At 37.1% G+C, this 72089-nt stretch overlaps 2 protein-coding genes across 4 annotated transcripts in view; one reads left to right on the top strand and one right to left on the bottom strand.

Moving 5' to 3' along the window:
- Positions 1–23651: 23651 nt before the first annotated feature.
- Positions 23652–52766, bottom strand: LOC133623600 (RING finger protein 145). Of its 2 annotated transcripts, none has more exons than XM_061986822.1 (11): positions 52543–52766; positions 52106–52392; positions 45514–45622; positions 45321–45412; positions 41670–41905; positions 38807–38982; positions 38604–38744; positions 31684–31866; positions 27922–28069; positions 27478–27834; positions 23652–24452 (listed from the first exon to the last, which is right to left on the bottom strand). In XM_061986822.1, exons 2-11 carry the CDS (start codon positions 52272–52274, stop codon positions 23946–23948), a joined length of 2118 nt encoding a protein of 705 aa, XP_061842806.1. In that variant the 5' UTR covers positions 52275–52392; positions 52543–52766; the 3' UTR covers positions 23652–23945. The 2 variants fall into 2 exon arrangements, with proteins under 2 accessions (XP_061842806.1, XP_061842805.1); XM_061986821.1 differs by having other exon boundaries at positions 41664–41905.
- An 18857-nt stretch (positions 52767–71623) lies between these two features.
- cpxm1a (carboxypeptidase X (M14 family), member 1a) overlaps positions 71624–72089 on the top strand; it is a 38572-nt gene continuing 38106 nt past the window's right edge. The window contains exon 1 of one of the 2 annotated variants that reach the window (XM_061987652.2): positions 71624–71908. In XM_061987652.2, the coding sequence (XP_061843636.1) occupies positions 71650–71908 (259 nt within the window). In that variant the 5' untranslated portion in view covers positions 71624–71649. The remainder of the gene's footprint in view (positions 71909–72089) is intronic. The other variant, XM_061987653.2, reaches the window with a different exon arrangement.

The following is a 72089-nucleotide window of genomic DNA, read 5'->3' on the forward strand; positions in this document are numbered from 1 at the left end:
GTGATGGTTTGGGGTGCCATGTCATCTGCTGGTGTCGGTCCACTCTGTTTCCTGAGATCCAGGGTCAACGCAGCCGTCTACCAGCAAGTTTTAGAGCACTTCATGCTTCCTGCTGCTGACCTGCTCTATGGAGATGGAGATTTCAAGTTCCAACAGGACTTGGCGCAAAATCTACCCGTGCCTGGTTTACGGACCATGGTATTTCTGTTCTAAATTGGCCCGCCAACTCCCCTGACCTTAGCCCCATAGAAAATCTGTGGGGTATTGTGAAAAGGAAGATGCAGAATGCCAGACCCAAAAACGCAGAAGAGTTGAAGGCCACTATCAGAGCAACCTGGGCTCTCATAACACCTGAGCAGTGCCAGAAACTCATCGACTCCATGCCACGCCGCATTAACGCAGTAATTGAGGCAAAAGGAGCTCCAACCAAGTATTGAGTATTGTACATGCTCATATTTTTCATTTTCATACTTTTCAGTTGGCCAACATTTCTAAAAATCCCTTTTTTGTATTAGCCTTAAGTAATATTCTAATTTTGTGACACACGGAATTTTGGATTTTCATTTGTTGCCACTTCAAATCATCAAAATTAAATGAAATAAACATTTGAATGCATCAGTCTGTGTGCAATGAATAAATATAATGTACAAGTTACACCTTTTGAATGCAATTACTGAAATAAATCAAGTTTTTCAAAATATTCTAATTTACTGGCTTTTACCTGTATCTGTATCATGAATCAACTTAAGTGGACCCCGACTTAAACAAGTGTGAAAAACTTATTGGGGTGTTACCATTTAGTGGTCAATTGTACGGAATATGTACTTCACTGTGCGACCTACTAATAAAAGTTTCAATCAATCAATCAAACGAACGCGTCTACGTGGACGGGTGTTGTTCTCGCCACACCCCGATGAGGTCACGGGCATGCTTCACGCTACCGTAAATACATTTTTGGATGACAAGACACACCTTAATGACGCCTTCAAAATCCAATTGTCTGTTCCATTTTGTATCGTCGAACCAGTTTTCATCCAGTTTCAATCTACGTGTTCAACGGAAAACTATCGCAATGTATTATTCGGATGTTTTTAAAGAGACACCTTTTTTTTTTTGTACTGGGAAGGTATTAAAGTTGTATTTTATGAACTGGTAGACCAAAACTGTAGGAAAATAGGAATAACTCACGTTCTACAATCATTTTATTGTGTTGGAATACAATCACTTAATAACTTTGTTGGAAAAATGGGAGAAATGAAAGAAAACTACCAGAATCAATTCAAAGAAAAATATTTTGCTGCTCTAGATCAGAACCTGCTAGAATTAACTTAAAGCGATGCACTTTATTTTGAAATTTTGCCTATAATTCCCGATCCTTGGTGTGTTGTTTTTTTTAAATGCATTCTAACATGTACAAACCCCGTTTCCATATGAGTTGGGAAATTGTGTAAAAATAAACGGAATACAATGATTTGCAAATCCTTTTCAACCCATATTCAGTTGAATATGCTACAAAGACAACATATTTGATGTTCAAACTCATAAAACATTTTTGTTTTTTGCAAATAATCAAGACTCTGCAACATCGCGTGGACATCGGGGGGCGGTACCTCTGGATTGGCAGACCGGGGTGGTGGTTCCTCTCTTTAAGAAGGGGAACCGGAGGGTGTGTTCCAACTATCGTGGGATCACACTCCTCAGCCTTCCCGGTAAAGTCTATTCAGGTGTACTGGAGAGGAGGCTACGCCGGATAGTCGAACCTCGGATTCAGGAGGAACAGTGTGGTTTTCGTCCTGGTCGTGGAACTGTGGACCAGCTCTATACTCTCGGCAGGGTCCTTGAGGGTGCATGGGAGTTTGCCCAACCAGTCTACATGTGCTTTGTGGACTTGGAGAAGGCATTCGACCGTGTACCCCGGGAAGTCCTGTGGGGAGTGCTCAGAGAGTATGGGGTATCGGACTGTCTGATCTGGTCCGCTCCCTGTATGATCAGTGTCAGAGCTTGGTCCGCATTGCCGGCAGTAAGTCGGACACGTTCCCAGTGAGGGTTGGACTCCGCCAAGGCTGCCCTTTGTCACCGATTCTGTTCATAACCTTTATGGACAGAATTTCTAGGCGCAGTCAAGGCGTTGAGGGGATCTGGTTTGGCGGATGCAGGATTAGGTCTCTGCTATTTGCAGATGATGTGGTCCTGATGGCTTCATCCGGCCAGGATCTTCAGCTCTCACTGGATCGGTTCGCAGCCGAGTGTGAAGCGACTGGGATGAGAATCAGCACCTCCAAGTCCGAGTCCATGGTTCTCGCCCGGAAAAGGGTGGAGTGCCATCTCCGGGTTGGGGAGGAGATCTTGCCCCAAGTGGAGGAGTTCAAGTACCTCGGAGTCTTGTTCACGAGTGAGGGAAGAGTGGATGGTGAGATCGACAGGCGGATCGGTGCGGCGTCTTCAGTAATGCGGACGCTGTATCGATCCGTTGTAGTGAAGAAGGAGCTGAGCCGGAAGGCAAAGCTCTCGATTTACCGGTCGATCTATGTTCCCATCCTCACCTATGGTCATGAGCTTTGGGTCATGACCGAAAGGACAAGATCACGGGTACAAGCGGCCGAAATGAGTTTCCTCCGCCGGGTGGCGGGGCTCTCCCTTAGAGATAGGGTGAGAAGCTCTGTCATCCGGGGGGAGCTCAAAGTAAAGCCGATGCTCCTCCACATGGAGAGGAGCCAGATGAGGTGGTTCGGGCATCTGGTCAGGATGCCACCCGAACGCCTCCCTAGGAAGGTGTTTCGGGCACGTCCGACCGGTAGGAGGCCACGGGGAAGACCCAGGACACGCTGGGAAGACTATCTCTCCCGGCTGGCCTGGGAACGCCTCGGGATCCCCCGGGAGGAGCTGGACGAAGTGGCTGGGGAGAGGGAAGTCTGGGCTTCCCTGCTTAGGCTGCTGCCCCCGCGACCCGACCTCGGATAAGCGGAAGAAGATGGATGGATGGATGGATGGCAAATAATCATTAACTTTAGAATTTGATGCCAGCAAGACGTGACAAAGAAGTTGGGAAAGGTGGCAATAAATACTGATAAAGTTGAGGAATGCTCATCAAACACTTATTTGGAACAGCCCACAGGTGAGCGGGCTAATTGGGAACAGGTGGGTGCCATGATTGGGTATAAAAGTAGATTCCATGAAATGCTCAGTCATTCACAAACAAGGATGGGGCGAGGGTCGCCACTTTGTCAACAAATGCGTGAGAAAATTGTTGAACAGTTTAAGAAAAACTTTTCTCAACCAGCTATTGCAAGGAATTTAGGGATTTCACCATCTACGGTCCGTAATATCATCAAAGGGTTCAGAGAATCTGGAGAAATCACTGCACGTAAGCAGCTAAGCCCGTGACCTTCCATCCCTCAGGCTGTACTGCATCAACAAGCGACATCAGTGTGTAAAGGATATCACCACATGGGCTCAAGAACACTTCAGAAACCCACTGTCAGTAACAACAGTTGGTCGCTACATCTGTAAGTGCAAGTTAAAACTCTCCTATGCAAGGCGAAAACCGTTTATCAACAACACCCAGAAACGCCGTCGGCTTCGCTGGGCCTGAGCTCATCTAAGATGGACTGATACAAAGTGGTAAAGTGTTCTGTCCACATTTCAAATTATTTTTGGAAACTGTGGACGTCGTGTCCTCCGGACCAAAGAGGAAAAGAACCATCCGGATTGTTCTAGGCGCAAAGTGTAAAAAGGCAGCATGTGTGATGGTATGGGGGTGTATTAGTGCCCAAGACATGGGTAACTTACACATCTGTGAAGGCGCCATTAACGCTGAAAGGTACATACAGGTTTTGGAGCAACATATGTTGCCATCCAAGCAACGTTACCATGGACGCCCCTGCTTATTTCAGCAAGACAATGCCAAGCCACGTGTTACATCAATGTGGTGCGAGTACTAGACTGGCCCGCCTGCGGTCCAGACCTGTCTCCCATTGAAAATGTGTGGCGCATTATGAAGCCTAAAATAGCACAACGGAGACCCCCGGTCCTGTTGAACAACTTAAGCTGTACATCAAGCAAGAATGGGAAAGAATTCCACCTGAGAAGCTTCAAAAATGTGTCTCCTCAGTTCCCAAACGTTTACTGAGTGTTGTTAAAAGGAAAGGCCATGTAACACAGTGGTGAACATGCCCTTTCCCAACTACTTTGGCACGTGTTGCAGCCATGAAAGTTTATGAGTTTGAACATGAAATATGTTGTCTTTGTAGCATATTCAACTGAATATGGGTTGAAAAGGATTTGCAAATCATTGTGTTCCGTTTATATTTACATCTAACACAATTTCCCAACTCATATGGAAACGGGGTTTGTAAATAAAAGTTTGCTTACAATGGAGCCATGACGTCATAAACCCCACAATATTCAGGTCTGGAAATGTAATTTGAGTCTTATGTTATTATAAGCGCTAATGTTAAGCAACTACTTTTAAATCAGGCATCTCACCTGAATAGTAAAATGTGGACATAAACTGAGAAGTTGGTACACTCTGACAGCCCATTTAGACCCAAAGATGGTAAGAAAGACCCGAAAAGATGTCTCGTTCCATCCCCTTTTTTTGTTCACGAGGATTATGATTGATTTTTTATTTTTTTTTCATTTAGACTTCCTAACAGTTGGGATCCGGGTGACAGCAGACATTGTACAGTAAGTGATGTTTGATTATGTCTGCAGAGAGGAGTCATCAGTGATGTTGTCCATGGAAAAACTTAGACTTCCATTTATTATATATATATAAAAAAAAAGATAAAAAATACCACTTCTTCTGACTCTTCTTTTATTTTATTAAAAAGCGACCGTTTTTGAAATGAATGCTTCCACCATTTTCACATTTTTTTCACCCACCCGATTCAAACAATTCCACCTTCAACATATTCCACTCATCCTGCACATTCAAACTATAATTTTTCCAAGTTTAAAAAAAATTCCAGGAATTCCTAGAATTCTCCAATTTTCCAAACCCTATTTTCACCCTTTTTTCTGGCGACTACTCCTTCCACATTTTTCACCCGTTCCACCGTCAAAACGTTCCTCTTAGTCAGGACAAAAAACACATTTTTTAAAACTGAAAATGCCAACACCAACCACTTTAGCATTTTCACAACAATTCCCTATTTTCCCGGAATTTCCACATTTTCATGAAATTCCCATTTTAATGACTAGGACATTTTTCCAAAGTTCCACAACTCCCACATTTTTCATCTGATTCACACCGCTCCAACTTCAAAATATTCAGCCTGTTCAGGAATTGTGTGCTCTTTTTCAACAATTCTAAAAAAAAATCCCGGATTTCCTAGAATTCCCAGTTTTTTGGGAGATTTTCCCCCATTCAAAATGAATTGGCCATTTTTCAAACTTCCACCATTTCCAATTTTTTTTCAACCGATTCAAACAATTCCACCTTCAACATATTCCACTCATCCTGCACATTCAAACTATCATTTTTACAAGTTTAAAAAATTTCCAGGAATTCCCAGAATTCTCGGTTTTTAAACCCTATTTTCTGGCGACTACTCCTTCCACTTTTTTCACCCGTTCCACCGTCAAAACGTTCCTCTTAGTCAGGACAAAAAACTATTTTTTTTTAACTGGAAAAATTCCTGGTTTTCCCGAAATTCCAGGAACTCTAATACCATTTCTCAATTAAAAACATTACAACTTCAACATTTCTCCACCGATTTGAAAAATTCCAACACCAACCACTTTAGCATTTTCACAACAATTCCCTATTTTCCCGGGATTCCCAAATGTTCATGAAATTCCCATTTTAATGAATAGGACATTTTTCAAAGTTCCACAACTCCCACATTTTTCATCTGATTCACACCGCTCCAACTTCAAAATATTCAGCCTGTTCAGGAATTGTGTGCTCTTTTTCAACAATTCTAAAAAAAATTCCCGGATTTCCTAGAATTCCCAGTTTTTTGGGAGATTTTCCCCCATTCAAAATGAATTGGCCATATTTCAAACTTCCACCATTTCCAATTTTTTTTCAACCGATTCAAACAATTCCACCTTCAACATATTCCACTCATCCTGCACATTCAAACTATCATTTTTACAAGTTAAAAAAATTTCCAGGAATTCCCGGAATTCTCGGTTTTCAAACCCTATTTTCTGGCGACTACTCCTTCCACATTTTTCACCCGTTCCACCGTCAAAACGTTCCTCTTAGTCAGGACAAAAAACATTTTTTTAAACTGGAAAAATTCCTGGTTTTCCCGAAATTCCAGGAACTCCGTAATACCATTTCTCAATTAAAAACGTTACAACTTCAACATTTCTCGACCAATTTGAAAAATTCCAACACCAACCACTTTAGCATTTTCACAACAATTCCCTATTTTCCCGGAATTTCCACATTTTCATGACATTCCCATTTTAATGACTAGGACATTTTTCCAAAGTTCCACAACTCCCCCATTTTTCATCTGATTCACACCGCTCCAACTTCAAAATATTCAGCCTGTTCAGGAATTGTGTGCTCTTTTTCAACAATTCTATTTAAAAAAATTCCCGGATTTCCAGAATTCCCAGTTTTTTTGGGAGATTTTCCCCCATTCAAAATGAATTGGCCATATTTCAAACTTCCACCATTTCCAATTTTTTTTCAACCGATTCAAACAATTCCACCTTCAACATATTCCACTCATCCTGCACATTCAAACTATCATTTTTACAAGTTTAAAAAATTTCCAGGAATTCCCGGAATTCTCGGTTTTCAAACCCTATTTTCTGGCGACTACTCCTTCCACATTTTTCACCCGTTCCACCGTCAAAACGTTCCTCTTAGTCAGGACAAAAAACATTTTTTTAAACTGGAAAAATTCCTGGTTTTCCCGAAATTCCAGGAACTCCGTAATACCATTTCTCAATTAAAAACGTTACAACTTCAACATTTCTCGACCAATTTGAAAAATTCCAACACCAACCACTTTAGCATTTTCACAACAATTCCCTATTTTCCCGGAATTTCCACATTTTCATGACATTCCCATTTTAATGACTAGGACATTTTTCAAAGTTCCACAACTCCCACATTTTTCATCTGATTCACACCGCTCCAACTTCAAAATATTCAGCCTGTTCAGGAATTGTGTGCTCTTTTTCAACAATTCTAAAAAAAAATCCCGGATTTCCTAGAATTCCCAGTTTTTTGGGAGATTTTCCCCCATTCAAAATGAATTGGCCATATTTCAAACTTCCACCATTTCCAATTTTTTTTCAACCGATTCAAACAATTCCACCTTCAACATATTCCACTCATCCTGCACATTCAAACTATCATTTTTACAAGTTTAAAAAATTTCCAGGAATTCCCAGAATTCTCGGTTTTTAAACCCTATTTTCTGGCGACTACTCCTTCCACTTTTTTCAACCGTTCCACCGTCAAAACGTTCCTCTTAGTCAGGACAAAAAACTATTTTTTTTTAACTGGAAAAATTCCTGGTTTTCCCGAAATTCCAGGAACTCTAATACCATTTCTCAATTAAAAACATTACAACTTCAACATTTCTCCACCGATTTGAAAAATTCCAACACCAACCACTTTAGCATTTTCACAACAATTCCCTATTTTCCCGGGATTCCCAAATGTTCATGAAATTCCCATTTTAATGAATAGGACATTTTTCAAAGTTCCACAACTCCCACATTTTTCATCTGATTCACACCGCTCCAACTTCAAAATATTCAGCCTGTTCAGGAATTGTGTGCTCTTTTTCAACAATTCTAAAAAAAATTCCCGGATTTCCTAGAATTCCCAGTTTTTTGGGAGATTTTCCCCCATTCAAAATGAATTGGCCATATTTCAAACTTCCACCATTTCCAATTTTTTTTCAACCGATTCAAACAATTCCACCTTCAACATATTCCACTCATCCTGCACATTCAAACTATCATTTTTACAAGTTAAAAAAATTTCCAGGAATTCCCGGAATTCTCGGTTTTCAAACCCTATTTTCTGGCGACTACTCCTTCCACATTTTTCACCCGTTCCACCGTCAAAACGTTCCTCTTAGTCAGGACAAAAAACATTTTTTTAAACTGGAAAAATTCCTGGTTTTCCCGAAATTCCAGGAACTCCGTAATACCATTTCTCAATTAAAAACGTTACAACTTCAACATTTCTCGACCAATTTGAAAAATTCCAACACCAACCACTTTAGCATTTTCACAACAATTCCCTATTTTCCCGGAATTTCCACATTTTCATGACATTCCCATTTTAATGACTAGGACATTTTTCCAAAGTTCCACAACTCCCCCATTTTTCATCTGATTCACACCGCTCCAACTTCAAAATATTCAGCCTGTTCAGGAATTGTGTGCTCTTTTTCAACAATTCTATTTAAAAAAATTCCCGGATTTCCAGAATTCCCAGTTTTTTTGGGAGATTTTCCCCCATTCAAAATGAATTGGCCATATTTCAAACTTCCACCATTTCCAATTTTTTTTCAACCGATTCAAACAATTCCACCTTCAACATATTCCACTCATCCTGCACATTCAAACTATCATTTTTACAAGTTTAAAAAATTTCCAGGAATTCCCGGAATTCTCGGTTTTCAAACCCTATTTTCTGGCGACTACTCCTTCCACATTTTTCACCCGTTCCACCGTCAAAACGTTCCTCTTAGTCAGGACAAAAAACATTTTTTTAAACTGGAAAAATTCCTGGTTTTCCCGAAATTCCAGGAACTCCGTAATACCATTTCTCAATTAAAAACGTTACAACTTCAACATTTCTCGACCAATTTGAAAAATTCCAACACCAACCACTTTAGCATTTTCACAACAATTCCCTATTTTCCCGGAATTTCCACATTTTCATGACATTCCCATTTTAATGACTAGGACATTTTTCAAAGTTCCACAACTCCCACATTTTTCATCTGATTCACACCGCTCCAACTTCAAAATATTCAGCCTGTTCAGGAATTGTGTGCTCTTTTTCAACAATTCTAAAAAAAAAATTCCCGGATTTCCTAGAATTCACAGTTTTTTGGGAGATTTTCCCCCATTCAAAATGAATTGGCCATTTTTCAAACTTCCACCATTTCTAAAAATGTTTTCAACTGATTCAAACAATTTCACCTTCAACATATTCCACTCATCCTGCACCTTCAAACTATCATTTTTACAAGTTTAAAACATTTCCAGGAATTCCCGGAATTCTCGGTTTTCAAACCCTATTTTCTGGCGACTACTCCTTCCACATATTTCAACCGTTCCACCATCAAAACGTTCCTCTTAGTCAGGACAAAAAACTATTTTTTTTAACTGGAAAAATTCCTGGTTTTCCCGAAATTCCAGGAACTCCGTAATACCATTTCTCAATTAAAAACGTTACAACTTCAACATTTCTCGACCGATTTGAAAAATTCCAACACCAAACACTTTAGCATTTTCACAACAATTCCCTATTTTCCCGGAATTTCCACATTTTCATGAAATTCCCATTTTAATGACTAGGACATTTTTCCAAAGTTCCACAACTCCCACATTTTTCATCTGATTCACACCGCTCCAACTTCAAAATATTCAGCCTGTTCAGGCATTGTGTGCTCTTTTTCAACAATTCTAAAAAAAAATCCCGGATTTCCTAGAATTCCCAGTTTTTTGGGAGATTTTCCCCCATTCAAAATGAATTGGCCATTTTTCAAACTTCCACCATTTCCAATTTTTTTTCAACCGATTCAAACAATTCCACCTTCAACATATTCCACTCATCCTGCACATTCAAACTATCATTTTTACAAGTTTAAAAAATTTCCAGGAATTCCCAGAATTCTCGGTTTTTAAACCCTATTTTCTGGCGACTACTCCTTCCACTTTTTTCACCCGTTCCACCGTCAAAACGTTCCTCTTAGTCAGGACAAAAAACTATTTTTTTTTAACTGGAAAAATTCCTGGTTTTCCCGAAATTCCAGGAACTCTAATACCATTTCTCAATTAAAAACATTACAACTTCAACATTTCTCCACCGATTTGAAAAATTCCAACACCAACCACTTTAGCATTTTCACAACAATTCCCTATTTTCCCGGGATTCCCAAATGTTCATGAAATTCCCATTTTAATGAATAGGACATTTTTCAAAGTTCCACAACTCCCACATTTTTCATCTGATTCACACCGCTCCAACTTCAAAATATTCAGCCTGTTCAGGAATTGTGTGCTCTTTTTCAACAATTCTAAAAAAAATTCCCGGATTTCCTAGAATTCCCAGTTTTTTGGGAGATTTTCCCCCATTCAAAATGAATTGGCCATATTTCAAACTTCCACCATTTCCAATTTTTTTTCAACCGATTCAAACAATTCCACCTTCAACATATTCCACTCATCCTGCACATTCAAACTATCATTTTTACAAGTTAAAAAAATTTCCAGGAATTCCCGGAATTCTCGGTTTTCAAACCCTATTTTCTGGCGACTACTCCTTCCACATTTTTCACCCGTTCCACCGTCAAAACGTTCCTCTTAGTCAGGACAAAAAACATTTTTTTAAACTGGAAAAATTCCTGGTTTTCCCGAAATTCCAGGAACTCCGTAATACCATTTCTCAATTAAAAACGTTACAACTTCAACATTTCTCGACCAATTTGAAAAATTCCAACACCAACCACTTTAGCATTTTCACAACAATTCCCTATTTTCCCGGAATTTCCACATTTTCATGACATTCCCATTTTAATGACTAGGACATTTTTCCAAAGTTCCACAACTCCCCCATTTTTCATCTGATTCACACCGCTCCAACTTCAAAATATTCAGCCTGTTCAGGAATTGTGTGCTCTTTTTCAACAATTCTATTTAAAAAAATTCCCGGATTTCCAGAATTCCCAGTTTTTTTGGGAGATTTTCCCCCATTCAAAATGAATTGGCCATATTTCAAACTTCCACCATTTCCAATTTTTTTTCAACCGATTCAAACAATTCCACCTTCAACATATTCCACTCATCCTGCACATTCAAACTATCATTTTTACAAGTTTAAAAAATTTCCAGGAATTCCCGGAATTCTCGGTTTTCAAACCCTATTTTCTGGCGACTACTCCTTCCACATTTTTCACCCGTTCCACCGTCAAAACGTTCCTCTTAGTCAGGACAAAAAACATTTTTTTAAACTGGAAAAATTCCTGGTTTTCCCGAAATTCCAGGAACTCCGTAATACCATTTCTCAATTAAAAACGTTACAACTTCAACATTTCTCGACCAATTTGAAAAATTCCAACACCAACCACTTTAGCATTTTCACAAGAATTCCCTATTTTCCCGGAATTTCCACATTTTCATGACATTCCCATTTTAATGACTAGGACATTTTTCAAAGTTCCACAACTCCCACATTTTTCATCTGATTCACACCGCTCCAACTTCAAAATATTCAGCCTGTTCAGGAATTGTGTGCTCTTTTTCAACAATTCTAAAAAAAAATCCCGGATTTCCTAGAATTCCCAGTTTTTTGGGAGATTTTCCCCCATTCAAAATGAATTGGCCATATTTCAAACTTCCACCATTTCCAATTTTTTTTCAACCGATTCAAACAATTCCACCTTCAACATATTCCACTCATCCTGCACATTCAAACTATCATTTTTACAAGTTTAAAAAATTTCCAGGAATTCCCAGAATTCTCGGTTTTTAAACCCTATTTTCTGGCGACTACTCCTTCCACTTTTTTCACCCGTTCCACCGTCAAAACGTTCCTCTTAGTCAGGACAAAAAACTATTTTTTTTTAACTGGAAAAATTCCTGGTTTTCCCGAAATTCCAGGAACTCTAATACCATTTCTCAATTAAAAACATTACAACTTCAACATTTCTCCACCGATTTGAAAAATTCCAACACCAACCACTTTAGCATTTTCACAACAATTCCCTATTTTCCCGGGATTCCCAAATGTTCATGAAATTCCCATTTTAATGAATAGGACATTTTTCAAAGTTCCACAACTCCCACATTTTTCATCTGATTCACACCGCTCCAACTTCAAAATATTCAGCCTGTTCAGGAATTGTGTGCTCTTTTTCAACAATTCTAAAAAAAATTCCCGGATTTCCTAGAATTCCCAGTTTTTTGGGAGATTTTCCCCCATTCAAAATGAATTGGCCATATTTCAAACTTCCACCATTTCCAATTTTTTTTCAACCGATTCAAACAATTCCACCTTCAACATATTCCACTCATCCTGCACATTCAAACTATCATTTTTACAAGTTAAAAAAATTTCCAGGAATTCCCGGAATTCTCGGTTTTCAAACCCTATTTTCTGGCGACTACTCCTTCCACATTTTTCACCCGTTCCACCGTCAAAACGTTCCTCTTAGTCAGGACAAAAAACATTTTTTTAAACTGGAAAAATTCCTGGTTTTCCCGAAATTCCAGGAACTCCGTAATACCATTTCTCAATTAAAAACGTTACAACTTCAACATTTCTCGACCAATTTGAAAAATTCCAACACCAACCACTTTAGCATTTTCACAACAATTCCCTATTTTCCCGGAATTTCCACATTTTCATGACATTCCCATTTTAATGACTAGGACATTTTTCCAAAGTTCCACAACTCCCCCATTTTTCATCTGATTCACACCGCTCCAACTTCAAAATATTCAGCCTGTTCAGGAATTGTGTGCTCTTTTTCAACAATTCTATTTAAAAAAATTCCCGGATTTCCAGAATTCCCAGTTTTTTTGGGAGATTTTCCCCCATTCAAAATGAATTGGCCATATTTCAAACTTCCACCATTTCCAATTTTTTTTCAACCGATTCAAACAATTCCACCTTCAACATATTCCACTCATCCTGCACATTCAAACTATCATTTTTACAAGTTTAAAAAATTTCCAGGAATTCCCGGAATTCTCGGTTTTCAAACCCTATTTTCTGGCGACTACTCCTTCCACATTTTTCACCCGTTCCACCGTCAAAACGTTCCTCTTAGTCAGGACAAAAAACATTTTTTTAAACTGGAAAAATTCCTGGTTTTCCCGAAATTCCAGGAACTCCGTAATACCATTTCTCAATTAAAAACGTTACAACTTCAACATTTCTCGACCAATTTGAAAAATTCCAACACCAACCACTTTAGCATTTTCACAACAATTCCCTATTTTCCCGGAATTTCCACATTTTCATGACATTCCCATTTTAATGACTAGGACATTTTTCAAAGTTCCACAACTCCCACATTTTTCATCTGATTCACACCGCTCCAACTTCAAAATATTCAGCCTGTTCAGGAATTGTGTGCTCTTTTTCAACAATTCTAAAAAAAAAATTCCCGGATTTCCTAGAATTCACAGTTTTTTGGGAGATTTTCCCCCATTCAAAATGAATTGGCCATTTTTCAAACTTCCACCATTTCTAAAAATGTTTTCAACTGATTCAAACAATTTCACCTTCAACATATTCCACTCATCCTGCACCTTCAAACTATCATTTTTACAAGTTTAAAACATTTCCAGGAATTCCCGGAATTCTCGGTTTTCAAACCCTATTTTCTGGCGACTACTCCTTCCACATATTTCAACCGTTCCACCATCAAAACGTTCCTCTTAGTCAGGACAAAAAACTATTTTTTTTAACTGGAAAAATTCCTGGTTTTCCCGAAATTCCAGGAACTCCGTAATACCATTTCTCAATTAAAAACGTTACAACTTCAACATTTCTCGACCGATTTGAAAAATTCCAACACCAAACACTTTAGCATTTTCACAACAATTCCCTATTTTCCCGGAATTTCCACATTTTCATGAAATTCCCATTTTAATGACTAGGACATTTTTCCAAAGTTCCACAACTCCCACATTTTTCATCTGATTCACACCGCTCCAACTTCAAAATATTCAGCCTGTTCAGGCATTGTGTGCTCTTTTTCAACAATTCTAAAAAAAAATCCCGGATTTCCTAGAATTCCCAGTTTTTTGGGAGATTTTCCCCCATTCAAAATGAATTGGCCATATTTCAAACTTCCACCATTTCCAATTTTTTTTCAACCGATTCAAACAATTCCACCTTCAACATATTCCACTCATCCTGCACATTCAAACGATCATTTTTACAAGTTTAAAAAATTTCCAGGAATTCCCGGAATTCTCGGTTTTCAAACCCTATTTTCTGGCGACTACTCCTTCCCCATTTTCCAACCGTTCCACCATCAAAACGTTCCTCTTAGTGAGGACAAAAAAACTAATTGATTTTTTTTAACTGGAAAAATTCCTGGTTTTCCCGAAATTCCAGGAACTCCGTAATACCATTTCTCAATTAAAAACGTTACAACTTCAACATTTCTCCACAGATTTGAAAAATGCCAACACCAACCACTTTAGCATTTTCACAACAATTCCCTATTTTCCCGGAATTTCCACATTTTCATGAAATTCCCATTTTAATGACTAGGACATTTTTCCAAAGTTCCACAACTCCCACATTTTTCATCTGATTCACACCGCTCCAACTTCAAAATATTCAGCCTGTTCAGGAATTGTGTGCTTTTTTTTCCCAACAATTCTATAAAAAAAATTCCCCAGATTTTCTAGAATTCCCTGTTTTTTGGGGAGATTTTCCCCCATTCAAAATGAATTGTCAATTTTCCAAACCCACCATTTCCACATTTTTCAACCGATTCAAACCATTTCACCTTCAACATATTCCACTCATCCTGCACATTCAAACTATTATTTTTCCAAGTTTAAAAAATTTCCAGGAATTCCCAGAATTCTCAGTTTTCCAAACCCTATTTTCTGGCGACTACTCCTTCCACATTTTTCAACCCACTTCAACTGTTGCACCGTCAAAACGTTCCTCTTAGTCAGGACAAAAAACTATTTTTTTTTAACTGGAAAAATTCCTGGTTTTCCCGAAATTCCAGGAACTCCGTAATACCATTTCTCAATTAAAAACGTTACAACTTCAACATTTCTCGACCGATTTGAAAAATTCCAACACCAACCACTTCAGCATTTTCACAACAATTCCCTATTTTCCCGGAATTCCCAAATGTTCATGAAATTCCCATTTTAATGAATAGGAAATGTTTTCAAAGTTCCACAACTCCCACATTTTTCATCTGATTCACACCGCTCCAACTTCAAAATATTCAGCCTGTTCAGGAATTGTGTGCTCTTTTTCAACAATTCTAAAAAAAATTCCCGGATTTCCTAGAATTCTCAGTTTTTTGGGAGATTTTCCCCCATTCAAAATGAATTGGCCATATTTCAAACTTCCACCATTTCCACATTTTTTTCAACCGATTCAAACCATTCCACCTTCAACATATTCCACTCATCCTGCACATTCAAACTATCATTTTTACAAGTTTAAAAAATTTCCAGGAATTCCCAGAATTCTCGGTTTTCAAACCCTATTTTCTGGCAACTACTCCTTCCACATTTTTCAACCGTTCCACCGTCAAAACGTTCCTCTTAGTCAGGACAAAAAACACATTTTTTTAAACTGGAAAAATTCCTGGTTTTCCCGAAATTCCAGGAACTCCGTAATACCATTTATCAATTAAAAACGTTACAACTTCAACATTTCTCCACCAATTTGAAAAATTCCAACACCAACCACTTTAGCATTTTCACAACAATTCCCTATTTTCCCGGAATTCCCAAATGTTCATGAAATTCCCATTTTAATGAATAGGAAATGTTTTCAAAGTTCCACAACTCCCACATTTTTCATCTGATTCACACCGCTCCAACTTCAAAATATTCAGCCTGTTCAGGAATTGTGTGCTCTTTTTCAACAATTCTAAAAAAAATTCCCGGATTTCCTAGAATTCTCAGTTTTTTGGGAGATTTTCCCCCATTCAAAATGAATTGGCCATATTTCAAACTTCCACCATTTCCACATTTTTTTCAACCGATTCAAACCATTCCACCTTCAACATATTCCACTCATCCTGCACATTCAAACTATCATTTTTACAAGTTTAAAAAATTTCCAGGAATTCCCAGAATTCTCGGTTTTCAAACCCTATTTTCTGGCAACTACTCCTTCCACATTTTTCAACCGTTCCACCGTCAAAACGTTCCTCTTAGTCAGGACAAAAAACACATTTTTTTAAACTGGAAAAATTCCTGGTTTTCCCGAAATTCCAGGAACTCCGTAATACCATTTATCAATTAAAAACGTTACAACTTCAACATTTCTCCACCAATTTGAAAAATTCCAACACCAACCACTTTAGCATTTTCACAACAATTCCCTATTTTCCCGGAATTCCCAAATTTTCATGAAATTCCCATTTTAATGAATAGGGAATTTTTTCAAAGTTCCACAACTCCACATTTTTCATCTGATTCACACCGCTCCAACTTCAAAATATTCAGCCTGTTCAGGAATTGTGTGCTCTTTTTCAACAATTCTAAAAAAATATCCCGGATTTCCTAGAATTCACAGTTTTTTGGGAGATTTTCCCCCATTCAAAATGAATTGGCCATATTTCAAACTTCCACAATTTCCAATTTTTTTTCAACCGATTCAAACAATTCCACCTTCAACATATTCCACTCATCCTGCACATTCAAACTATCATTTTTACAAGTTTAAAAAATTTCCAGGAATTCCCAGAATTCTCGGTTTTTAAACCCTATTTTCTGGCGACTACTCCTTCCACATTTTTCAACCCACTTCAACCGTTCCACCGTCAAAACGTTCCTCTTAGTCAGGACAAAAAACTAATTGATGTTTTTTAACTGGAAAAATTCCTGGTTTTCCTAAAATTCCAGGAACTCCGTAATACCATTTCTCAATTAAAAACGTTACAACTTCAACATTTCTCCACCGATTTGAAAAATTCCAACACCAACCACTTTAGCATTTTCACAACAATTCCCTATTTTCCCGGAATTTACACATTTTCATGAAATTCCCATTTTAATGACTAGGACATTTTTCCAAAGTTCCACAACTCCCACATTTTTCATCTGATTCACACCGCTCCAACTTCAAAATATTCAGCCTGTTCATGAATTGTGTGCTCTTTTTCAACAATTCTATTTAAAAAAATTCCCGGATTTCCAGAATTCCCAGTTTTTTGGGAGATTTTTCCCCATTCAAAATGAATTGGCCATATTTCAAACTTCCACCATTTCCACATTTTTTTCAACCGATTCAAACAATTCCACCTTCAACATATTCCACTCATCCTGCACATTCAAACTATCATTTTTACAAGTTTAAAAAATTTCCAGGAATTCCCAGAATTCTTGGTTTTCAAACCCTATTTTCTGGCGACTACTCCTTCCACATTTTTCAACCGTTCCACCGTCAAAACGTTCCTCTTAGTCAGGACAAAAAACTAATTTTTTTAAACTGGAAAAATTCCTGGTTTTCCCGAAATTCCAGGAACTCCGTAATACCATTTCTCAATTAAAAATGTTACAACTTCAACATTTCTCCACCGATTTGAAAAATTCCAACACCAACCACTTTAGCATTTTCACAACAATTCCCTATTTTCCCGGAATTTCAACATTTTAATGAAATTCCCATTTTAATGACTGGGACATTTTTCCAAAGTTCCACAACTCCCACATTTTTCATCTGATTCACACCGCTCCAACTTCAAAATAATCAGCCTGTTAAGGAATTGTGTGCTCTTTTTCAACAATACTAAAAAAAAAAAAAAAATCCCGGATTTCCTAAAATTCCCAGTTTTTTGGGAGATTTTCCCCCCATTCAAAATGAATTGGCCATTTTTCAAACTTCCACCATTCCCACATTTTCAACCGATTCAAACACTTTCTCAAGTCCCAAACCAAATTAAAATGTTCCTGGAAATTCAAACTCTTCAACATTCAAACTATTCTTACATTCAACTTCAGCATTGGAGCATTCACACGCAATTCCCCCAGCAATTGCCTCATCTAGTTAACTAGTCAGAGTGCGTTAAAAAGAAGAATAACGTGTTTGTTTTACATAAGGATTGTGAATAATAGAAATTCCCCCCCCAAAAAGTGCAGTTCCACTTGTATATTTTACAGTTTCACATGTTTTTTTGTCAAATAAACTCAAGCACATCCAAGAGTGTCCACAGATTGCAGGAAAAGGCAGATATATTGAAATTCCCTGTACGCTGGGGGCATTCAAGGCACTGCCCGTCTGCCTGGGGATGTTAGCATTTTAGAAGAAAACGTTTCAAACCTCCTCGTGGAATAGGGAGTGCGATCAGCGCGCGTGCAGGAGCAAAGGTCACCGCCTCTGTGCCTCTCTCTGTCCGTGGTGCTGAAAACAGAGCGCCATCAGACTGGGGGGGGCGTGGCATGTGCTGACGGCGAGACACAGCTGGCAGATAAAAAGATGAAAAGTCACGTTCTAGTAAGAGAAAACTGTTTGTGGAAAGAAAACCTTGATTAAAACCTTGTTGAGCCTTCACGCTGGGCTCTTGGCTTTAGGGTGTTCGCCTTTATCATACTTGTGCAAATCCCCCATCATCCTCGTCAAAAAGATGTTGAAAAACGATATCTCAGATGGTAGCCTTGAAAAAGTCATCCCTAACAACAACAAAAATGAAGAATTCGATGAAAAGGAAGCTCATAATCAAATCAGGAGACCTTCGCTGAGGGATTCATTGTTTTTGTTGAGCACACAAGATTTCATAGGACAGGATTTGAGTAAGGCTGAAACGACGCGTCGACGTAGTCGACGTCATCGGTTACGTAAATACGTCGACGCCGTTTTTGTGCGTCGGCGCGTCGCATATTTACGTCACACTACTTTACTGTCATGGCGGAGCGCAAAGCAGACGATGCGAGCGAGGGGAAAAAAGCACGCCAAAAGTCGTCAAAAGTGTGGGAGTATTTCAATAAATGGCCTAATAATGTTGTTGTATGCACACTGTGTCGAGCGGAAATGGCCTATCATAGCAGCACAACGGCTATGAACGAACATTTGAAAAGAAAACCCCCGACAGCGTTCTTGCCATCACCATCAACAAGTCAATCGTCCGCGTGCGTATACGTTGTCATTATTACACAAAAACATGAATGTGTCATTTGTATCTGCGTTGTAAATTCATAAACTAAAGCACCGTTTCGCTCTGAGAGGCGCGTTTGGCGTGCCTGTTCAGTGTTTACAAAGACGCGCTCCTCTTTAACGCTGTGGAGAGGCGGCGGCGGCGAGCGAGCGGCGAGGCGGGGCGCGCCGGGAGCGACGGAGCAATCGTGCCCAGGTGCGCGATCCGCGCAGTTGGAAGAGAAAAGACTTTGTGTAAAATTAAAAGATTGTAAACCTGGCAAAGCCGTCTGGCGTTCAGTCTGTCGGTCCTGAAAGAACCCCACGGCACAAGACGTGTCACAAACGCTAACGTTAATTAGTTGTGCAAATACCTTTTACAACATTAACAGTTACATATACTATGTACAAACCAACAATTAACTTTCACTTTAATCATACTATCATTGTTGTGTTATTAAGCAAAATAAGCAATACTTTTACTTTTGTTGAAATGTTTACACTGTACACTTTTTTGTATTGGATGTTTAGCTTTATTTTTGCACATTTTAGCAAATAAGCAATACTTTTACTTTTGTTGAAATGTTTACACTTGTTACAGAATATTTCCGTTTTGCACTTTTTTGTATTGGATGTTTATCTTTATTTTTGCACATTTTAAAGCAAAATAAGCAATACTTTTACTTTTGAAATGCTTATACTATTGCAGAATATTAAGATTTGCACTGGATGTTTACTTTTATATTTGCACATTAAAAAGCAAATAAGCTACTTTTAATTTTGTTAAATGTTAAAAGTTTTAAATGTTTACATTGTTACAGAATATTTTGTCATGTTGTTGTCAATGTTGACTGACTAGTGGCCATACTTTTTTTTTTGTAAATAAAAGCCATGAAAAAACTGACCTACATTTATTTTTTCCTCTTCATTTTAAATTAAAAAAAAAAATCGGTAAAAGGAAAAATAATCTATAGATTAATCGAAAAAATAATCTATAGATTAACCGATTAATCGAAAAAAATAATCTATAGATTAATCGATAGAAAAATAATCGTTAGCTGCAGCCCTAGATTTGAGTAGAAAAAATATATATAAAAGCATTTTTTTCTTAGTTAGTCCATTTCTTAGTAAGCACCTAACTTCCTGTTCCACAGAGAAAGCCATAAGGCTTCTTGGACGGAAACTGTGGCAAGAAACTACATTCCTGTGTGCGCACCTTTACAAACAACTAAATATTTCCTCGCTTCGTTTAATACATTTTGAACGTAAACATGTCATGAAGTCCAATAAGGCAACGAGAGAAGTAGCCAGTACTGCAGATATAGATCATCTACATCACAGGTGTCAAACTCGAGGCCCCGGGGGGCCACTTCTGCCCCGTCACATTATTTTATGTGATAAAAATGGGCTTCAATAAAAATACTTTTCTTTTTTTTTTTAAATAAATGCATTTGTTCTTTCAATTTTGCCAGGAAAAAAAAAGCCTATTTTAAAACCTCTAAAGCACAGGGGTCAAACTCAAGGCCCGGGGGGCCAGATGTGGCCCGCCATTTCATTTTATTTGGCCCTGGAAATAATATGTAAAAAAAGGATTGTAATTTTTCTTACTAAATGTATTATTTCTTTCTATTTTGGGAGAAAATACTCCATGTAATTGCACATTCTTAACTTAAATATTGTCTAATTATGCTAAAAATATGTCATCAAATATTCAAACCATTTTTTTATAGAAATAAATACTAATAATAATGATTTCAAAGCAAGTTATCCATCAAATGGTGCAATGTAAAAGTAGCAATAGATTCAATAAAAGTGTGAAATTTACTGTGGTTTTTACAGCATTTTTCTCTAAATAAAATAAATCCAGTACTTTTTTTTTTTACTGTAATAAACTGTGGTGCTGTTTTGGCATTTACAGTAATACACCCAAAAATCTACAGTTGTTGATTTGCGGTAAAAACAAACAAAAAAAAACAAATAAACTGGCAGCTCAGGTGCCAAAATTTTACTGTAAAATTGCATTTTTTTAATTTATAGTAAAAAAACAAATGTAAATTTTACAGTAAAATTCTGGCAACTGAGCTGCCTTTTTTTTAAATTTTTTCTACCATAAAAACAGCAGTAGTGTACTGAAACTTACCATATTTTTTTTTACATTTTAGTTAAAAAAAAAAGTACTAATCAAATGCATAAAAAATAGTGTAATAATAGTATTCACTGTTAGAAGTCCAAACATAACTGCGATGTGGCCCTCAGTGAAAACCACTTTGACACCTCTGCTCTAAAGGCTTAGTGGCCACATGCGTGGACAGCACCTTTTAGCTCTTATTTCCAAAATTATGCACACTACTGAATTGGGGTCTTATGGCCACTTATGTGGACACTTATACTGCCATCTGGTGGTGTCAGAAGAGTATAACATACAATGAAATTTGGGGGAAAAAAAGGTGTAAAAATAAGAATTAGCATGTCACTAAACATGAAGTACACATTCGTGTACTTAAGGACTAAGTACATCATATCAAAAGATGATCCTTAGTTTTTATTCAATAAGCCCAAATAGCAAAGAGAAATTTAAAAAAGCATGTAAACAAACAGCTTTAATATTAACTGATCATGCCAATTATATTATTATATACTGTATTGCAAAACTATTTTTGTGAGATAAAAACAAATAGGTAAATATCTGCTTGTCACCTTTATTGATGATTTTAAAGCAAGTTATACATTTAAAAAAAATTAAATAATTAAATGAATTTGCATTTCGATTAATCATGATTAATCACAGGTTATTTACCCGCATGCATAATGTAAATTAATTTTTAAAAAGTGGCCCTTTAAAAGCAGCCATTACTGCGACGTGGCCCTCAATGAAAATGAGTTTGACACCCCTCCTCTATATCAAAAATATGATTTGCCTAAAAGGCTGAATAGGACATATTCAAAAAAATGTTTAATCGACTAAGAATCGCGGTTCATTTGAAAATCTTTTTTTTTTGACATCACTAATAATTGTTTCAGAGGGTTTTGTGTAAATCTATCAAAAAAAACAAACAAACAAAAAACTCTTAGATTCACAAAAGGAAAAAGCTGAAGTATGTGGACAAAAGGGCCAAAATTGTAAAAAACAAAACAAAAAAAACAAAAAAAACTGGTAGCTCAGGTGCCAAAATTTTACTGTAAAATTGCATTTTTTTAATTTAAGGTAAAAAAACAAATGTAAATTTTACAGTAAAATTCTGGCAACTGAGCTGCCTTTTTTTTATTTTTTCTACCATAAAAACAGCATTAGTGTAATGAAACTTACCATATTTTTTTTTTACATTTTAGTTAAAAAAAAAAAGTACTAATCAAATGCATAAAAAAATAGTGTAATAATAATATTCACTGTTAGAAGTGGCCCTCTGGGGCCAAACATAACTGCGATGTGGCCCTCAGTAAAAACCACTTTGACACCTCTGCTCTAAAGGCTTAGTGGCCACATGCGTGGACAGCACCTTTTAGCTCTTATTTCCAAAATTATGCACACTACTGAATTGGGGTATTATGGCCACTTATGTGGACACGTATACTGCCATCTGGTGGTTTCAGAAGAGTATAACATACAATGGAATTTTGAAAAAAAAAAAAAAAAAAAAAAGTGTAAAAATAAGAATTAGCATGTCACTAAACATGAAGTACACATTTGTGTACTTATGGACTAAGTACGTCGTATCAAAAGATGATCCTTAGTTTTTATTCAATAAGCCCAAATAGCAAAGAGAAATTAAAAAAGCATGTAAACAAATAGCTTTAATATTAACTGATCATGCCAATTATATTATTATATACTGTATTGCAAAACTATTTTTGTGAGATAAAAACAAATAGGTAAATATCTGCTTGTCACCTTTATTGATGATTTTAAAGTAAGTTATACATTTAAAAAAAATGAAATAATTAAATGAATTTGCATTTCGATTAATCATGATTAATCACAGGTTATTTACCCGCATGCATAATGTAAATTAATTTTAAAAAAGTGGCCCTTTGAAAGCAGCCATAACTGCGACGTGGCCCTCAATGAAAATGAGTTTGACACCCCTCCTCTATATCAAAAATATGATTTGCCTAAAAGGCTGAATAGGACATATTCAAAAAAATGTTTAATCGACTAAGAATCGCGGTTCATTTGAAAATCTTTTTTTTTTTGACATCCCTAATAATTGTTTCAGAGGGTTTTGTGTAAATCTATCAAAAAAACAAACAAACAAAAAACTCTTAGATTCACAAAAGGAAAAAGCTGAAGTATGTGGACAAAAAGGCCAAAATTGTAAAAAACAAAACAAAAAAAACAAAAAAAACTGGCAGCTCAGGTGCCAAAATTTTACTGTAAAATTGCATTTTTTTAATTTAAGGTAAAAAAACAAATGTAAATTTTACAGTAAAATTCTGGCAACTGAGCTGCCTTTATTTTTTATTTTTTCTACCATAAAAACAGCAGTAGTGTAATGAAACTTACCATATTTTTTTTTACATTTTAGTTTAAAAAAAAAAAGGGTTTTGTGTAAATCTATCAAAAAAACAAACAAACAAAAAACTCTTAGATTCACAAAAGGAAAAAGCTGAAGTATGTGGACAAAAGGGCCAAAATTGTAAAAAAAAAAAAAAAAAAAAAGGAGTTTGACACCCCTCCTTTATATCAAAAATATGATTTGCCTAAAAGGCTGAATAGGACATATTAAAAAAAAAATGTAATCAAAATTTGAAAGAATTTTTTTTTTGACATCCCTAATAAGTGCTTCAGGGGTTTTTGTGTAAGTCAGTTTTTGCTGAGTAGCAAAAAAACAAAGCCTTAGCTTCACAAAAGGAAAAAGCTGTGGACAAAAAGGCCAAAACTGATGAGAAAATGTTAAAAAAGGTGCCAAGAGTGGGAAGTGGAGGGCTTTTGTGTCTCTCAGAGCTTCCCCGTGTCCAGTTCTGAACGTGTGCGGGTGTGTCCTGAAAGTTCTGTGCTGTTTGGACATGATTGGACGGACCCCTGGTGGTGGTCACCATGGAGACCGTCATCGGGATTGGTGTCTCCTGTGGACTGACCGCACCCCGCTGATGTCCGCACCCCACGGTCCCCGCAACTCTGGGAGCCGTCCTCCTGCTGGGCCGACGGTCCTGAACCCGAGTCGCCACCGGGGCTAAAACCCGGACCCCGGACCGTCTCCTCGCCGGAGTCGTTCGCCGCCATGTTACCTGTCTCCTCGGCGGGAGCGTCATCGCCGCCGTCGTCGTCGTCCACGTTCGGCTCCACATCCCGAGGACCCGGGTCCGCGGGTCCGAGGTCGGCCTGCAAGGCGGGCTGGACCGACTGGTGGCACATAGGGCAGGTCTCCTGCACGTAGAGCCACTTGCGGAGGCAGTTGCCGTGGAAAAGGTGGCCGCAGTAAGTGATGACGGCGGCGCTCATCTCCTGCCGACAGAGACGGGGTTAGAGAGTGGTTGCCGAGACGATGTTGTATATTTTGGCCAGTAAACAACAATTCATTCATGTTCAAGACATTTTCAATAAAAGCCATATTTAAGTGAAGATTTAACTCTGACTTCAACATAAAACAATACACTTTCAATAGAAAAAATAAAGTGCAACCAACATGTCTTCGGTAGGTTTACTATTGTTTTTCATGTATAAATAACACACAAAAAATGAATATTAAAAAATATTTCCAGGTTAAATAAGCAGTGGTTTGATCTGCTACTACTCTCATTTTAATAAACAGTCACGGTAACAACTGTAAGCCAACGAGGGTTGTCCCGATAGAGGTCTTGTTAAAAGTTGATTTTCAAGGCAAAAAATGATTTTCAAGGCAAAAAATGATTTTTAAGGTAAAAAATGATTTTCAAGGCAAAAAATGATTTTTAAGGCAAAAAATGATTTTCATGGTAAAAAATTATTTTCAAGGTAAAAAATTATTTTCAAGGTAAAAGTTGATTTTCAAGGTAAAAGTTTATTTTCAAGGTAAAAAATGATTTTCAAGGTAAAAATGATTTTCATGGTAAAAAATGATTTTCTAGGTAAAAGTTGATTTTCAAGGTAAAAAATGATTTTCAAGGTAAACAATGATTTTCATGGTAAAAAATTATTTTCAAGGTAAAAGTTGATTTTCAAGGTAAAAAATGATTTTCAAGGTAAAAAATGATTTTCAAGGTAAAAGTTTATTTTCAAGGTAAAAAATGATTTTCAAGGTAAAAATTATTTTCATGGTAAAAAATGATTTTCAAGGTAAAAAATGATTTTCTAGGTAAAAGTTGATTTTCAAGGTAAAAAATGATTTTCACGGTAAACAATTATTTTCAAGGTAAAAAATGATTTTCTAGGTAAAAAATGATTTTCAAGGTAAAAGTTGATTTTCCAGGTAAAAAATAATTTTCATGGTAAAAAATGATTTTCAAGGTAAAAGTTGATTTTCAAGGTAAAAAATGATTTTCAAGGTAAAAAATTATTTTTAAGGTAAAAGTTGATTTTCAAGGTAAAAAATGATTTTCAAGGTAAAAAATGATTTTCAAGGTAAAAGTTGATTTTGAAGGTAAAAAATGATTTTCAAGGTAAAAGTTGATTTTGAAGGTAAAAAATGATTTTCAAGGTAAAAGTTGATTTTCAAGGTAAAAAATGATTTTCAAGGTAAAAGTTGATTTTCAAGGTAAAAGTTGATTTTCAAGGTAAAAAATGATTTTTAAGGTAAAAAATTATTTTCAAGGTAAAAAATGATTTTCAAGGTAAAAAACGATTTTCATGGTAAACAATTATTTTCAAGGTAAAAGTTGATTTTCAAAGCAAAAAATGATTTTCATGGTAAAAAATGATTTACAAGGTAAAAGTTGATTTTCAAGGTAAAAATTATTTTCATGGTAAAAAATTATTTTCAAGGTAAAAGTTGATTTTCATGGTAAAAATGATTTTCAAGGTAAAAGTTGATTTTCAAGGTAAAAGTTGGATTTTCAAGGTAAAAAATTATTTTCAAGGTAAAAGTTGATTTTCATGGTAAAAAATGATTTTCATGGTAAAAAATGATTTTCAAGGTAAAAGTTGATTTTCAAGGTAAAAAATTATTTTCAAGGTAAAAGTTGATTTTCAAGGTAAAAGTTGATTTTCAAGGTAAAAGTTGATTTTCAAGGTAAAAAATGATTTTCACGGTAAACAATTATTTTCACGGTAAAAAATGATTTTCAAAGTAAAAAATGATTTTCATGGTAAAAAATGATTTTCAAGGTAAAAGTTGATTTTCAAGGTAAAAGTTGATTTTCAAGGTAAAAAATGATTTTCAAGGTAAAAGTTGATTTTCAAGGTAAAAAATTATTTTCACGGTAAAAAAAATGATTTTCAAGGTAAAAGTTGATTTTCATGGTAAAAAATGATTTTCAAGGTAAAAGTTGATTTTCAAGGTAAAAGTTGATTTTCATGGTAAAAATGATTTTCATGGTAAAAAATGATTTTCAAGGTAAAAGTTGACTTTCAAGGTAAAAAATGATTTTCAAGGTAAAAAATGATTTTCAGGGTAAAAAATGATTTTCACGGTAAACAATTATTTTCAAGGTAAAAAATGATTTTCAAAGTAAAAAATGATTTTCATGGTAAAAAATGATTTTCAAGGTAAAAGTTGATTTTCATGGTAAAAATGATTTTCATGGTAAAAAATGATTTTCAAGGTAAAAGTTGACTTTCAAGGTAAAAAATGATTTTCAAGGTAAAAAATGATTTTCAGGGTAAAAGTTGATTTTCGAGGTAAAAAATTATTTTCACAGTAAACAATTATTTTCAAGGTAAAAATTATTTTCAAAGTAAAAAGTTATTTTCATGGTAAAAAATGATTTTCAAGGTAAAAGTTGATTTTCAAGATAAAAAATGATTTTCAAGGTAAAAGTTGATTTTCAAGGTAAAAGTTGATTTTCAAGGTAAAAGTTGATTTTCAAGGTAAAAGATGATTTTCAAGGTAAAAAATGATTTTCAAGGTAAAAGTTGATTTTCAAGGTAAAAAAATGATTTTCAAGGGAAAAAATGATTTTCAAGGTAAAAAATGATTTTCAAGGTAAAAGATGATTTTCAAGGTAAAAAATGATTTTCAAGGTAAAAGTTGATTTTGAAGGTAAAAAATTATTTTTAAGGTAAAAAATGATTTTCAAGGTAAAAAATGATTTTCAAGGTAAAAGTTGATTTTCAAGGTAAAAAATGATTTTCATGGTAAACAATTATTTTCAAGGTAAAAAATGATTTTCAAAGTAAAACGTTATTTTCATGGTAAGTACTCTGTGTGTGCGCGCTGCCGAACATGCTCCTCTTCTTGTAAAACATTTTTTCATTTTTTTTAACTTTAAAAATTCCTGGTTTCCCCGAAATTCCAGGAACTCCTAATACCATTTCTCAATGAAAAATGTTCCAATGGCGGTTGAAAAGTTCAGCTCAAACTCCTATGTGCAGTGTTCAGGGTGTGGCTACCGACCTGGAAGCAGATGGCGCAGACGTCGTCGTGCCGCTGCAGCTGCTGCGCCGTGGCTCTGGGCAGGGAGTTGATCTTCTTGGCCGCTTCCTGTCGCAGCAGGAAGCTCCGCCAGCCCGACTGCGCCCGCAGCCAGACGTTGAAGTAGGAGTGGATGATGATGACCGAGGCGCCCATCCAGCTCCACTCGCCGAACAGCGACTCCCAGGTGCCGTACGCCACCACGCACAGCGCCACCATGAACTCCAGCACCCGGCTGACGGCGTTGACCCAGTAGATCACCTCGTCCAGGTTCTCGATGGGCTCGCTGCGGAAGAGCTCCGCCATGAAGAGAGAGTAGACGAGCAGCGTGCCCGTGACCTGGAACACCGAGTGCGTAGCTTTTTTTTACAAAAGTCGGTCAATTATTCAGAGCTTTTTTTTGGGGGGGGGGGAGCGCGAAGCCACCTGAAGGGACGTCAGCACGCAGCTGGACACCAAAATAAGGAGCCAGAAGTCCATGTGGAAGAACTGGGAAATTTTGTAAGCCATGAAGACTGGGAAGACCAGCAGGAGAAGACACATGCTGAGGCCACAGAAGTGTCTCCACAAACTCCTGGGAGGGAGAAAAAACTTGTTTTTGAACTTCCAAAACTACAAAAGCAGTGAAGTTGTCACGTTGTGTAAATGGTAAATAAACTTATTTTAATTTGAATAGACTGCAAAGACAAGATATTTAATGTTTGAAGTGAAAATGCAAATAATCATGAACTTAGAATTTAATGGCAGCAACACATTGCAAAAAAGGCATTTTTAACACTTTTAACAACACTCAGTGAAGGTTCGGGAACTGAGGAGACACATTTTGGAAGTGGAATTATTTCCCGTTCTTGTGTTATGTATGATTTTTAACACTTTTTTCCCACATTAAATTGGACAAAATTGTATTTATTATTTTATATATGTATTTATTTGACACAATGAAACATTGCTACCCATAGGGTAACCAATGTCAAAGTACAAAACCCAAAACCAGTAATGGTAAATAAAAAGAGAATACAATGATATGCAAATCCTTTTCAACTTATATTCAATTGAATAGACTGCAAAGACAAGATATGTCATGTTTTTTTTGCAAATAATCATGAACTTAGAATTTAATGGCAGCAACACATTGCAAAAAAGGCATTTTTACCACTGTGTAACATGGCCTTTCCTTTTAACAACACTCAGTAAAGGTTCGGGAACTGAGGAGACACATTTTTGAAGTGGAATTATTTCCCATTCTTGTGTGATGTATGATTTTTAACACTTTTTTCCCACATTAAATTGGACAAAATTGTATTTATTATTTTATATATGTATTTATTTGACACAATGAAACATTGCTACCCATAGGTAACCAATGTCAGAGTACAAAACCCAAAACCAGCGAAGTTAACGGTAAATAAAAAGAGAATACAATGATTTGCAAATCCTTTTCAACTTATATTCAATTGAATAGACTGCAAAGACAAGATATGTCGTGTTTTTTTTGCAAATAATCATGAACTTAGAATTTAATGGCAGCGACACATTGCAAAAAAGGCATTTTTACCACTTTTAACAACACTCAGTGAAGGTTCGGGAACTGAGGAGACACATTTTTGAAGTGGAATTATTTCCCATTCTTGTGTGATGTATGATTTTTAACACTTTTTTCCACATTAAATTGGACAAAATTGTATTTATTATTTTATTTTTGTATTTATTTGACACAATGAAACATTGCTACCCATAGGTAACCAATGTCAGAGTACAAAACCCAAAACCAGCGAAGTTAACAGTAAATAAAAAGAGAATACAATGATTTGCAAATCCTTTTCAACTTACATTCAATTGAATAGACTGCAAAGACAAGATATTGTGTTTGGATGGAGACAGGTGTGGACAATATTGGAGACACACTAAAAGTATACAGCAAAGGAGAAAACTATTTGACGTTGAGCGTATTGAGAACATTAAACGGTAAACGTTATTTTTTTTGCAAATATTCGCACATTTGGAATTTGATGCCTGCAGCATGTTTCAAAAAAGCTGGCACAAGTGGCAAAAAAAAGACTGAGAAAGTTGAGGAATGCTCGTCAAAGACTTATTCGAAACATCCCACAGGTGAACGGGCTAATTGGGAACAGGTGGGTGCCATGATTGGGTATAAAAGCAGCTTCCGTGAAATGCTCAGTCGTTCACAAACAAGGACGGGGCGAGGGTCACCACTTTGTCAACAAATGACTGAGGAAATTGTTTAAGAATAACATTTCTCAAGCAAGGAATTTAGGGATTTCACCATCTACGGTCTGTAATATCATCAAAGGGTTCAGAGAATCTGGAGAAATCACTGCACGTAAGCAGCAATGCCCGTGACCTTGGATCCCTCAGGTAGAAACTGCATCAAAAAGCGACATCAGTGTGTAAAGGATATCGCCACATGTGCTCAGGAACACTTCAGAAAACCACTGTCAGTGACTATTGGTCGCTACATCTGTAAGTGCAAGTTAAAACTCTACTATGCAAAGCCAAAGCCATTTATCAACAACACCCAGAAACGCCGCCCGAGCTCATCTAAGATGGTCTGATGCAAAGTGGACAAGTGTTCTGTGGTCTGACGAGTCCACATTTCAAATTGTCTTGGGAAACTGTGGACGTCGTGTCCTCCGGACCAAAGAGGAAAAGAACCATCCGGAATGTTATAGGCGCAAAGTTGAAAAAGTCAGCATCTGTGATGGTATGGGGGTGTATTAGTGCCCAAGACATGGGTAACTTACACATCTGTGAAGGCACCATTAATGCTGAAAGGTACATACAGGTTTTGGAGCAACATATGTTGCCATCCGAGCAACGTTATAATGGACGCCCCTGCTTATTTCAGCAAGACAATGCCAAGCCACGTGTTACAACAGCATGGCTTCGTAGTAAAAGAGTGCGGGTACTAGACTGGCCTGCCTGTAGTCCAGACCTGTCTCCCATTGAAAATATGAAGGCTAAAATATGAGAAGGGAGACTGTTGAACAACTTAAGCTGTACATCAAGCAAGAATGGGAAATAATTCCGCTTCAAAAATGTGTCTCCTCAGTTCCAAAACCCTTATTGAGTGTTGTTAAAAGGAAAGGCCATGTAACACAGTGGTAAAAATGCCTTTTTTGCAATGTGTTGCTGCCATTAAATTCTAAGTTCATGATTATTTGCAAAAAAAACACGACATATCTTGTCTTTGCAGTCTATTCAATTGAATATAAGTTGAAAAGGATTTGCAAATCATTGTATTCTCTTTTTATTTACTGGTTTTGGGTTTTGTACTTTGACATTGGTTACCTATGGGTAAGCAATGTTTCATTGTGTCAAATAAATACATATATAAAATAATAAATACAATTTTGTCCAATTTATTGTGGAAAAAAGTGTTTAAAAATCATACATCACACAAGAATGGGAAATAATTCCACTTCAAAAATGTGTCTCCTCAGTTCCCAAACCTTTTTTGAAACATGCTGCAGGCATCAAATTCCAAATGTGCGAATATTTGCAAAAAAATAACGTTTACCGTTTAATGTTCTCAATATTGAGAACATTAAAACAACATCAAATAGTTTTCTCCTTTGCTGTATACTTTTAGTGTGTCTCCAATATTGTCCACACCTGTCTCCATCCAAACACAATATCTTGTCTTTGCAGTCTATTCAATTGAATGTAAGTTGAAAAGGATTTGCAAATCATTGTATTCTCTTTTTTTTTACCGTTAACTTCACTGGTTTTGGGTTTTGTACTTTGACATTGGTTACCTAAGGGTAGCAGTGTTTCATTGTGGCAAATAAATACATATATAAAATAATAAATACAATTTTGTCCAATTTAATGTGGAAAAAAGTGTTAAAAATCATACATCACACAAGAATGGGAAATAATTCCACTTCAAAAATGTGTCTCCTCAGTTCCCAAACCTTTACTGAGTGTTGTTAAAAGGAAAGGCCATGTAACACAGTGGTAAAAATGCCTTTTTTGCAATGTGTTGCTGCCATTAAATTCTAAGTTCATGATTATTTGCATGAAAAAAAAAGAAGTTTATCACTTCAAACATTAAATATCTTGTCTTTGCAGTCTATTCAAATTAAAATAAGTTTATTTACCATTTACACAACGTGACAACTTCACTGCTTTTGTACATCAAATGACAAAATCGGGCGCCGTCGGTACCTGTTGCGGGACGCGCCCAGGGCGAGGATCACCGGGTCGGTGATCTCAATCATGGACTGCAGCGTGGACGTGACCACGATGAAGAGGATGATGCTGAGGAGGAAGGTGCGCTGCACGGCCTGCATGTCCAGCAGGCCCGTCTGCAGGGCCAGCAGGAGCAGCGTCACGCCCTCCGTCACACCCCTGCAGACAAGAGTGGCATTGTGAAGTGAATTATATTTATATAGCGCCTTTTCTCTAGTGACTCAAAGCGCTTTTACATAGTGAAACCCAATATCTAAGTTACATTTAAACCAGTGGGAGCAGGTGGGTAAAGTGTCTTGCCCAAGGACACGAAGCGGGGATCGAACCCGGAACCCTCAAGTTGCTGGCACGGCCACTCTACCAACCCGAGCTATACCGCCCGGTGTAGATAACACAGTCTGCACATTTGCATACACATGCCAACACTACTGGGGCGGTATGGCTCGGTTGGTAGAGGGTTCCAGGTTCGATGCCCGCATTCCGCCATCCTAGTCACTGCCGTTGTGTCCTTGGGCAAGACACTTTACCCACCTGCTCCCAGTGCCAAACCACACTGGTTTAAAAATGTAACTTAGATATTGGGTTTCACTATGTAAAAGCGCTTTTGAGTCACTAGAGAAATGCGCTATATAAATATAATTCACTTCACTACTGCCTTTCCCCTGCTCTAATTGAAGACTTAAACATGAAATGGCAAGAAAAACAATAATCAGGGAGTCACTCGATGGCTGTAATTATATTGTAAATAGAAATAAATTATAAAAAATACAGTTGCGTAAATTACAGACTACAAGCCGCTACTTTTTTCCTGCGCTTTGAATCCTGCGGCTTAAAAAAATGGTGCGGCTAATTCGTGGATTTTTTTTTAAACTGATGTTTTTAAAAAACAAACAAACTGACTATGTGTGTTATTGTTTGTGCTATGGCGCCACCTTTTGGACGAGTCCGCTTATTGCAGGTACTGCAGGTCTGCAGCTCCTTCTGTTATGTCTAGTGTCGTTCGGTCTTCTAGCTATCCATAGCGCTTCTACTCGTATGGGTTCTTCGTTCATCACTCCAAGTAATGTAAGTTTTGCAATATAATTAAAGCAAATCCTACTTAGTAAACCGTCCCATGTGTGATGTCTGTAGGAGTATTTCCATGCATGTGTGTATGCTATTAGCATTAGCTACCACGTTTACAAGTATCTTTGTTAGTGTTACTAACTCGCAACGGCATTCTTTTTGTATTGTTTCAGTTTCGTAAATGCACCGTGGAGTCATTGAGTCTGTTTAGCGGATTGGAGAGCTGGCTTCTGCAGCTAGTGGGTCCACGACCATGGCTTCTGTTTTGTTTGATCGGTCGTTTTACTGCCATGTTACAGACGCCGACCTAACGTGTCTGCTAAAATTGAGAAAGCCGTGTATTTTCAAACAACAAATCTTATTAAATTCCTGGTTTTTTGCTCTTTTTTTCTCACATTTTTATCTTGTTTTATATATATACAGGACTGTCTCAGAAAATTAGAATATTGTGATAAAGTCCTTTATTTTCTGTAACGCAACTAAAAACATGGAAATGTCATACATTCTGGATTCGTTACACATCAACTGAAATATTGCAAGCCTTTTATTATTTTAATATTGCTGATTATGGCATACAGCTTAAGAAAACTCAAAAGTCCCATCTCAAAAAATTTGAATATTTCCTCAGACCAAGTAAAAAAAAAAAAAGATGTATAACAGCAAAACAAAATCAAACATTTGAAAATGTCAATAAATACTTGGTTGGGAATCCTTTTGCATGGATTACTGCATCAATGCGGCGTGGCATGGAGGCAATCAGCCTGTGGCATTGCTGAGGTGTTATGGATGCCCAGGATGCTTCAATAGCGGCCTTTAGCTCATTTGCATTATTGGGTCTGGTGTCTTTCAGCTTCTTCTTCACAATACCCCACACATTCTCTATGGGGTTCAGGTCAGGGGAGTTGGCAGGCCAATGGAGGACAGTAATGCCATGGTCAGTACACCAGTTACTGGTGGTTTTAGCACTGTGGGCAGGTGCCAGATCATGCTGGAAAATGAAATCATCATCTCCATAGAGCTTTTCAACAGATGGACGTATGTAGTGCTCTAAAATCTCTTGGTACTCAACTGCATTGACTCTGGACTTGATGAAACACAGTGGACCAACACCAGCAGCTGACATGGCTCCCCAAACCATTGCTGACTGTGGGAACTTCACACTGGATTTCAAGCAACTTGGATTTTGCTCCTCTCCAGCCTTCCTCCAGACTCTAGCGCCTTGACTTCCAAATGAAATACAAAACTTGCTTTGGTCTGAAAACAGGACTCTGGACCACTCTGCAACTGTCCAGTGCTTCTTTTCCATAGCCCAAGTCGGACGCTTCTAGAGATTTTAGAGCACTACATGCTTCTATCTGTTGAAAAGCTCTATGGAGATGATGATTTCATTTTCCAGCATGATCTGGCACCTGCCCACAGTGCTAAAACCACCAGTAACTGGTGTACTGAAAATGGCATTACTGTCCTCGATTGGCCTGCCAACTCCCCTGACCTGAACCCCATAGAGAATGTGTGGGGTATTGTGAAGAAGAAGCTGAAAGACATCAGACCCAATAATGCAAATGAAGCATCCTGGGCATCCATAACACCTCAGCAATGCCACAGGCTGATTGCCTCCATGCCACGCCGCATTGATGCACTAATCCATTCAAAAGGATTCCCAACCAAGTACTGAGTGCATTAATTGACATTTTCAAATGTTTGATTTTGTTTTGCTGTTATAAATCTTTTTTTTTTTTACTTGGTCTGAGGAAATATTAAAATTTTTTGAGATGGGATTTTTGAGTTTTCTTAAGCTGTATGTCATAATCAGCAATATTAAAATAATAAAAGGCTTGCAATATTTCAGTTGATGTGTAACGAATCCAGAATGTATGACATTTTCATGTTTTTAGTTGCATTACAGAAAATAAAGGACTTTATCACAATACTCTAATTTTCTGAGACAGTCCTGTATATATATATATAAAACAAGATAAAAATGTGAGAAAAAAAGAGCAAAAATATAGGAATTTAATAACAAAAAGCTGATTTTTTAAACTAATGATATACTTATTCACCCTGTCTTGAAATATACAGGCAAAAGCCAGTAAATTAGAATATTTTGAAAAACTTGATTTATTTCAGTAATTGCATTCAAAAGGTGTAACTTGTACATTATATTTATTCATTGCACACAGACTGATGCATTCAAATGTTTATTTCATTTAATTTTGATGATTTGAAGTGGCAACAAATGAAAATCCAAAATTCCGTGTGTCACAAAATTAGAATATTACTTAAGGCTAATACAAAAAAGGGATTTTTAGAAATGTTGGCCAACTGAAAAGTATGAAAATGAAAAATATGAGCATGTACAATACTCAATACTTGGTTGGAGCTCCTTTTGCCTCAATTACTGCGTTAATGCGGCGTGGCATGGAGTCGATGAGTTTCTGGCACTGCTCAGGTGTTATGAGAGCCCAGGTTGCTCTGATAGTGGCCTTCAACTCTTCTGCGTTTTTGGGTCTGGCATTCTGCATCTTCCTTTTCACAATACCCCACAGATTTTCTATGGGGCTAAGGTCAGGGGAGTTGGCGGGCCAATTTAGAACAGAAATACCATGGTCCGTAAACCAGGCACGGGTAGATTTTGCGCTGTGTGCAGGCGCCAAGTCCTGTTGGAACTTGAAATCTCCATCTCCATAGAGCAGGTCAGCAGCAGGAAGCATGAAGTGCTCTAAAACTTGCTGGTAGACGGCTGCGTTGACCCTGGATCTCAGGAAACAGAGTGGACCGACACCAGCAGATGACATGGCACCCCAAACCATCACTGATGGTGGAAACTTTACACTAGACTTCAGGCAACGTGGATCCTGTGCCTCTCCTGTCTTCCTCCAGACTCTGGGACCTCGATTTCCAAAGGAAATGCAAAATTTGCTTTCGTCAGAAAACATGACTTTGGACCACTCAGCAGCAGTCCAGCTCTTTTTTTCCTTAGCCCAGGTGAGACGCTTTTCGCGCTGTTTCTTGGTCAACAGTGGCTTGACACGAGGCATGCGGCAGTTGAAACCCATGTCTTTCAAGCGTCTCTTGGTGGTGGATCTTGAAGCACTGACTCCAGCAGCTGTCCACTCCTTCTGAATCTCCCCCACATTTTTGAATGGGTTTTTTTTCACAATCTTGACCAGGGCGCGGTGATCCCTATCGCTTGTACACTTTTTCTGACCACAGTTTTTCCTTCCCTTTGCCTCTCCATTAATGTGTTTGGACACAGAGCTCTGAGAACAGCCAGCCTCTTCAGCAATAACCTTTTGTGTCTTTCCCTCCTTGTGCAATGTGTCGATGGTTGCCTTTTGGACAGCTGTCAAATCTGAAGTCTTCCCCATGTTTGTGTAGGCTTCAGAACTGGACTGAGAGACCATTTAAAGCCCTTTGCAGGTGTTTTGAGTTAATCAGCTGATCAGTTTGTGGCACCATGTGTCTTCAAAATTTAACCCTTACACAATATTCTAATTTTGAGACACATTAATGGAGAGGCAAAGGGAAGGAAAAACTGTGGTCAGAAAAAGTGTACAAGCGATAGGGATCACTGCGCCCTGGTCAAGATTGTGAAAAAAAAACCATTCAAAAATGTGGGGGAGATTCAGAAGGAGTGGACAGCTGCTGGAGTCAGTGCTTCAAGATCCACCACCAAGAGACGCTTGAAAGACATGGGTTTCAACTGCCGCATGCCTCGTGTCAAGCCACTGTTGACCAAGAAACAGCGCGAAAAGCGTCTCACCTGGGCTAAGGAAAAAAAGAGCTGGACTGCTGCTGAGTGGTCCAAAGTCATGTTTTCTGACGAAAGCAAATTTTGCATTTCCTTTGGAAATCGAGGTCCCAGAGTCTGGAGGAAGACAGGAGAGGCACAGGATCCACGTTGCCTGAAGTCTAGTGTAAAGTTTCCACCATCAGTGATGGTTTGGGGTGCCATGTCATCTGCTGGTGTCGGTTCACTCTGTTTCCTGAGATCCAGGGTCAAAGCAGCCGTCTACCAGCAAGTTTTAGAGCACTTCATGCTTCCTGCTGCTGACCTGCTCTATGGAGATGGAGATTTCAAGTTCCAACAGGACTTGGCGCCTGCACACGGCGCAAAATCTACCCGTGCCTGGTTTACGGACCATGGTATTTCTGTTCTAAATTGGCCCGCCAACTCCCCTGACCTTAGCCCCATAGAAAATCTGTGGGGTATTGTGAAAAGGAAGATGCAGAATGCCAGACCCAAAAACGCAGAAGAGTTGAAGGCCACTATCAGAGCAACCTGGGCTCTCATAACACCTGAGCAGTGCCAGAAACTCATCGACTCCATGCCACGCCGCATTAACGCAGTAATTGAGGCAAAAGGAGCTCCAACCAAGTATTGAGTATTGTACATGCTCATATTTTTCATTTTCATACTTTTCAGTTGGCCAACATTTCTAAAAATCCCTTTTTTGTATTAGCCTTAAGTAATATTCTAATTTTGTGACACACGGAATTTTGGATTTTCATTTGTTGCCACTTCAAATCATCAAAATTAAATGAAATAAACATTTGAATGCATCAGTCTGTGTGCAATGAATAAATATAATGTACAAGTTACACCTTTTGAATGCAATTACTGAAATAAATCAAGTTTTTCAAAATATTCTAATTTACTGGCTTTTACCTGTATACTGTATAATGCTAGTGGGTCCACGACGATGACTTCTGTTTTGTTTGATCAGCCGTTTTACTGCCATGTTACAGGCACTGTTTGGAAATAATTAAGGTATGTAAATAAACAATTACAAAACCTTTCTGTGCGAATATCTCATCTGCGACTTATAGTCCGGTGCGGCATTTATACCCGTGCACTCTATAGTCCGGAAAATACAGTATATATAATTCAAAGTGCGAGTTACTATACGGTGTATATTATCAGCAAAATATTATCGGAATGTATCGGCTTCTACCTTAAATCTATGACACAAGCGCTCGGATACAAGAGTCCAACTCCAGCTAACATCTAAATGTCCCCTTTCTTGTATTTTGTGAAGTAGTCTACAAAAAGGTAAACATGGTAGGCTTATAGGCTACTTGGAGCTTGCAGCTACACAGCAGCAAAGCCCACGATAGCACACAAGCTAAACGTACACAATAACGTCCCTAATTGAACGACATTGCCGTCTAAAACAGCACATTTGCATCAAATAATCATATTTGCACATGACTTCCAGAAGGAACGTATTTGAAGGCAGAAGAGTATTAGAAAGTATCCAGTAACAAAGGTGTCTGCATTATTCAACACACTGCGTAATGAGGTTCGCAGTAAAAGCAAAAAAATATGTTTGAAAATTGTCTATATTTTTTAGACTAATTTCTTTAAAAATTTTTTTAAAAAAACTCGCAAAATTTGGAAATACAGTATATATTTTAGTATATGGAAATGCCCCCCCTCTACCTCAAAGAACTGCTCACCCTCAAATCCTCCACACGACACCTCCGCCAACCTCCGAGGACAAAGCTACGAACAATGGGAGACCGGGCTTTCTGCTCTGCCGCTCCCAGTCTGTGGTATGCTCTCCCTGACCACCTGAGGGTACCACAGACTGTGGATGCTTTTAAAAAAGGCTTTTATTATTTTATTATTTTTTTTAATACACTGTAGCACTTTGAGGTTGTTTACTCAATGTAAAGTGCTTTTTACAAATAAAATCTATATTATTATTATTGCTTACAGCGATACATTTTTGCTTTGCCATACCTGTAGGCAACACCCGGTGCTCTCTGCAGGTGAGTAAAATAGATTCTGCATTCTAGTGTCAGGACACAAAACTAGAACACGTCACCTGTGCATGACGTTCTCGTTCTGCAAGGCGGCGTAGCCCCCCAGGTAGAACTTGCACAGGTTGAGCAGTCCGAGGGCCAGGTAGGAAACCACGAAGGTCAGACCCAGGAGAGAGTACGGTGTTGCGCAACATTCCGAAACACTGTTGAGCGAAGGACTTCGTCAAAAAAACACATGTCCATCCGTGCAAAATTAAGTCCGAACCTTGTGAGCAGGAAGAACGTGACGCCCTGGTGCAAGGTGGAGGCGGAGCCTGACATGGCGTCGGAGCACAGGTGGACGACGAAGAGGACAAACCAGAAGATGCTGAAGAGCACCGGGACTGCGAACTGGTTCCACAGGGAGATCCCCACCGCCAGAAGCCTGTACAGCTCCAGCACCTGAGGAAAACGTTCAAAAAAACACATCTAGCGAATTAAAAAACAACAAAATAAACTAGAGATGTCCGATAATATACCATATACCAATAACATACTTGGTCAACAGCCATACAGGTCACACTGAGGGTGGCCGTATAAACAACTTTAATACTGTTACAAGTATGCGCCACACTGTGAACCCACACCAACACATTTCGGGAGAACATCCGCACCATAACACAACAGAACAAATACCCAGAATCCCTTGCAGCACTAACTCTTCCGGGACACTACAATATACACCCCCAGCTAACCCTTCAAACCATTCCCCCTTCAACATATTCCACTCATCCTGCACATTCAAACTATCATTTTTCCAAGTTTAAAAAAAATTCCAGGAAATCCCAGAATTCTCGGTTTTCCAAACCCTATTTTCACCCTTTTTTCTGGCGACTACCCCATCCACATTTTTCAACCCACTTCAACCGTTCCACCGTCAAAACGTTTCTCTTAGTCAGGACAAAAAAAAAATTTTTTTTTTTTTTTTTTTTTAATGGAAAAATTCCTGGTTTTCCCGAAATTCTAATTCCATTTCTCAATTAAAAATGTTACAACTTCAACATTTCTCGACCGATTTGAAAAATTCCAACATCAACCACTTTAGCCTTTTCCCAACAATTCCCTATTTCCCGGAATTCCCAAATTTTCATGACATTCCCATTTTAGTGAATAGGAAATGTTTTCAAAGTTCCACAACTCCCACATTTTTCATCTGATTCACACCGCTCCAACTTCAAAATATTCAGCCTGTTCAGGAATTGTGTGCTCTTTTTCAACAATTCTATTTAAAAAAATTCCCGGATTTCCTAGAATTCCCAGTTTTTTGGGGAGATTTTCCCCCATTCAAAATGAATTGGCCATTTTTCAAACTTCCACCATTTCCACATTTTTCAACCGATTCAAACTATTCCACCTTCAACATATTCCACTCATCCTGCACATTCAAACTATCATTTTTCCAAGTTAAAAAAAATTCCAGGAATTCCTAGAATTCTCGGTTTTCCAAATTATTTTTTCTGCCGACTACTCCTTCCACATTTTTCAACCGTTCCACCGTCAAAACGGTCCTCTTAGTCAGGACAAAAACCTAATTTTTTTTAACTGGAAAAATTCCTGGTTTTCCCGAAATTCCAGGAACTCCGTAATACCATTTCTCAATTAAAAACGTTACAACTTCAACATTTCTCCACCGATTTGAAAAATTCCAACATCAACCACTTTAGCATTTTCACAACAATTCCCTATTTTCCCGGAATTCCCAAATTTTCATGAAATTCCCATTTTAATGAATAGGAAATGTTTTCAAAGTTCCACAACTCCCACATTTTTCATCTGATTCACACCGCTCCAACTTCAAAATATTCAGCCTGTTCAGGAATTGTGTGCTCTTTTTCAACAATTCGATTAAAAAATTCCCGGAGTTCCTAGAATTCCTAGTTTTTTTGGGAGATTTTCCCCATTCAAAATGAATTGGCCATTTTTCAAACTTCCACCATTTCCACATTTTTCAACCGATTCTAACCATTCCACCTTCAACATATTCCACTCATCCTGCACATTCAAACTATCATTTTTCCAAGTTAAAAAAATTTCCAGGAATTCCTATCATTCTCTGTTTCCCAAATTATTTTTTTCTGGCGACTACTCCTTCCACATTTTTCAACCGTTCCACCGTCAAAACGTTCCTCTTAGTCAGGACAAAAACTTAATTTTTTTTTAACTGGAAAAATTCCTGGTTTTCCCAAAATTCCAGGAACTCTGTAATACCATTTCTCAATTAAAAACGTTACAACTTCAACATTTCTCCTACGATTTGAAAAATTCCAACATCAACCACTTTAGCCTTTTCCCAACAATTCCATTTCCCGGAATTCCCAAATTTTCATGAAATTCCCATTTTAATGAATAGGAAATGTTTTCAAAGTTCCACAACTCCCACATTTTTCATCTGATTCACACCGCTCCAACTTCAAAATATTCAGCCTGTTCAGGAATTGTGCGCTCTTTTTCAACAATTCTATTAAAAAAATTCCCGGATTTCCTACAATTCCCAAGTTTTTTTGGGAGATTTTCCCCATTCAAAATGAATTGGCCATTTTTCAAACTTCCACCATTTCCACATTTTTCAACCGATTCAAACCATTTCACCTTCAACATATTCCACTCATCCTGCACATTCAAACTATTTTTCAAGTTTAAAAAATTTCCAGGAATACCTAGAATTCTCGGTTTTCCAAATTATTTTTTCTGGCGACTACTCCTTCCACATTTTTCAACCGTTCCACCGTCAAAACGTTCCTCTTAGTCAGGACAAAAAACTAGTTTTTTTTAACTGGAAAAATTCCCGAAATAATGCACTTTGTGACATAATAATAAATATGGCAGTGCCATGTTGGCATTTTTTTCCATAACTTGAGTTGATATATTTTGGAAAACCTTGTTACATTGTTTAATGCATCCAGCGGGGCATCACAACAAAATTAGGCATAATAATGTGTTCATTCCACGACTGTATATATCGGTATCGTTTGATATCGGAATTGGTAATTAAGAGTTGGACAATATCGGAATATCGGCAAAAAAGCCATTATCGGACATCTCTAAAAAAAAACCTTAATAAAACTCAAATAAAATCCGTCCACCTCGACCTGAAGCAGCTGTGAATACGCGGCCTTGGCGAGGCGATACGGCACAAAGAGGTTGGCGAGGAGGAAGACGGCGACGGCGGTCCCCGTCAGTCCCGAGGAGAGGACGTTGAGCGTGAGCAGCGTGGAGGGCGTGGCAGTGCACAGTCTGGCCAGCAGGGGGAGGAAGTGAGCGGAGAAGAGCCACAGCTTCCTGGTCTTCATCAGGAAGGCACACAGCGTGCTGAGGATGATCTGACCTGAGCGACGCACAAAAGGAACAAGCAGTTACTGTCAACGTTTGGACTCATGAGAATGCACCGCAGGCGGTTGCAAATGATAAGGGGAAAGAGAATATGATCGTGGAATGTTTGATGCTCCAGTTCATGCACTTTACTGGCATGCTGAAGTCAGAGAATGATCGTTAGAAAAAGTCTGTTTTTTGCCGATAAGAAGAAACTATAGTTGCAACTACTTTAGACTAATTTTATACATTTTATACATACATGTCCAAATATTTCCATCCATCCATTTTCTACCGCTGGTCCCAAAAGGGACCAGCGGTAGAATATAAATAATATAAATAATTTTTTACCTTGAAAATCATTTTTTACCTTGAATATCATTTTTTACCATGAAAATCAACTTTTACCTTGAAAATCAACGTTTACCTTGAAAATAATTTTTTTTACCATGAAAATATTTTTTTACCTTGAAAATCAAATTTTACCTTGAAAATCAACTTTTACTTTGAAAATCATTTTTTACCTTGAAAATCAATTTTTACCTTGAAAATCAACTTTTACCTTGAAAATCATTTTTTTTATCTAGAAAATCCTTTTTTACCTTGAAAATCCTTTTTTACCATAAAAATCCTTTTTTACCATGAAAATCAACTTTTACCTTGAAAATCATTTTTTACCTTGAAAATCAACTTTTACCTTGAAAATATATTTTTACCTTGAAAATCAACTTTTACCTTGAAAATCATTTTTTACCTTGAAAATCAACTTTTACCTTGAAAATCATTTTTTACCTTGAAAATCAACTTTTACCTTGAAAATATATTTTTACCTTGAAAATCAACTTTTACCTTGAAAATCAACTTTTACCTTGAAAATCATTTTTTACCATGAAAATCATTTTTTACCTTGAAAATCAACTTTTACCTTGAAAATAATTTTTTACCTTGAAAATCAACTTTTATCTTGAAAATAATTTTTTACTTTGAAAATCAACTTTTAACTTGAAAATATTTTTTTTTAACCATGAAAATCATTTTTTACCTTGAAAATCAACATTTACCTTGAAAATAATTTTTTACCATGAAAATCATTTTTTAATTTGAAAATCAACTTTTACCTTGAAAATAATTTTTTTTACCTTGAAAATCTTTTTTTTTTTTACCTTGAAAATCAACTTTTACCTTGAAAATCAACTTTTACTTTGAAAATAATTGTTTACCATGAAAATAATTTTTTACCATGAAAATAATTTTTTACCTTGAAAATAATTTTTTACCTTGAAAATCAACTTTTACCTTGAAAATCATTTTTTTTACCATGGAAATCATTTTTTACCTTGAAAATCAACTTTTACCTTGAAAATAATTTTTTACTTTGAAAATCAACTTTTACCTTGAAAATCACTTTTTTTACCATGAAAATCATTTTTTACCTTGAAAATCAACATTTACCTTGAAAATAATTTTTTACCATGAAAATCATTTTTTAATTTGAAAATCAACTTTTACCTTGAAAATCTTTTTTTTTTACCTTGAAAATCTTTTTTTTTTTTTACCTTGAAAATCAACTTTTACTTTGAAAATCATTTTTTACCTTGAAAATCAATTTTTACCTTGAAAATCAACTTTTACCTTGAAAATCATTTTTTTTATCTAGAAAATCCTTTTTTACCTTGAAAATCCTTTTTTACCATAAAAATCCTTTTTTACCATGAAAATCAACTTTTACCTTGAAAATCATTTTTTACCTTGAAAATCAACTTTTACCTTGAAAATATATTTTTACCTTGAAAATCAACTTTTACCTTGAAAATCATTTTTTACCTTGAAAATCAACTTTTACCTTGAAAATCATTTTTTACCTTGAAAATCAACTTTTACCTTGAAAATATATTTTTACCTTGAAAATCAACTTTTACCTTGAAAATCAACTTTTACCTTGAAAATCATTTTTTACCATGAAAATCATTTTTTACCTTGAAAATCAACTTTTACCTTGAAAATAATTTTTTACCTTGAAAATCAACTTTTATCTTGAAAATAATTTTTTACTTTGAAAATCAACTTTTAACTTGAAAATATTTTTTTTTAACCATGAAAATCATTTTTTACCTTGAAAATCAACATTTACCTTGAAAATAATTTTTTACCATGAAAATCATTTTTTAATTTGAAAATCAACTTTTACCTTGAAAATAATTTTTTTTACCTTGAAAATCTTTTTTTTTTTTACCTTGAAAATCAACTTTTACCTTGAAGATCAACTTTTACTTTGAAAATAATTGTTTACCATGAAAATAATTTTTTACCATGAAAATAATTTTTTACCTTGAAAATAATTTTTTACCTTGAAAATCAACTTTTACCTTGAAAATCATTTTTTTTACCATGGAAATCATTTTTTACCTTGAAAATCAACTTTTACCTTGAAAATAATTTTTTACTTTGAAAATCAACTTTTACCTTGAAAATCACTTTTTTTACCATGAAAATCATTTTTTACCTTGAAAATCAACATTTACCTTGAAAATAATTTTTTACCATGAAAATCATTTTTTAATTTGAAAATCAACTTTTACCTTGAAAATCATTTTTTTTTACCTTGAAAATCTTTTTTTTTTTTTTACCTTGAAAATCAACTTTTACCTTGAAAATCAACTTTTACTTTGAAAATAATTGTTTACCATGAAAATAATTTTTTACCATGAAAATAATTTTTTACCATGAAAATAATTTTTTACCATGAAAATCAACTTTTACCTTGAAAATCATTTTTTACCTTGAAAATCAACTTTTACCTTGAAAATCATTTTTTACCTTGAAAATCAACTTTTACCTTGAAAATCATTTTTTACCATGAAAATAATTTTTTAATTTGAAAATCAACTTTTACCTTGAAAATCATTTTTAATTTGAAAATCAACTTTTACCTTGAAAATCTTTTTTTTTTTACCTTGAAAATCTTTTTTTTTTACCTTGAAAATCTTTTTTTACCTTGAAAATCTTTTTTTACCTGGAAAATTATTTTTTACCTTGAAAATCAACTTTTACCTGGAAAATTATTTTTTACCTGGAAAATCATTTTTTTACCTGGGAAAATCTACTTTTACCTTGAAAATAATTTTTTACCTTGAAAATCAACTTTTAACTTGAAAATCATTTTTTTACCATGAAAATCATTTTTTACCTTGAAAATCATTTTTTTACCATGAAAATCATTTTTTACTTTGAAAATCAACTTTTACCCTGAAAATCATTTTTTACCTTGAAAATTATTCTGATCATTTTAATGGGTGGCCAAATACTTTTGGCAATATAGTGTATGTGTGACTGTTTTGGAGCATAGTTTGTAGGAAGAAGTAAAACATGAGTGGTGACAACACGTGTGGAGAAGAGTTACAAACATAAAGACATTGTTTTTAAGGACTCACTTGTCAGCGCAGACACAAATCTGTTGAAGGCCAGAGAATGGAGGTACACCGCGCCTTCGTAGCCAGACTGCATCTCCTCCCGAATATACTCCCTGTGACATTGACAGATGCACAATATCACACGGTGACGTCTCTGGAACATGGAGGGATATGTCGGCGTGTTATCTCAAGGAGCAAAAAGAGCGTGTCTGACTTGGAGATCTGGTGGCCCATGTAGAGCAACATGGCGGCCAGGATGTGGAGGTAGAGCGTCACGATGTGTCTCAATGGCAGCACCAACACCACCGCGTTGATCACGTGACCTTGCAAGAGCGAGATATTTACCACTGGGTCTTAAAGAGCTCATTTTTCATGGACATTGTCAGAGAGGTGCATCGCGGTCAAAAGTAAAGAACATCATGTCATGGCTGTCTTCAGTTTACAATCATTTCTACAACTCTTATTTTGATTGCAGCACATACTTGTTGCTCACTAAAACATTCATGAAGTTTGCTTCTTTTATGAATTTATTATGGGCAGTGTTGGGACTAACACGTTAATGTAACGCCGTTACTTTCGGCGGTAACTAGTAATCTAAAGCGTTATTTTTTATATTCAGTAACTCAGTTACCGTTACTACATGATGCATTACTGCGTTATTTTTTATGTAGTATCGGCTAGAAACTGAGAATATCTAAGTGTGTTTTATTAAAGCGCTACAGAAGAGGCGACCGGAAAAGAGGCGCGCGCTCTGTATGTGTGTGTGTGGGAGGGGGCGTGTCTGTGTTTACATCATGGCGGAGCCAGAAGTCGAGTTTCTTAACATGGAGATATTCTCACTACTTTTCTTTTGTGGATCACAAATAAAAGAACATTTTAGTTAAATGTAAGTTGTGTCTTGGATCAAATATCCTATCAATTCAAATCTGCTGAAACAGCTACAAAAGCAACATGCTTCGACGAAGCTAGTAAAAAGAGACACACTTCACCTCCTAAGCAACAGCGGCTGGATTTTAACGAGGCACTGCGCACTGAAGGTACACACACACTCTGTCAATTATTGTATATACTCTTTCATTCTAGACTTCTAGAGTGTTTGATTATCACATCACTCTAAATGTATAGACTATAAAGTTCACAAACATAAAGAGGGATGCTAGTGGGCCAGGGCAATCTTTCCTTATCTCTAAACTAAAACTGGGGAAATGTGTAGAGTGTTCTGGGCTTCAGACATGATTTTATTTCACAATTCCTTGAGAGAGAAAAACGCCTGGTTAGGCTTTGTGTATGTAGTGTGTGCCTTCCTTGGTTGACAGCTATGTTGTTATTATGCTGTTTGTTACTTATGTATGTTATGTTGCAGCTATTTAAAATAGTTTTGTCAATTTGTTCTGGCCTGAAACAAATTGGCCCTTTGAAACATATCTTTGTCTTTGTGTGTTGTATGTAGACCACATTGCTTAGCAGAGTTCCATCCATCCATCCATCCATTTTCTACCGCTTATTCCCTTTGGGGTCGCGGGGGGCGCTGGAGCCTATCTCAGCTACAGTCGGGCGGAAGGCGGGGTACACCCTGGACAAGTCGCCACCTCATCGCAGGGCCAACACAGATAGACAGACAACATTCACACTCACATTCACACACTAGGGCCAATTTAGTGTTGCCAATCAACCTATCCCCAGGTGCATGTCTTTGGAACCCAAGAGTACTCAGGACCTTCGTATTGTGAGGCAAACGCACTAACCCCTCCACCACTGTGCTGCCCGCACTGAATTTTTTTTACACTGAAAATTTCTGTACTGATTTTTCTACACCAACTTTTTTACACTAAATTTTTCTGCACAAAATTTTTCAGCACTACATTTTTTTTGTATAATGAAATTTTATACACTGATTTTTTTTTTTACAGTTAATATTTTTGCATTGAATTTAATTTTTCAGAAATTAATTTTCTTACACTAAAAATGTATACACTGAATTTTTTTTAAACATGTTATTCCTGCACTGGATTTTTTTACACTGAATTTTTCTGCACTGAATTTTTTTATACTGAAAATTTCTGTCCTGATTTTTTTAAATTTAATTCTAATACGCTGAATTCTTTTCAGTAGCAATTTTATTAAACTGTGTTTTTTTACACAGATTTTTTTTTTTACACTATTTTAAATAGCTGCAACATAACATACATAAGTAACAAACAGCATAATAACAACATAGCTGTAAACCAAGGAAGTACTTTAACTACTTTAACTTTACATACACAAAGCCTAACCAGGCGTTTTTTTCTCTCAAGGAATTGTGAAATAAAATCATGTCTGAAGCCCAGAACACTCTAAGCATTTCCCCACTTTTAGTTTAGAGATAAGGAAAGATTGCCCTGGCCCATAAGGATCCCTCTTTATGTTTGTGAACTTTATAGTCTATACATTTAGAGTGATGTGATAATCAAACACTCTAGAAGTCTAGAATGAAAGGGTATATAAGAGAATTGACAGTGTGTACCTTCAGTGATGAATGATGAGCAGAGGCAGAGTTTGGAGTGTTTTCTTTAGCTCGCTTTTCATGTTTATGTGCTCACTGTCCACTGTGTGCAGGAGCTTGGAAAATGTTTTCGTGCTATTTTTATGGGTTTGCCTCTTTGTGATGTTAAATTCCTGTTATACAGTGTATGCCTTGAGCTCTTATTTTGAAGGCGCTAAGAGCGGAAGTGGTGACACGTTGTAGTGGAGCGGAGGTTTTGAAAAGAAAGGAAATAAAGTGGTCCTCGTGTAAAACTGGAGCCTCCGTGTTTGTTATTTTGTAGTTTTATAAAGTATAGGCGACATATATAAACCCTCAGTTACAGTAGTGATAATATCTCCATGTTAAGAAACTCTACTGCAGCGCTGCCATGATCAAACACACCCCCCCTTCCCTCCCTCCCTCCCCACACCCAGACACACGCACAGCGCGCCTCTTCCGTGACACGAGAGATTCAGAAGGACGACACCGCAGCGCTCCAATAAAACACACTCAAATCTTCTGTTTCTAGCCGATACTACATGTAAAATAACGCAGGGCTTGCTTTTGAAGAATCCTCCATCAAGTCTTTTATTGGGCGCCAAACAATCATCCATGCCACACCCACTTCAAGTCCACTTCTTGAGTATGGAGTATGGAGGCAGCTTTATACAATACACTTAGCCCAATCTAGTCTGCTGCTGAATCATTTATTGAGCTGCTGCTGTGTTTGTTATTTTGTAGTTTTATAAAGTATAGGCGACATACAAACCTGAGGGTTGCAGGTTCGCTCCCCGCCTCTTACCATCCAAAAATCGCTGCCGTTGTGTCCTTGGGTGGGACACTTCACCCTTTGCCCCCGGTGCCACTCACACCGGTGAATTGAATGATGAATGATAGGTGGTGGTCGGAGGGGCCGTTGGCGCAAATTGCAGCCACGCTTCCGTCAGTCTACCCCAGGGCAGCTGTGGCTATGAAAGTAGCTTACCACCACCAGGTGTGAATGATTGATGGGTTCTACATGTAAAGCGACTTTGGGTACTTAGAAAAGCGCTATATAAATCCCAGTTATTATTATTATTATTATTATTATACATAAACCCTCAGTTACAGTAGTGATAATATCTCCATGTTAAGAAACTCTACTGCAGCTCTGCCATGATCAGACACGCCCTCCCTCCCTCCCTCTCTCCCCACACCCAGACACACGCACAGCGCGCCTCTTCCGTGACACGAGAGATTCAGAAGGACGACACCGCAGCGCTCCAATAAAACACACTCAAATCTTCTGTTTCTAGCCGATACTACATAAAAAAATAACGTAAAATAACGCAGTAACGCATGATGTAGTAACGGTAACTGAGTTACTGAATATAAAAAAATAATGCGTTAGATTACTAGTTACCGCCGAAACTACGTACTTACTTTGTAACGCGTTAGTCCCAACACTGGTAACCAGAGGTGTGGACTCGAGTCACATGACTTGGACTCGAGTCAGACTCGAGTCATGAATTTGATGACTTTAGACTCGACTTGACAAAATGTAAAAAGACTTGCAACTCGACTTAGACTTGAACATCAATGACTTGTGACTTCACTTGGACTTGAGCCTTTTGAATTGACATGACTTGACATGACTTGCTACTTTCCCCAAAACCCAAAGATGAAAAAGTTATTCGGGAGCGCTCCGTATTTTTCATTGTGTGCTTGTCTATCAGCGTTGCGTGTGTCAGCTGGTGTGCTCTCAGTACAACAGCCAATCAAATTAGATCTGCTTTGTTTTCATCACACAGCATTCATCCAATCAAATTGCAGGACAACCAACGAAGAAGACATGTCCAAACCACACGCCAGTGAACAAAAAATGATACCTAAAATAATTTCGTTTGGGTATAAAAATTACGAGGTGGTCAACACAAAACGGTTTGCAGTATGCAACACATGCGGTTCCAAAATTACTGATGGAGAGGCAACAACTTCCAACTTCGTCCGGCATTTGAAGTTGCACAAAGAACGGTAAGTTTTGAATGTGAGATAACGTTTATTGGCTAAGTAACGTGACTTTTATTTGCTGTGTAGTTAAATCAGTGAGGCTGTAAACTCACTGCTAACGTTATAACGTTATTGCAAACACGGGAATCTGTTGCAGTTCACTACCTTATTCATACTTTTTGTTCAGTGATTTTTTTTAAGCAGGGTTACGTTAGTCAATATATCACACGTAACGTTAGACGGCGGTCAGCAGCACCGCGTATTTTAGCCACCTAAAAAAAAGACAAAAATAGTAAAATAAAGGTCAGTTAAAATGTATACTATATTATGAATAAGTGTACCGTTTTAGCTAGCTTTCTGACATACTGTTGGTTGTTTACCTCAGTGGTCCCCAACCACCGGGCCGCCGCCCGGTACTGGTCCGTGAATCGATTGGTATCGGGCCGCACAAGAAATATATATATATATTTTTTCTTTTTTTAATTAAATCAACATAAAAAACACAAGATACACTTACAAGTAGTGCACCAACCCAAAAAAAACTCTCTCCCCCCTTTTGTTCTGGGCATTGAACATGAAGACTCTTCCTTCACTGTTCCGAGTGGCCATGAGAGTCTTGGCAGTGCCTGCCTCCAGTGCTCCAGTGGAGCGAGTTTTCAGCCATGGTGGCATCATACTACGCCCCCATCGTGCACAAATGACTGACAAGACTCTTGGCTAATTTGGTCTTTTGCAAATGCAATGCAGCATAGGGCCCTGACATATAAAAAGTACAACTTTTTTGTTATGTTCACGTATATGTCATGTTTTTTTCAACGTTAACACTTTTGTACAAATAAGTACATTTGCACTTTATTTTTCAATGTGTTTGTTCTGTAAAGGAATGAGTTAATGTTTAAAATGACTGGTTAATAGTGCTATATTTTGACAAGAACAAGAAAGTTTGATCATATTACGCCTATACTGGCTCACCTGCACTGGCTTCCTGTGCACTTAAGATGCGACTTTAAGGTTTTACTACTTACGTATAAAATACTACACGGTCTAGCTCCAGCCTATCTTACCGATTGTATTGTACCATATGTCCCGGCAAGAAATCTGCGTTCAAAGAACTCCGGCTTATTAGTGATTCCCAGAGCCCAAAAAAAGTCTGCGGGCTGTAGAGCGTTTTCTATTCGGGCTCCAGTACTATGGAATGCCCTCCCGGTAACAGTTAGAGATGCTACCTCAGTAGAAACATTTAAGTCCCATCTCAAAACTCATTTGTATACTCTACCCTTTGAATAGCCCCCCTTTTTTAGACCAGTTGATCTGCCGTTTCTTTTCTTTTCTCCTCTGTTCCCCCCTATCCCTTGTGGAAGGGGAGACACACAGATCCGGTGGCCATGGATGGGGTGCTGGCTGTCCGGGGTCGGGACCCGGGGTGAACCGCTCGCCTGTATATCGGTTGGGAACATCTCTGCGCTGCTGACCCGTCTCCGCTCGGGATGGTTTCCTGCTGACCCCACTGTGGACTGGACTCTTACTGTTATGCTGGATCCACTATGGACTGGACTCTCACAATATTATGTTAGACCCACTCGACATCCATTGCATTCGGTCTCCCTAGAGGGGGGGGGGGTTACCCACATATGCGGTCCTCTCCAAGGTTTCTCATAGTCATTCACATCGACGTCCCACTGGGGTGAGTTTTTCCTTGCCCTTATGTGGGCTATACCGAGGATGTCGTTGTGGCTTGTGCAGCCCTTTGAGACACTTGTGATTTAGGGCTATATAAATAAACATTGATTGATTGATTGATATTATAAAGTGCAATGTCAGCACAATTTTCTTTCCTGCAATTTAAAAATGCACTTGTTTTAATAAATAAATACAGCGTTTGAAAAGCATACACAATCTGTGTTAATATATTAGTCTGTGGTTGAAAGGACTTGAAAAGGACTCGAAACTCAAAATGCAGGACTTAGGACTTGACTTGAGACTTTCCAGTCTTGACTTTGGACTTGACTCGGGGCTTGCCTGTCTTGACTCGGGACTTGAGACTTACTTGTGACTTGCAAAACAATGACTTGGTCCCACCTCTGCTGGTAACTAAATAGTTACTTTTCACAGTAACACATTACTTTTTGGTGTAAGTAACAGAGTTAGTAACTGAGTTACTTTTGAAATAAAGTAACTAGTAACTGTAACTAGTTACTGGTGTTCAGTAACTAACCCAACACTGGTGGTCCGCCACAAATAAACAAATTTATCCGGACAAACGCCGTCGAGCAAAAATGAACATTATAGCAACCGTAAAAGGTGTGTCACTCACCGAGGTAGTACATGTTCCAGATGACATATTTATATTTGAAGAGCATGTCTTGGTTTTTGGCCCTGAGGTGCTCCGTTAAGCTGTCTATGTCACACTTGTAGAGCAGGTCCAGGGCCATGATGCTGGGCACCCTGAGGGCCACGTTGGCCAACTCCTCCAGACGAGGCATCCTAAATTAAAATGCACAAACAAGACTCCTTTTTTTTAGGGGAGGGGCGGGGCTGAGCAGTGGGTCACATTCTGATTTTTACGACAGTTTCGTCAGTTTGCGTCATCTTTTGGTCACCCTGAAAGACAAAACCAAAACTTCTCAGCGTTTTTAGTCATAAACAACTGTTTACTTTAGCAATGAAACGACAGTAATATCTTATGTTCAATGGGTGTTGTATAACATTGTCAGCGACACTCAAAACTGTTCAGTTTGAAGGTAAACTTACGTCGCACAGTGACACGAGTCATCGCACAGCAGCAGTATGCTAGCGACATGTTTTTAAAACGCAGTACGTCAAATGTTTTACATTTTTAGCAACTACTGGGCGAAAAAAAAAAAAAAACAAGCTACAAGGACACGTAAAAGTGTGAGATATGAGACGATAGAAGGACGTGTAGTTAGAGTTCCATGCAATGTTATGGTTTCGGTAGCTTGCGCGCACACTTCCTGTATACGTCACAGCCAAACGAGCCAATCAGATTGAGGAAGAAAAAAAATATTTTTTTTGTTGAAAAAATAAGGAGGAATTTTAGCTAAAAATTAATTGAAAAATTAATTTATAATAATAATTGCTGAAAGAAATATAAAAAATGTACACAATTTAGACTCGTAGACTCGAGATTTAAGAGTAGCTTGCGTGCACACTTCCTGTATACGTCATAGCCAAACAAGCCAATCAGATTGAGGACATGTCCTTTCTTTATTTATATATTTTTTGTATATTTTTTTTTATTGGGGAAAAAAAAAATCGAGGGAATTTTGGCTAAAATTTCATTGAAAAATGAATTTCACTTTATTTTGCTAATATTTGCTGAAATAAATATTATCAAAAACGACACAATTTGTGGAAACATGTATCTTTTTCAGTCAAATTGAATCACCAGAATAAGAAAAGTGCGTTATTCATACAGTCAAAAAAATACAATAAAAAATAGCCTTTTTAGTAACATAATCCTTAATTTTTTTTATTTTTTTTTTAGATGAATATCTCGACGTAGACTCCAGATTTGAGAGTAGCGTTCGTGCACACTTCCTGTACACGTCATAGCCAAACGAGCCAATCAGATTGAGGACATGTCCCTTTTTAATTTTTTTTCTTTTTTTCTTTTATTATCTTTTTTTTATTGCACAAAAAAGATTGAGGGAATTGTGGCTAAAAGTTAATACAGAATTAATTTCACTTTTAATTGCTAATATTTGCTGAAAGAAATATTATCAAAAACGACACAATTTATGGAAACATGTATCTTTTTCAGTCAAATTGAATCACCAGAATAAGAAAAGTGCGTTAGTCATACTGTCAAAAAAAATACAATAAAAAAGAGCCTTTTTAGTAACATAATCCTTAATTTTTTCATTTTTTTTAGATGAATATCTCGACGTAGACTGCAGATTTGAGAGTAGCGTTCGTGCACACTTCCTGTACACGTCATAGCCAAACGATCAGATTGAGGACATGTCTTTTTTTAATTTATATATTTTTTGTATATTTTTTTTCTTTTATTATCTTTTTTTTATTGCAAAAAAAAAGATTGAGGGAATTGTGGCTAAAAGTTAATACAAAATTAATTTCACTTTTAATTGCTAATATTTGCTGAAAGAAATATGATTAAAAATTACACAATTTATGGAAACATGTATTTTTTTCAGTCAAATTTAATCACCGGAATAAATAAGAAAAGTGCGTTAGTCCTACTGTCAAAAAATAAAATAAAAAAAGAGCCTTTTTAGTAATATAATCCTTTATTTTATTTTATTGTTTTAGATGAATGACGTAGACTCTACATTTAAGAGTAGCTTGCGCGCACACTTCCTGTATACGTCACAGCCAAACGAGCCAATCAGATTGAGGAAGAAAAAAAAGTAATATCTTTTTTTTGTTGGAAAAAATAAGGAGGAATTTTAGCTAAAAATTCATTGAAAATGAATTTCACTTTAATTTCTGATAATTGCTGAAAGAAATATAACAAATTTACACAATTTAGACTCGTAGACTCGAGATTTAAGAGTAGCTTCCGTGCACACTTTCTGTATACGTCATAGCCAAACAAGCCAATCAGATTGAGGACATGTCCTTTCTTTATTTATATATTTTTTGTATATTTTTTTTTATTGGGGAAAAAAAAAATCGAGGGAATTTTGGCTAAAATTTAATTGAAAATTGAATTTCACTTTATTTTGCTAATATTTGCTGAAATAAATATTATCAAAAACGACACAATTTATGGAAACATGTATCTTTTTCAGTCAAATTGAATCACAAAAATAACAAAACTGCGTTAGTCATACCGTCAAAAAAATACAATAAAAAAGAGCCTTTTTAGTAACATAATCCTTAATTTTTTTTATTTTTTTTTAGATGAATATCTCGACGTAGACTGCAGATTTGAGAGTAGCTTGCGTGCACACTTCCTGTACACGTCATAGCCAAACGAGCCAATCAGATTGAGGAAGAAAAAAAAGTAATATCTTTTTTTTGTTGGAAAAAATAAGGAGGAATTTTAGCTAAAAATTCATTGAAAATGAATTTCACTTTAATTTCTGATAATTGCTGAAAGAAATATAACAAATTTACACAATTTAGACTCGTAGACTCGAGATTTAAGAGTAGCTTCCGTGCACACTTTCTGTATACGTCATAGCCAAACAAGCCAATCAGATTGAGGACATGTCCTTTCTTTATTTATATATTTTTTGTATATTTTTTTTTATTGGGGAAAAAAAAAATCGAGGGAATTTTGGCTAAAATTTAATTGAAAATTGAATTTCACTTTATTTTGCTAATATTTGCTGAAATAAATATTATCAAAAACGACACAATTTATGGAAACATGTATCTTTTTCAGTCAAATTGAATCACAAAAATAACAAAACTGCGTTAGTCATACCGTCAAAAAAATACAATAAAAAAGAGCCTTTTTAGTAACATAATCCTTAATTTTTTTTATTTTTTTTTAGATGAATATCTCGACGTAGACTCCAGATTTGAGAGTAGCGTTCGTGCACACTTCCTGTACACGTCATAGCCAAACGAGCCAATCAGATTGAGGACATGTCCTTTTTTTAAATTTATATATTTTTTGTATATATTTTTTTCTTTTATTATCTTTTTTTTATTGCAAAAAAAAGATTGAGGGAATTGTGGCTAAAAGTTAATACAAAATTAATTTCACTTTTAATTGCTAATATTTGCTGAAAGAAATATGATTAAAAATTACACAATTTATGGAAACATGTATTTTTTTCAGTCAAATTTAATCACCGGAATAAATAAGAAAAGTGCGTTAGTCCTACTGTCAAAAAATAAAATAAAAAAGAGCCTTTTTAGTAATATAATCCTTTATTTTATTTTATTTTTTAGATGAATGACGTAGACTCTACATTTAAGAGTAGCTTGCGTGCACACTTCCTGTTCACGTCATAGCCAAACGAGCCAATCAGATTGAGGAAATGTCCTTTAAAAAAATAAATAATAATAATAATAATATTTTTTTATTGAAAAAATAAAATAAAATAAAAAGATTGAGGGAATTCTGGCTAAAAGTTAATGAAAAATTAATTTCATTTTAATTGCTAATATTTGCTGAAAGAAATATGATTAAAAATTACACAATTTATAGAAACATGTATCTTTTTCAGTAAAATGTAATCACCAGAATAAATAAAAAAAAGTGCGTTAGTCCTACTGTCAAAAAATAAAACAAAAAACAGCCTTTTTAGTAACATAATCCTTTATTTTTTCTTTTTTTTTTGGATGAATATCTCAAAATAGACCCTTGATTTAAGAGTAGCTTGCGTGCACACTTCCTGTTCACGTCATAGCCAAACGAGCCAATCAGATTAAGGAAATGTCCTTTTTTTATATATATATATTTTTTTGTATATTTTTTTAATTGAAAAAAAAAAGAAAAGATTGACAGAATTCTGGCTAAAAGTTCATTCAAAATTAATTTCACTTTAATTGCTAATATTTGCTAAAAATATATATAAATATTATTCAAAAATTACACAACTTATGGAAACATGCATCTTTTTCAGTAAAGTTTAATCACCTGAATAAATAAGAAAAGTGCGTTAGTCCTACTGTCAAAAAAATAAAATAAAAAAAGAGTCTTTTTAGTAATATAATCCTTAATTTTTTCATTTTTTTTTTAGATTAATATCTCGACGTAGACTCTAGATTTAAGAGTATCTTGCGTGCACACTTCCTGTACACGTCATAGCCAAATGAGCCAATCAGGTTGACGACATGTCCTTTTTTTATTTATATATTTTTAGTTTGGTTTTTTTTATTGAAAAAAAAAAAAAATCGAGGGAATTTTGGCTAAAATTTAATTGAAAAATGAACTTCTCTTTATTTTGCTAATATTTGCTGAAAAAATATGATTATAAATTAAACATTACACAATTTATGGAAACATGTATCTTTTGAGGTAAAAATGTAATCACCAGAATAGGAAAAATGCATTAGTCCTACTGTTAAGAAATAAAATAAAAAAGAGCCTTTTTAGTAATATAATCCTTCATTTTTTCATTTTTTTTCATGGATATCTCGAAATAGACTAGATATAAGAGTAGCTTTCGTGCACACTTCCTGTACACGTCATAGCCAAACGAGCCAATCAACATGTCCTTTTTTTATTTATATGTTTTTTTGTATATTTTTTTGGTTTTATTATCTTTTTTTTATTGAAAAAAAAAAAAACAGATTGAGGGAATTTTTGGCTAAAAGTCCATTAAAAACATACTTCACTTGAATTACTAATATTTGCTGGAAAAAAAGATATGATTAAAAATGAAAAATGACACAATGTATTGAAACATGTATCTTTTTAGGTCAAATTTAATCACCGGAATAAGAAAAATACCGTCAAAAAAATAAAATAAAAAAGAGCCTATTTAGTTATATAATCCTTCACTTTTTTAGATGAATATCTCAACTATTATTTGCTGGAAAAAAGATATGATTAAAAATGAAAAATGACACAATGTATGGAAACATGTATCTTTTTAGGTCAAATTTAATCACCGGACTAAGAAAAATACCGTCAAAAAAATAAAATAAAAAAGAGCCTATTTAGTTATATAATCCTTCACTTTTTTAGATGAATATCTCAACTATTATTTGCTGGAAAAAAGATATGATTAAAAATGAAAAATGACACAACGTATTGAAACATGTATCTTTTTAGGTCAAATTTAATCACCGGAATAAGAAAAATACCGTCAAAAAAATAAAATAAAAAAGAGCCTATTTAGTTATATAATCCTTCACTTTTTTAGATGAATATCTCAACTATTATTTGCTGGAAAAAAGATATGATTAAAAATGAAAAATGACACAACGTATTGAAACATGTATCTTTTTAGGTCAAATTTAATCACCGGAATAAGAAAAATACTGTCAAAAAAATAAAATAAAAAAGAGCCTATTTAGTTATATAATCCTTCACTTTTTTAGATGAATATCTCAACTATTATTTGCTGGAAAAAAGATATGATTAAAAATGAAAAATGACACAATGTATGGAAACATGTATCTTTTTAGGTCAAATTTAATCACCGGAATAAGAAAAATACTGTCAAAAAAATAAAATAAAAAAGAGCCTATTTAGTTATATAATCCTTCACTTTTTTAGATGAATATCTCAACAGATTGAGGGAATTTTGGCTAAAAGTCCATTAAAAACATATTTCACTTGAATTACTAATATTTGCTGGAAAAAAGATATGATTAAAAATGAAAAAATGACACAATGTATGGAAACATGTATCTTTTTAGGTCAAATTTAATCACCGGAATAAGAAAAATACCGTCAAAAAAATAAAATAAAAAAAGAGCCTATTTAGTTATATAATCCTTCACTTTTTTAGATGAATATCTCAACTATTATTTGCTGGAAAAAAGATATGATTAAAAATGAAAAATGACACAACGTATTGAAACATGTATCTTTTTAGGTCAAATTTAATCACCGGAATAAGAAAAATACCGTCAAAAAAATGAAATAAAAAAGAGCCTATTTAGTTATATAATCCTTCACTTTTTTAGATGAATATCTCAACAGATTGAGGGAATTTTGGCTAAAAGTCCATTAAAAACATATTTCACTTGAATTACTAATATTTGCTGGAAAAAAAGATATGATTAAAAATGAAAAATGACACAATGTATGGAAACATGTATCTTTTTAGGTCAAATTGAATCACCGGAATAAGAAAAATACCGTCAAAAAAATAAAATAAAAAAAGAGCCTATTTAGTTATATAATCCTTCACTTTTTTAGATGAATATCTCAACTATTATTTGCTGGAAAAAAGATATGATTAAAAATGAAAAATGACACAACGTATTGAAACATGTATCTTTTTAGGTCAAATTTAATCACCGGAATAAGAAAAATACCGTCAAAAAAATAAAATAAAAAAGAGCCTATTTAGTTATATAATCCTTCACTTTTTTAGATGAATATCTCAACTATTATTTGCTGGAAAAAAGATATGATTAAAAATGAAAAAATGACACAACGTATTGAAATATGTATCTTTTTAGGTCAAATTTAATCACCGGAATAAGAAAAATACCGTCAAAAAAATAAAATAAAAAAGAGCCTATTTAGTTATATAATCCTTCACTTTTTTAGATGAATATCTCAACTATTATTTGCTGGAAAAAAGATATGATTAAAAATGAAAAATGACACAATGTATTGAAACATGTATCTTTTTAGGTCAAATTTAATCACCGGAATAAGAAAAATACCGTCAAAAAAATAAAATAAAAAAGAGCCTATTTAGTTATATAATCCTTCACTTTTTTAGATGAATATCTCAACTATTATTTGCTGGAAAAAAGATATGATTAAAAATGAAAAATGACACAACGTATTGAAACATGTATCTTTTTAGGTCAAATTTAATCACCGGAATAAGAAAAATACCGTCAAAAAAATAAAATAAAAAAAGAGCCTATTTAGTTATATAATCCTTCACTTTTTTAGATGAATATCTCAACAGATTGAGGGAATTTTGGCTAAAAGTCCATTAAAAACATATTTCACTTGAATTACTAATATTTGCTGGAAAAAAGATATGATTAAAAATGAAAAAATGACACAATGTATGGAAACATGTATCTTTTTAGGTCAAATTTAATCACCGGAATAAGAAAAATACCGTCAAAAAAATAAAATAAAAAAGAGCCTATTTAGTTATATAATCCTCTCTCCCCTCTGAAGTCTCTCTAGTCAAAACACATGCACATTATCTCTCTTTCTTACATTCCAAAGCTTCAAGGTTAACACACACAGTTTACTTGCAGACAAACAGAAAGAGAACAAATGGAAAAACACCAGTTGTTTTCAAAAATGACTAAGAAATAAAAGAAGTAACACTTAAATTCAGTTACCGTATTTTCCGCACCATAAGGCGCCCTGGGTTATAAGCCGCGCCTTCAATGAACGGCATATTTCAAAACTTTGTCCACCTATAAGCCGCCCCGTGTTGTAAGCCGCATCTAACTGCGCTAAAGGAATGTCAAAAAAACAGTCAGATAGGTCAGTCAAACTTTAATAATATATTAAAACCAGCGTGATGTGGGCGCGCATGGAGTCGTATATCAACATGGACGAAGCTGCGTGAAAAAAGCCACCCGGCCTCTTCGCGTAAACTTAAACTTACCTTAACCACTCGCTCATCTTTTCTTCATCCATCCCTTCGAGTTAGCTTTTATGATGACGCCGGCTGGAAAGGTCTCTTTTGGCAAGGTCTTCCTTTTGAATATCACCATGGGTGGAAGTTTCTGGCCATTAGCATGGCAAGCTAGAACCACAGTGAAGGATGACTTCTCATTCCCTGTGGTGCGAATATTCACCGTACGTGCTCCCGTTGTATCCACAGTGCGGTTCACAGGAATATCAGTTGCTGTGAAATAGTAGTCCGTGTGCGGATGGAGAGATTGCGTCTTTTCATGAACCGGATCCCTGTCGTTTAGTAGGAGCCATTTTGTGGTCTTTACAGATGTAAACACACAAAGGAAATGAAACGTACGGTGATATCCGCGCGCTTTTTCTTCTTCTACGCGGGCGGGTGGTTGCTTACAGTAGAAGAAGAAGCGCTTCCTGTTCTATGGGGGCGGGTGCTTACCTTGGCGGTTGCTTGCGTAGAAGAAGAAGCGCTTCCTGTTCTACCGGGAAAAAAGATGGCGGCTGTTTACCGTAGTTACGAGACCGAAACTTTATGAAAATGAATCTTAATATTTATCCATATATAAAGCGCACCGGGTTATAAGGCGCACTGTCAGCTTTTGAGAAAATTTGTGGTTTTTAGGTGCGCCTTATAGTGCGGAAAATACGGTATATGTAAATATCTGCCTCCGACAACGTCAACTCTTGATTTAAGAGTAGCTTGCGTGCACACTTCCATATTATGTGGAAACGAGCCAATCGGATTGAGGGATCATTTAGATTTTTTTTGTATTTATTTAATTTAAATAAAAAAAAATTAAATATATATTTTTTCTCTTTACGTAAAAAAATGTCACATATTTAAATTCAAAGGCAAATTCATTAATTATTTACTGTTACAAGCGGCCCTCTAATGGTAGCCATGACTGCGGTGTGGCCAGGCCCGGCCCTAACCAATCTGGCGCCCTAGGCAAGATTTTAGGTGGCGCCCCCCCACATCGGCAGTGAAGTGTATATACTCACAAGAAACCGAATAGCTTTGTCTTTGACCTTTTTTTTTACTTACAACTATACCTAATATATAAAGGGGTGGAAAAGTGACTATTACCTGCAGGGCAAACATTAGCTAACCAGAAGGCAATAACAATGTAAACAAAAAACACCTGCTTAAAAGATCTAATACAAATGTCCCTGAGGAATGTAAGGTGGGAGTACTGTAATTACCTAATGTTACATTATTATTTTCCATAACAATTTAGCCCCCTCCACAATTAACCCGACGTTAAAACAGAACTAGCTATTTATTGATTAGCAATTGCCGAATCATGTAACATTAGCTTAAAAGCTAAAAAGCCAGGTTACTATCACATTCTGTAACAGACAAATAATTTCATGTAGGCTAACGTTACCTACCTGCTACCTCTTGTCTTTTTCTCGTTTCTCCTCCTCTTCTTTTCTCTTTTTTCTTCCCTGGGCACCTGACAGTTTTGGCCGTTTTGACATCTTGTGTTGATTTTTTTGATGTGGTGACGTCCAAAAAGAGTCATGATACGGGAAGGGAGGGGGTGCACCGTGCGGGGGGGGGGGAATGTTGTAACAAATAATATTTCTAATAAATAGGCTTTACTTTGCATTTTAATTAACGTGGGATTATTTTTTGTATTTAGAAATAATAGTACCAACTTTTTTTTTTTTTTTCTCCAACATTTGTGGCACTGGCGTGGCGCCCCCTGATGGACGGGGCCCTTAGCATTTGCCTATACGGCCTATGCCACGGGCCGGCCCTGGTGGAGAGAACCAAGGATCTGCCCAATTTCCAGACGACCTCTTTTTGAAGTATTTTACGAACTCTTTTTGAACTATTCTGTAAACAAAGGCAACGCTGTTTACGACCCACTTCCCTCTGGAAGTGGAAGCGTGGTCAGGTGGTCGGTGAAAGTCAAATAAAGAAGTACGAGTGCAATCTTTTGACCAGGCCCGGCCCTAACCAATCTGGCGCCCTAGGCAAGATTTTAGGTGGCGCCCCCCCCCCACATCGGCAGTGAAGTGTATATACTCACAAGAAACAGAATAGCTTTGTCTTTGACCTTTTTTTTTTACTTAAAGAAAGCAAATTAACAATCAGAATAGTTAACAAGATAAAAAAAAAATATGAATAAATAAATGAATGCAAAAAATAAAAAATGAATATATGAAATACAATATTTTTTACATACATATTGCTTAATTAACATTAATGATGTGCACTTTAACAACTAGGCTTACAACTATACCTAATATAAAAAGGGGTGGAAAAGTGACTATTACCTGCAGGGCAAACATTAGCTAACCAGAAGGCAATAACAATGTAAACAAAAAACACCTGCTTAAAAGATCTAATACAAATGTCCCTGAGGAATGTAAGGTGGGAGTACTGTAATTACCTAACGTTACATTATTATTTTCCATAACAATTTAGCCCCCTCCACAATATTAACCCGACGTTAAAACAGAACTAGCTATTTATTGATTAGCAATTGCCGAATCATGTAACATTAGCTTAATGCTAAAAAGCCAGGCTACTATCACATTCTGTAACAGACAAATAATTTCATGTAGGCTAACGTTACCTACCTGCTACCTCTTGTCTTTTTCTCGTTTCTCCTCCTCTTCTTTTCTCTTTTTTCTTCCCTGGGCACCTGACAGTTTTGGCCGTTTTGACATCTTGTGTTGATTTTTTTGATGTGGTGACGTCCAAAAAGAGTCATGATACGGGAAGGGAGGGGGTGCACCGTATATAGGCTTTACTTTGCATTTTAATTAACGAGGGATTATTTTTTGTATTTAGAAATAATAGTACCACCTTTTTTTCTCTTTTTTTCTTTTTTTTCTCTCCAACATTTGTGGCACTGGCGTGGCGCCCCCTGATGGACGGCGCCCTTAGCATTTGCCTATACGGCCTATGCCACGGGCCGGCCCTGGTGGAGAGAACCAAGGATCTGCCCAATTTCCAGACGACCTCTTTTTGAAGTATTTTACGAACTCTTTTTGAACTATTCTGTAAACAAAGGCAACGCTGTTTACGACCCACTTCCCTCTGGAAGTGGAAGCGTGGTCAGGTGGTCGGTGAAAGTCAAATAAAGAAGTAGGAGTGCAATCTTTTGACCAGGCCCGGCCCTAACCAATCTGGCGCCCTAGGCAAGATTTTAGGTGGCGCCCCCCCCCACATCGGCAGTGAAGTGTATATACTCACAAGAAACCGAATAGCTTTGTCTTTGACCTTTTTTTTTACTTAAAGAAAGCAAATTAACAATCAGAATAGTTAACAAGATAAAAAAAAATATGAATAAATAAATGAATGCAAAAAATAAAAAATGAATATATGAAATACAATATTTTTTACATACATATTGCTTAATTAACATTAATGATGTGCACTTTAACAACTAGGCTTACAACTATACCTAATATATAAAGGGGTGGAAAAGTGACTATTACCTGCAGGGCAAACATTAGCTAACCAGAAGGCAATAACAATGTAAACAAAAAACACCTGCTTAAAAGATCTAATACAAATGTCCCTGAGGAATGTAAGGTGGGAGTACTGTAATTACCTAACGTTACATTATTATTTTCCATAACAATTTAGCCCCCTCCACAATATTAACCCGACGTTAAAACAGAACTAGCTATTTATTGATTAGCAATTGCCGAATCATGTAACATTAGCTTAATGCTAAAAAGCCAGGTTACTATCACATTCTGTAACAGACAAATAATTTCATGTATGCTAACGTTACCTACCTGCTACCTCTTGTCTTTTTCTCGTTTCTCCTCCTCTTCTTTTCTCTTTTTTCTTCCCTGGGCACCTGACAGTTTTGGCCGTTTTGACATCTTGTGTTGATTTTTTTGATGTGGTGACGTCCAAAAAGAGTCATGATACGGGAAGGGAGGGGGTGCACCGTATATAGGCTTTACTTTGCATTTTAATTAACGAGGGATTATTTTTTGTATTTAGAAATAATAGTACCACCTTTTTTTCTCTTTTTTCTCTCCAACATTTGTGGCACTTGCGTGGCGCCCCCTGATGGACGGCGCCCTTAGCATTTGCCTATACGGCCTATGCCACGGGCCGGCCCTGGTGGAGAGAACCAAGGATCTGCCCAATTTCCAGACGACCTCTTTTTGAAGTATTTTACGAACTCTTTTTGAACTATTCTGTAAACAAAGGCAACGCTGTTTACGACCCACTTCCCTCTGGAAGTGGAAGCGTGGTCAGGTGGTCGGTGAAAGTCAAATAAAGAAGTAGGAGTGCAATCTTTTGACCAGGCCCGGCCCTAACCAATCTGGCGCCCTAGGCAAGATTTTAGGTGGCGCCCCCCCCCACATCGGCAGTGAAGTGTATATACTCACAAGAAACCGAATAGCTTTGTCTTTGACCTTTTTTTTTACTTAAAGAAAGCAAATTAACAATCAGAATAGTTAACAAGATAAAAAAAAATATGAATAAATAAATGAATGCAAAAAATAAAAAATGAATATATGAAATACAATATTTTTTACATACATATTGCTTAATTAACATTAATGATGTGCACTTTAACAACTAGGCTTACAACTATACCTAATATATAAAGGGGTGGAAAAGTGACTATTACCTGCAGGGCAAACATTAGCTAACCAGAAGGCAATAACAATGTAAACAAAAAACACCGGCTTAAAAGATCTAATACAAATGTCCCTGAGGAATGTAAGGTGGGAGTACTGTAATTACCTAACGTTACATTATTATTTTCCATAACAATTTAGCCCCCTCCACAATATTAACCCGACGTTAAAACAGAACTAGCTATTTATTGATTAGCAATTGCCGAATCATGTAACATTAGCTTAATGCTAAAAAGCCAGGCTACTATCACATTCTGTAACAGACAAATAATTTCATGTAGGCTAACGTTACCTACCTGCTACCTCTTGTCTTTTTCTCGTTTCTCCTCCTCTTCTTTTCTCTTTTTTCTTCCCTGGGCACCTGACAGTTTTGGCCGTTTTGACATTTTGTGTTGATTTTTTTGATGTGGTGACGTCCAAAAAGAGTCATGATACGGGAAGGGAGGGGGTGCACCGTATATAGGCTTTACTTTGCATTTTAATTAACGAGGGATTATTTTTTGTATTTAGAAATAATAGTACCACCTTTTTTTCTCTTTTTTTCTTTTTTTTCTCTCCAACATTTGTGGCACTTGCGTGGCGCCCCCTGATGGACGGCGCCCTTAGCATTTGCCTATACGGCCTATGCCACGGGCCGGCCCTGGTGGAGAGAACCAAGGATCTGCCCAATTTCCAGACGACCTCTTTTTGAAGTATTTTACGAACTCTTTTTGAACTATTCTGTAACCAAAGGCAACGCTGTTTACGACCCACTTCCCTCTGGAAGTGGAAGCGTGGTCAGGTGGTCGGTGAAAGTCAAATAAAGAAGTAGGAGTGCAATCTTTTGACCAATCTGGCGCCCTAGGCAAGATTTTAGGTGGCGCCCCCCCCCCACATCGGCAGTGAAGTGTATATACTCACAAGAAACCGAATAGCTTTGTCTTTGACCTTTTTTTTTTACTTAAAGAAAGCAAATTAACAATCAGAATAGTTAACAAGATTAAAAAAAAAAAAGAATAAATAAATGAATGCAAAAAATAAAAAATGAATATATGAAATACAATATTTTTTACATACATATTGCTTAATTAACATTAATGATGTGCACTTTAACAACTAGGCTTACAACTATACCTAATATATAAAGGGGTGGAAAAGTGACTATTACCTGCAGGGCAAACATTAGCTAACCAGAAGGCAATAACAATGTAAACAAAAAACACCTGCTTAAAAGATCTAATACAAATGTCCCTGAGGAATGTAAGGTGGGAGTACTGTAATTACCTAACGTTACATTATTATTTTCCATAACAATGTAGCCCCCTCCACAATATTAACCCGACGTTAAAACAGAACTAGCTATTTATTGATTAGCAATTGCCGAATCATGTAACATTAGCTTAATGCTAAAAAGCCAGGTTACTATCACATTCTGTAACAGACAAATAATTTCATGTAGGCTAACGCTACCTACCTGCTACCTCTTGTCTTTTTCTCGTTTCTCCTCCTCTTCTTTTCTCTTTTTTCTTCCCTGGGCACCTGACAGTTTTGGCCGTTTTGACATCTTGTGTTGATTTTTTCATGTGGTGACGTCCAAAAAGAGTCATGATACGGGAAGGGAGGGGGCGTAGGCTTTACTTTGCATTTTAATTAACGTGGGATTATTTTTTGTATTTAGAAATAATAGTACCACCTTTTTTTCTCTTTTTTTCTTTTTTTCCTCTCCAACATTTGTGGCACTTGCGTGGCGCCCCCTGATGGATGGCGCCCTTAGCATTTGCCTATACGGCCTATGCCACGGGCCGGCCCTGGTGGAGAGAACCAAGGATCTGCCCAATTTCCAGACGACCTCTTTTTGAAGTATTTTACGAACTCTTTTTGAACTATTCTGTAACCAAAGGCAACGCTGTTTACGACCCACTTCCCTCTGGAAGTGGAAGCGTGGTCAGGTGGTCGGTGAAAGTCAAATAAAGAAGTAGGAGTGCAATCTTTTAACCAATCTGGCGCCCTAGGTAAGATTTTAGGTGGCGCCCCCCCCCCCCCCACATCGGCAGTGAAGTGTATATACTCACAAGAAACCGAATAGCTTTGTCTTTGACCTTTTTTTTTACTTAAAGAAAGCAAATTAACAATCAGAATAGTTAACAAGATAAAAAAAAAATATGAATAAATAAATGAATGCAAAAAATAAAAAATGAATATATGAAATACAATATTTTTTACATACATATTGCTTAATTAACATTAATGATGTGCACTTTAACAACTAGGCTTACAACTATACCTAATATATAAAGGGGTGGAAAAGTGACTATTACCTGCAGGGAAAACATTAGCTAACCAGAAGGCAATAACACCTGCTTAAAAGATCTAATACAAATGTCCCTGAGGAATGTAAGGTGGGAGTACTGTAATTACCTAACGTTACATTATTATTTTCCATAACAATTTAGCCCCCTCCACAATATTAACCCGACGTCAAAACAGAACTAGCTATTTATTGATTAGCAATTGCCGAATCATGTAACATTAGCTTAATGCTAAAACGCCAGCTACTATCACATTCTGTAACAGACAAATAATTTCATGTAGGCTAACGTTACCTACCTGCTACCTCTTGTCTTTTTCTCGTTTCTCCTCCTCTTCTTTTCTCTTTTTTCTTCCCTGGGCACCTGACAGTTTTGGCCGTTTTGACATCTTGTGTTGATTTTTTTGATGTGGTGACGTCCAAAAAGAGTCATGATACGGGAAGGGAGGGGGTGCACAAATAATATTTCTATTATATAGGCTTTACTTTGCATTTTAATTAACGAGGGATTATTTTTTGTATTTAGAAATAATAGTACCAACTTTTTTTTTTTCTCCAACATTTGTGGCACTGGCGTGGCGCCCCCTGATGGACGGCGCCCTTAGCATTTGCCTATACGGCCTATGCCACGGGCCGGCCCTGCTTTTGACAGAACGTAATGACACTGTACAATGGTACAGATGTGCACGTTTCTCCTCACTGAACCACATTGAATTCTGTCTCTGTTCAATTCTTTGCCTCTTGTCTTGTTTAATAGATGTCATCAGTGTTTGAACCTGACAGCTCTGGTTTGCTTGTTTCTCCGGAAAAAGGCTCAAAATGTGGAGAATGTTGGCAACACAACAAGCAAACAATAAAGACCAAAAACAAAAAAACATCCCATAGGGAAAAGCGAGTGATCGGATGAGTGATGAAAAAAATACAACATCCTGTTCTTCCATGGGGCTGGGACATTTTGTTCTCTTCAAAGCCAAATGCGCTGGAAATTGTCCAGCAGGAAAAAAAAACAGTGAAAATGCTGATGAGTGGAGAATGAAATGTAGCAGGAGGAGTGTGTTAAAGTCATAATTTGGTTCTGTGCGGGATTGCACAGTAAACCACAAACATCTCCATAAATAGTATGTACGGGGTGGACTATTATTCCTAGTCTGTAAATAAAGTCCATGCAAAAAGAGAATACAATGATTTCAATTGAATAGACTGCAAAGACAAAATAGTTCATGTTCACACTGAGAAACGTTGTTATTTTTTTTGCAAATATTAGCTCATTTGGGATTTGATGTTTCAAAAAAGCTGGCACAGGTGGCAAAAAAGACTGAGAAAGTTGAGGAATGTTCGTCAAACACTTATTTGGAACATCCTGCAGGTTAATTGGGAACAGGTGGTTGCCATGATTGGGTATAAAAGCATCCATCCATCCATCTTCTTCCGCTTATCCGAGGTCGGGTCGCGGGGGCAGCAGCCTAAGCAGGGAAGCCCAGACTTCCCTCTCCCCAGCCACTTCATCCAGCTCCTCCCGGGGGACCCCGAGGCGTTCCCAGGCCAGCCGGGAGACATAGTCTTCCCAACGTGTCCTGGGTCTTCCCCGCGGCCTCCTACCGGTCGGACGTGCCCTAAACACCTCCCTAGGGAGGCGTTCGGGTGGCATCCTGACCAGATGCCCGAACCACCTCATCTGGCTCCTCTCCATGTGGAGGAGCAGCGGCTTTACTTTGAGCTCCTCCCGGATGACAGAGCTTCTCACCCTATCTCTAAGGGAGAGCCCCGTCACCCGGCGGAGGAAACTCATTTGGGCCGCTTGTACCCGTGATCTTGTCCTTTCGGTCATAACCCAAAGCTCATGACCATAGGTGAGGATGGGAACGTAGATCGACCGGTAAATTGAGAGCTTTGCCTTCCGGCTCAGCTCCTTCTTCACCACAACGGATCGATACAGCGTCCGCATTACTGAAGACACCGCACCGATCCGCCTGTCGATCTCACGATCCACTCTTCCCTCACTCGTGAACAAGACTCCGAGGTACTTGAACTCCTCCACTTGGGGCAAGATCTCCTCCCCAACCCGGAGATGGCACTCCACCCTTTTCCGGGCGAGAACCATGGACTCGGACTTGGAGGTGCTGATTCTCATCCCAGTCGCTTCACACTCGGCTGCGAACCGATCCAGTGAGAGCTGAAGATCCTGGCCAGATGAAGCCATCAGGACCACGTCATCTGCAAAAAGCAGAGACCTAATCCTGCAGCCACCAAACCAGATCCCCTCAACGCCTTGACTGCGCCTAGAAATTCTGTCCATAAAAGTTATGAACAGAATGGGTGACAAAGGGCAGCCTTGGCGGAGTCCAACCCTCACTGGAAACGTGTCCGACTTACTACCGGCAATGCGGACCAAGCTCTGGCACTGATCATACAGGGAGCGGACTGCCACAATCAGACAGTCCGATACCCCGTACTCTCTGAGCACTCCCCACAGGACTTCCCGAGGGACACGGTCGAATGCCTTCTCCAAGTCCACAAAACACATGTAGACTGGTTGGGCAAACTCCCATGCACCCTCAAGGACCCTGCCGAGAGTATAGAGCTGGTCCACAGTTCCACGACCAGGACGAAAACCACACTGTTCCTCCTGAATCCGAGGTTCGACTATCCGGCGTAGAAGCAGCTTACATGAAATGCTCAGTCGTTCACAAACAAGGACGGGGCGAGGGTCGCCACTTTGCCAACAAATGCCTGAGCAAATTGTTTAAGGACAACATTTCTCAACCAAGCTGTTGCAAGGAATTTAGGGATTCCACCATCAAAAGGTCCGTAATATAACAAAAGGTTCAGAGAATCTGGAGAAATCACTGCAAATAAGCGATGATATTACGTACCTTCGATTCCTCGGGCCGTACTGCATCAAAAAGCGACATCCGTGTGTAAAGGATATCGCCACATGGGCTCAGGAACACTTCAGAAAACCACTGTCGGTAACTACAGTTCGTCGCTGCATTTGTAAGTGCAAGTTAGAAGTCTATTATGCAAAACCAAAGCCATTTATCAACAACACCCAGGAACGCCTTCGGCTTCGCTGGGCCCGAGCTCATCTAAGATGGACTGATGCAAAGTGTAAAAGTGTTCCGTGGTTTCACTATGTAAAGCGCTTTAAGTCACTAGATTTGAGTTGAGTTTGAGTTTATTTCGAACATGCATGCATACAACATGATACATCACACATGCATGCATACAACATGATGCATCACACATGCATGCATACATGATACATCACACATGCATGCATACAACATGACACATCACACATGCATGCATACAACATGATACATCACACATGCATGCATACAACATGATGCATCACACATGCATGCATACAACATGATGCATCACACATGCATTTGTACAACATGATACATCACACATGCATGCATACAACATGATGCATCACACATGCATGCATACAACATGATGCATCACACATGCATGCATACAACATGATACATCACACATGCATGCATACAACATGATGCATCACACATGCATGCATACAACATGATGCATCACACATGCATGCATACAACATGATGCATCACACATGCATTCGTACAACATGGTACATCACACATGCATGCATACAACATGATACATCACACATGCATGCATACAACACGATGCATCACACATGCATGCATACAACATGATACATCACACATGCATGCATACAACATGATACATCACACATGCATGCATACAACATGATACATCACACATGCATGCATACAACATGATGCATCACACATGCATGCATACAACATGATACATCACACATGCATGCATACAACATGACACATCACACATGCATGCATACAACATGATGCATCACACATGCATGCATACAACATGATACATCACACATGCATGCATACAACATGATACATCACAATTTCCTGTCCCTCTATTCAACATGTTGGAAAAGGAGTAGGAAGAAGCAGAGCTTATTTAATCCTACCCCTTTTCCTTACATAGCAGTTGCTTACACTTTTGTTCACTTCCTGTTCTCAATTTATTCACAATACACTCCATAAGTAAAACAATAAAAATAAATAAATACATAAATAATACTTAGTGAAGTAAGTTATATTTCATATGAAAAGCGCTATATAATGTAATATCTGTGATATTTGTGTAAGTGTACTGTGCCTTTAAGGGTTTGTGAACGCGCATGCGCGAGAGAGTTGGCGGGAAATATAATTCACTTCACTAATCCGAATGATGATCAGATTAAAAACACTTTTTTTTCCACGTCCACGTGGCTAGTGGTCGATAAACCCTCCTGATTGGCAATCAGGGACAGGGTGAGGAGGCCCTCAGAAGTATTAGTCAAGTCAAAGCGAGACAGACCGAAAACAGGAAACGGAACCAAAATAAGAGCGCTGGAAAGGAAGCAAGAAGTAAACACTGGAAAAACAACACGAAAGTCACGAAAAGTCACGAAGGATCATGACAGGGATTCATTACTGTTCATGATAAAAAGTAAAAAAATGAAATAAATAAGAATACATTGTTACAGCCACTTCCTGTGTCGCGTTCCTCACATGGAAGCAAGGTTACGGAGGAGGAGGGATGGCGGGGTCTAGCTCTCCTCCTCCTCCTCCTCCTCCTATATAACGTCGTGCTTCTCCCACGCAGTCCATAACTCCGCAGAAAACCCACGAAAACAATGGGAAAGTCCCGCTTGACGTGGGCCCTCGTCCTCCTCCTGGGAGGCTTCCGGTTGACGACGAGCCAGGCGACCACCGCCGCCCCTTCGCTCCAACCCACGCAGAGCTGGACTCTGCCGGGGTCCGAGGGGGGAGGTCAGGGGCCGACCACACCTCCCGGCGGGGCCCCGCACCAAGTCGTCACGCCGCGCGGCCAGGACGTCGCCGAGAAGGAGGACGGCGAAGATGACGCCGCGGGGGAGGCGAACGCCGGAAGAGGTATCATTTATTTGCGTCCCTTGATCAAATCTACTGTCAAACATGTTTTTAATCAGAAAACTAATGTGATAAAAAAAACTCTGCAGGTAACAGGAAGGTCACAAGTGTGACTCAACACAGTCCTGTTACCTGGAAAGGTATTTTAAGTATTATTTTATATTATTTTAACATATCCTGTCCA

The sequence above is a fragment of the Nerophis lumbriciformis genome, linkage group LG26 (assembly GCF_033978685.3).
Source record: "Nerophis lumbriciformis linkage group LG26, RoL_Nlum_v2.1, whole genome shotgun sequence".
Taxonomy (NCBI): domain Eukaryota; kingdom Metazoa; phylum Chordata; class Actinopteri; order Syngnathiformes; family Syngnathidae; genus Nerophis; species Nerophis lumbriciformis.

Excerpts from the sequence above, each read along its gene's own strand:
- LOC133623600 (XM_061986821.1), bottom strand. The coding sequence starts at position 52,274 with ATGCCTCGTCTGGAGGAGTTGGCCAACGTGGCCCTCAGGGTGCCCAGC. Across the intron at positions 28,070-31,683 it reads CTGGGCGCGTCCCGCAACAG|GAGTTTGTGGAGACACTTCT; the intron begins GTACCGACGGCG and ends TCTCCCTCCCAG. Across the intron at positions 27,835-27,921 it reads GCGTGCTGACGTCCCTTCAG|GTCACGGGCACGCTGCTCGT; the intron begins GTGGCTTCGCGC and ends TCGGTGTTCCAG.